Consider the following 66,603-nt stretch of genomic DNA (forward strand, 5'->3'; position numbering starts at 1 on the left):
TATACAAACGTATTTGTATGTTAATTATATTTCCTAATAATTTTGTAAACAGTACGTAGCCACTTTTCTTATCAAGTAAAAAAAGTATAAACAACTACACAATAATCTGCTTTGTTAAAAGGTAATATGAGCGTAAAAACCGGTGAATAATAAATTATTGTAACATACCTCTTTGAACCTTTCCAAGTATTGCATTATCCTTCAAGTCTTTAATCATGGCATCCAACTTTATTTTATATAATCTACGTAAATATCAGGCCTGTTTTTGGCTAAAGCGTAGTATCTTAAAAATACCTCTTCACTTCAGGCCACTTTGGGTTACGTGTGATTGTGATGAAAAAATCTGGATATCCGTACCACTTATAAAGCGACATGGCATCTAAATAGTTTTGCAACATGTATCGTGCAATACCAGTAAAAGAGGAAGGCAATACAATACGTTGACCGAGTTTTGAAACATCATTGGTTCCCTGATTCTGAGCAGAGCGTAGATTTTCGTAAGTCTCGCATCTTAGTTTCTTTTGTTGACTACGTATGTAAAACAATCTTTTGCTTTCAACCATAGTATACGCATCAATCGTCGATTGTTGAAAAAGCCCCCCCCCCCCCCCCAATTTAGATGCAAAGAATAAGTATTGACTCTATCTTGGAATCTATACGCAAAGAACTCTCTCATTGTACATGTATGTCTTTTAGAGTTGTTTGAATCTGAAACATCCCGATGAAGGATGTCTATTCTGTAACCATCGTCACCATACAGAAAAAATAGAGGATATTGAAGCGGTACATACGAAGGATGTAGTTCGCTGATCCTTTCTATTTTACCTGTTTTAGTCTTCACAGTAATATCTCTAGGTTCATATGAGGTGTCAATGTCTCCAACTATTAAAGCTGCAACTTCGGAAGTAGTTGGCAAGTTATATGTTCTTCCATCTTGCTGCCTTTTCGCAATAAGGCGTAATTTTATATTAGCATGAGGGTTGTTTTGAAACAAATCTCTTGCCATTCTATAAGATTTAACCAACACATTATGTGAATCTAGCATGACCTTCAGTTCTTGTATAATCTCAAGATCTAGAATATCTGAACTTGATGTGGAGACATTGTTGGTTTCACTAAATAAAATATTTCAAATACAAAGTAAGTACCGATTAAAAATATAATGTTGAAATAAGTTTATTATACAAAAGTAAGATAACTTACCCTAAAGCGCCTTGCCTGTTTGCAACCTCATTTTCAGTGTCATATATATATATATATATATATATATATATATAACTGAGAGAATTTATGCTTTGATCCATCAGTTGGTAGGAGACTTCCAATAGCATGGTAATTTTCACCACCAAGTCTAAATACAAACGGACCATTGCCTCTGTTAATGGATGAATCGACTTTTCCACCCATTGACGTAAAGGAAAACATTGAATTGTAACGACGAATGTTCTTCATAAAGTGTTTGCTTTTTGAATCGAGACCACTAAAAAGATTTTTATAATCTGATGGAGGGTCCTTTAAATCTGGAAGTTTAACTTTACCATAACCACAACATAGAGAGAAGCTTGATTTAGAATTTCTATTGTTGCTTCGTAACACCTCATCCTTCCACAATTTTGCCTTACAAGATTGACATATATGAGTTTGATCACCATGATCCAAGTAATCTGTTAATGGTGTTTATTGAGATTTATTACTATCTTATTATAGAGTATTGTATAACTTATTTATATGATAGGTAAACACATATTGAATATTGAAAAGTACCTTTCAATTGGCCAGAAAATATGTATTCAATGAGTAGCCTATCATCATCTTCTTGTATTGTAACAAATGAAGTTTCTTTTGCTATATTTTCTTTGTTTGAATTGTATTTTCCCTTTGGTAGTGAATTATTGGATGAAGATGCTTGAGTGCATTTCATGTTTGACTTTTTTGTATCTCTAATTTGTTTTCTGATGGACCAACTCAATTGATGGCTAGTATAATTTTCATTTATAATTGAAATTGTAAGGCATTAATTTAGAATCAAGAATAATTATAAAAGTTTGTATTAAAAAATATTAACAGGAATGCAAAGTATATTATGTTATACCGTTTGTAATGTTTGAGAGAGGAAGTATAACATGGGATTCTGAAGATGTAAGATTGATTTCACGACATGGAATTGATTTAAGAGGATTAACAACTTCTTTCAAATAGGCTGGAGTTCCATTACTTGTGAAGTTGTTTGACATGACTTCCATTTGTTGTGAATCTGTTTCTAAAAAAAGAATAAAGTATATAATTAATAATTGTGATATTAGTAACAATTAAATATAACTTTAAAATATGTTGTTTAATATGAATTTCAGATTTACAAACTTTATACCTTTAAGATTGTTGTCCTTTTTTGTATCCAATTTTCTTTTCCTAATTACTCTTTTTTCTTTTGAATCTTTCAAAAAGCAAAACATTGACGTTATTAATTAAAAACACAAAAAAGAAATTCATAATAGATATACCGTTTGTAATGAATGGACTTCTGGTATGTAGGGATGAAGAACCAATATTGATATGTTGATATGGATTTGATGTATAAGGAATAACAAATGTTGTGTGAGAACCAAAACTTCCATAATCTAATGATGGGTTTAAAGAGCATTGTATGTTGTTTATACCTGTCATTATATAAAAGAATTAAGTTTTTCAAAGTGTGAACAATTTATTATAATTGAGAATTGTAAACATTGACCAAAATATATCATAAAGTTGTATTTGAAATGACCTTTTAGGCTGCTATGCGAACGGAGTAGTTTTGATCTTTTCTCATCCAATTTTAGTTTCCTCTTCTTTCGTATGAGCTTTGCATAAATATAGCGATCATTCGAATCTGAAAAAATGTACAAAATAAGTTGGAAAAAAACATTATGTTGTAAAAGTTTAGAGTTCAAATGTAGTTAAAAATGTTTATGTTGACAAAAAAAACTTCCTAAAATGATGCAGATTTAAGGATTGGGATATGAAGTTTCAAAATTGTTTTGTACAAATAAAATACAATAACATAATGTAACATACAAAAACCAACACATAACCAATACATAATAATAATGTAACCAAATTGTCTTACATCAAATGCTTAAACAAAATGATAATAAAGTGCATAAGACATCATCATAACATAGACTACAACAAAATGACATAGATGTCCTAAATAGACAAACATGATAGGAAAGACATTAAAATTAAAATATAACCAACCACCCAACATAAAACATTCAGATTTTAAGGAAATCATTTTTCAATCTTGGGAATAAGGAGAACTTGCTTGCCATCAGATGGAGGCTTAGTGGTAGACATTTCTCCAGTGATCTCAACATCATATCTATCAAGCAAGCTTTTCTTAAAAGTTGGAGCCTTGGATTTGCGTTTAAACATTGTCGTTTCAACCACATGAGATTTTCCAACACTTTTGTCATTCACATATGTTGCAATTGGAGTAACATTGTCGTTCATACTTTCAGCACCACCCTAGACATTTTTACAAAGATATGGTTACATATAACTTCTACATCATTACTTGTAAATAAAAAATGTAATATGGTTTTCAAATACCTTTTTAGTAGTTTCATTGGTCTCCACAGTACCCAATCCCATGATAACCTTTTTAGAATTAACAGACTACACTATAGTTCAAATAAGTATTATTATAAATGAGGGTAATAAATATTAGCGGTTGTATTAAACTGAAAACAGTTTTGAAAGGTAATACCATCAATTCAACAGTTCCTTGTGACTGGGTATCATTGAATCCAATGCTAAGAGAAGCAGAGTTGTCAACCTAAATATTAAAAATAGTATTCCTTTAAAGAGTCAAGTATGATGATGAAAAAAATCTTAAATTAAAAATAAATAATTGTGTAACCTCACCGCTATCACTACCCTATAATATTTAATTTTATTTTAATGTTATTTAATCTTCAAATTAAAAATATAATATTGGATAGTGAAGTAAGAAAATCTTACATATTTCTCAATTAGAGCTGAACCGGTTGTTTTCAGAAGTCTACAAGCCTCACGATCAAACAATGTTAAAGATACTGTTCCGGTTGAGTCTTGAACAGCCAACGGGACTCTAAGCCTATATAATAGGAAGATTTACAGGAATCATTTAGTAAACATTGTTAGTGTACGGTTTTGCGTCTTGAGTCTTTGTAATTGTCGTTAACGTATTTGTCGTTTGTTTAATGTAATAAACAATTATTTTGTATTATAGTTCGTTAATGTATTAGGCCAGTTCGCTAAGGATGTTTAGCGAACTAGTCCTTAAGTTAAGTTTCCCCTGATTCGTTAGGGAATGTTAACGAATCAGGGGGTGTTTCGCCTTATTAATGTATGTAACGAAGTAACGTCTGGTTCGCTAGGGGATGTTAGCGAACCAGACCTATCTTCTATAAATAGTGAACACTGTTCACTCATAATTTAAGTATTGAGAGTTTAATTAACGAGACGTTGTCCAAATCCTCTCTCGATCTTCAACCTTAATATTATACAAATTATTGATACTAATAATATATATAAACACATACAACACTTAATCATACGTAATTATGAGTTAGATCTATAGTTAAAGTTTTAATCGATTACGCACAGATCTGAGATCTGTTATTGTTATTGTTACTGGATTGATACACATACGGGATCCAACAAGTGGTATCAGAGCTTTCGGGCTCAATTACACTTGATTTGGTGTTAATTTGGATTATTAGTTTGTTAGTTTTTCCGTTTCAGTGAATTTGGTTTAACTCAGAGGTGTATGGATTGAATTATGGTTAGTTTGGATTGGTTTTGAGGTGTTAACGGTATTGGTAAGGTTTTGTGAATTGGAATTGAGGTTTGATTTGGTTTTAAGTGGATTCGGTATTGTTTTGGGTTATAGCCGAAACAGGGTTTGAGTTTTGGTATAATTGGACTGATATTTGGGGTTAATTGGTTACGAGGTCAGTTGTTTCGGATTCGCGATAGTGTTACGAGTATTTTGATAGGTAATTTGTGGATTTTGGTTAAGAATTGAGTGTGTATTACGGATCTGGAACTTCTGGTTTTCTGGGTTTCGTATTCATCATTTCCAATTTTCTGGAAATTCCTGTTGAAGATTTGAAGATTCAAAGTTGAATATGATTCGCTATGTTGAGTCGCTATCAAGTTCACTTTGATTCGTTCATTAAATTTATCAATTCGTTACTTATTTCTCGTGATTCGCTAGCCAGTTCGCTATATTAGTTGATTCATATTATATAATTCGCTGATTGGGTTAACCGATTCGTGAGACACGTGTCCACCTTGGGATTTGTGTCATAACAACCTTTGCCACGTGGCATAAGGTATCAAAGTTTGTTACAAACGGTTGTAACAACCTGTTTCGTTATAGTTGATTCGCTAAATCAACTGTAGCTGATTCGTTATAGTCTGTTCGCTATCTAATTCTTTACAAGAAACCCTTAGTTCGCTAAGCTTGCAGTTCGTGATTAACTTAGTCAATTCGTTAGTGTTGACTGGTTTCTTGACTGATTTGTTGACCATCTGGTTCGTGGTCTGAGCTAACTCGTTAATCATTTGATTCGCTAAATCAATTCTTGTTCGTTAACATTAATTCTTATTTCGTTAAGCATTGATTCGTTAATTACTGTTCACAGTTCGCTATAACTGTTTACAGTTCGTTAATCTTATTCATTATACCCTTGAAATTTTAATACTTGTCAAAGATGGCTAGTATGTATGCATTGGCTTCTCAAAACATGTTGATGCAACAAATGTTGCAACTTGATACCGAGATAGGTTCACATTCTAAATGTCCAAGATTGATGAAGTTTAGTGACTTTGCCAAGTGGGAACCTCGGTTTCGTGCTCATTTGGGGTCTGTTCACCCTGATTGCTCATATTGTCTCGATGAAGTTTATAAGGAACCGTTGATTGGTGATGATACTATCTCTGATATAATTTACAAGCATGGTACCAAGTGTTGGTCATACGCCCAGCCCTAAGATGGGGGTGTGACATTTGGACCGAAAAAATCGAACACTCACTTAACGGACGTTGTTAGTTCTTAAACAATAGAACTACATACTTGGTTAAGACTTCTTAAATTTTATTTAGTTATCTCATAACATTTATTATTTTGGAAAGTTGACTTTGGGTTTGACCAATTACCAAGACCCGAACCAACAACCCGAACACTCGTTAAAACCCGTTTTAGTATCTATATTATAAAGGGGCTTGCATTCTTGCATTTTTACCCACCTTACTGCTTAACATAGGTTGAGTAAAATTAAGGGCTAGATACTTTAACCCGGTTTCAAGCAAACTTATATTTTTGAAGGACTATTATTATAATTTCTTACATATTTACATTTTAAACCTTAAACTTTAAATTGTTTGCATTTATTATCATTTATTTTATTTAAAGATTTCCTAGACAACCTTTCTAATAGAAGACTTCCTTTCATCTAGGCTTTGCTCGTTAAACCTCATCCTTCTGGTTACTCGTCATTTTACCAATCAAGTTTATTACTTGAACGTGAGTACTTTCATCCCCCGTTTTTCCATCTTTCATTTTGGGGGTGATATTGCATACCTATTCAAATTAAATGTTTTATACTTGAGTCTTAAACCACAAACTTTATTGTATACCTTACTTAAATAAATGCTCGATTTGGTGTTATATGCTTACATGCTTAATTGCTAATGTGTTTACTGCTTTTGGTTGGTTGATTCATAAATCCGAGTATATTTGGCATCCCCTTATAGAAAGGTGTCGTTAATGTATTCTTATTAACGATTTCATTATCTAAATTGTTGCCATTATTTATTGTTTTATATACAAGTTGTGGAATTTCCTATTATATACTTATGAATTGCTCACCAACCTTTGTGTTGACAAATTCTATTTTATACAATGTTACAGGTTTGACTTTAGGTTGACTCGAGAACTTGAAAAAAAACGTTATGAAGACTATTAGGATATTAGCAAAACAAACAATATATTATTTGCTATGATTGAGTTCGGTCATTGTATGAACAAGTTATGTGACACTTTATGATTTTATGAATTTAAATGAGTTGACTAAATATTGTCACTTTAAATAGTGTTTTGTGTTCTTGAGCAATCCGTTGCACCCTGGCATGTTCCGTCGCCTTTGGTCGGGGTGTGACAATATAAATCCCAATCAACCGCGGGACCCGTTTACTTACCTGGAGAAACTCACCAACGTGTTAGAACCTATTAAGCCAAAGCATGTTATATCTAACATCACAATAAAATGAGTATTTTCATTTAAAGACAAAGTTGAAAACTTTATCACGGTTAAGCTCAAGGGCAATAGCTTAATCAAGAAACACCATTCAAATATTTATAAGAACCTATTTATGTATATGTTAATATCATTCTCATTTACAATCAAGACGGTTTTCAAACGCACACCGACGATACAGGTGAATACGTTAAACATTTACAAACAGTCAAAACATATTTATACTCTATAAGATGAACGAGCTGTTTATCTTAAATAGTCAGTCAAACGTTTACATGAGATTAAGTAATCTCTAAAACATTATAATACAAAATAGAACATAAAAGCAACTCAGACCGATTACACATGTGTCTGGATCTATACATAACTGTCTAGCCTAAACAGGCAAAGGCTACGTGGCCGCAGGCTAACAGTCATAATCAGTACTCCATTAGGGGTTGCGTGGCTCGGGGAGAGGTGCTATTACTAAAGCCTACATAGATGTATTACCAACTTAAAGCCTACATAGATGTATTACCAGCTTCGTTAGCTTCGTTACCAGCTTCACACATGCAATTATGCTATTACTAATTATAAAAAAAAGGGTGAGGTGCCAGCTTAAAGAGGTCATTGGAGGGAATAAGTTGAACATGGATTCAAGTATATATTATAAGAAAAAAAAAGACAGACAGGAGGAAAGAGAAAGTGGAATTATCTAAATGAGAAGTTCTATGCTCCTTGCTAATCGTTTGTCATATATCCCGCCGTGTAGATCGGTTGGTTAAGGGGGCGTAAGACTTGAAACAATAACATTTAAATACACTTTCCGTAACGACATCATCGTACTCAGTATATCCCACCAATAGCAAAACTATGGTAGGGTCTGAGGAGAGTAAGATGTAGACAACCTTACCTCTACCCCGTAGGAATAGCTAGAAAGGCTGCTTTCGGTGAGACCCCCAGCTCGATAGTAGTTTTGCATCAAGCCTTGGACATGAGACACATAACACTCAACCATCGGAACACCGGAATATTGGTGCATGTACCCTTGTCTTTCGGTTATCAACGCCACCACATGATGCTCGATTAACCTTCCGACACTTTTAACGTTGTTTTCACTAGATTAGTAAAATAACGACAAAATTAGTGCAATTTCACTTTTTCCCACCCAATGATTCACACATATATACATTATATGCGCGCACCGCAAGCAGGGCTTATCTCTTTTCTTACCTACAGGGCGGCTCTTGAGGTGTGCGAGCCGCACCCTCGTCCGAGGCACGATTTCGATAGAGGGCACATTATTTTTAGGCATATATTAATTTTTTTACACATTAACAAATGAAAATAGGCAAATGGCTTGTGAATAATGAGAAAAGGAGAAGGTAAACAAACATAATAAAGAAAAAAAGTATTATCGGAAAATTTTCCGGTGGATTTTGATGTTGCAGTAAGTGGGTTTTAAAGTTACAGTGTAAATGAAGTAGGAGGAAAGAAGATGATTAAAATATTATTTTATTATTACTTTGCTGCTACACATTAATATCTTTTTCAAAATTGATTTTCCTTTTGTTTTTCTTTTTGAAATTATAAAAGTTAAAAGTGTTTGATTATAATACATAATCCATCTTAAAATTATTCGATTTTAACCATTTTAAGATTATTGGGCTATTTTTTTCTTCATACGCGATTTGATAAAGTTTAGGTTATTGAGTACAAACCAAAATCTATTTGATAAAGAAATTAGGAGATTTTTACGAATAATCTCTTAGGCGTTCGCTATTAATGAAATTGATTTAATTACTAAAATTTTTCTATATTTATTGGTATAAAGTTGTTTTCGTTTAAAAATATTAGTTTTTATACGCTACTCGTTAGAACCTACGGGCCTTTTTATTTAGGTTTGGCCAAGGTACATAAATTCTCGAAGACGCCCGTGCTTACCTATATGCATAAAAGAAAAATGAGACATCCGGTCAATTAAGAAAAGAAAATAAGATGAATCCACAATCTTTATTCTTTGAATTCATTTGAATATTTTTATGAATAAAAATCAAGTGAGAGTCATATTTGCCGGGATGCTTCCGATCACGTATTTGCAACACTTAAAAGTTATATTTCCCACCAAACATAAGGTGGCTGTTAAGTAAAGAGATCAATCACAATCATTCTTGTTAAAGCCTAATATTCGACTTTAGAAAACCTTATATTTAATTTAAGAAGACACTTCTTGATCTATTTAAGCTAAGAACCTGTCATATTTGGTTTGTAAATAATTAACAGAAAGCTAGCGTCGAGAAAGGGTCAAATGGCGACGATGGGAGTGAAGATGCATTTCCGAAAGCACCATGTATGTATTCCCTACGCCCAACTTAACTTATCTTGCCATTTCTGAATTATAGGTTGTGTTGTATGTTTTTAAAATAGGTGGTTATTGATAACGGCATTGTTCAACTTACTCTAACAAATCCAGGAGGATATGTTACAGGCGTCAAATACAACAACGTCGACAATTTACTTGAAAGCCATAACGATGAATCCGATAGAGGGTAACGTTTGGTCTCTTATTTATGTTTTCTTTGGATACAGGTTAGTTAAGGTTATCACGAAACCAAACTATATATGCTAGCCGTATTTATAAGTTGGTGACACATAAAGCCACCTCACTCTCTAGGTTCTATTGTTCTAGTATGAGCATTTGCAATGCAATGAAAACACTAGAGCATTACAGCACTCTTCACAATTAAGTCCATTACAAATCCTTAATTTCTCATGGTTGGGTGGAGTTAGACTAAAAGGGTTATTTAGCTTAAAAATGCTAAGAAGCAACCAGGATGTGACACATGTCATGTGCCCGCCTCGGGGGAGGGGTAAGGATAAATGTGTAAAAAACGATTTTGAGGGTAAAAACACGCTCGGAAAATACGATATGTAAATTGACACCCAGGTGTAAAACGTCGTGTGCAAATGACACATTGTAAACTAGCTAGAACCCAACTTGTAAAATGTCGAGTGTGAATTGGCACACATGTGTAAACTGACACCAAGGTGTACCAAGTACCATCATTTGAAAAATCCTGACATTATGCGTAAACGATAAAACACAATGTTCAAACAAATCTAGTTCAACTTTAATTAATTACATTTTTGTAAATTTATAACGTTATCATGCTCATAACAAAGATATAAAACGCTAGATTCTAAGGTTTACCTTTCTAAACAAAATAAAGATGTATAAAAATTGTTAACGTTTAAAAATATATAGTGGAAGATTGGCGGAGGAGAGAAGGAATTAAGAGAGTGAATTTCGGAGGCGCCAATAAGTTTTTGTAAGGAGAGGGATGAGAGAAAGAAATGAGTAGGGGAGTGAGAAAAGGTGAGTTGGGTAGTGATCGGGAAGTCGGGATGACAGAAGCGTTATGTATGCTCTAAGAGTCTAAGGCACAAATGTGTTACAACCTTCTAAACTCCATAAATTAATTTGTCAAGGTACTGGGATCTTGTTTGGAGTCCACCTGAAAATCCTGGAACAACTGGTACTTTTGAAAGGTAAATATATATGGACATTCATTTAGTTTTATCTAGCATGGAAAGCTACAACTTTTAGTAGCCAACTCCATTATACAGGATCGAAGGAACAAGTTGTGAAGTTATAGTCGAAACCGATGATCAAGTAGAGCTATCGTTTTCAAGAATATGGGATTCCACCCTCGTGGGAAAGCATGTCCCTTTGAAGATAGACAAAAGGTTATATATATTTGTTACATATGCATGTTTACATTCATGTTAGTTTTAACTTTTAAGAAGACAATGTTTGTGACAATAAAAGCTTTTAAGGTTTGTGTTGCTTCGTGGTTCTTCTGGCTTCTACTCGTATGCAATTTATGAACATTTGGAGGGATTCCCTGGCTTTAATCTTGACGAAACCAGGATAGCGTTCAAGCTCAGAAAAGACAAGTAAACTCATCTCGATATGGATTCATAAACATAATGATTGGACAAAAAAAACAACAATTGATAAATATGTTATATTTTGTAGGTTTCATTATATGGCAATGTCAGACGATAGACAAAGGTATATGCCTCTACCAGATGATCGATCACCTGATAGAGGTAAACCATTGGCTTATCCCGAGGCAGTACTACTTGTTAATCCAGTGGAACCAGAGTTCAAAGGAGAGGTAATCATAACATTAGCATTACATCAGTGTATAGTCAAAAGCGACGGGAAACCGTTTTGTGACAATAGACTTATGTTTTTGCAGTTTTAATTGATCTTATATCTTTTTTTACGAACCCATTACTCAAATGACAGACTCTTATATGAACCGATGAGAGTGTGGAAAAAGAGTGAAAAACAGGTCAATAACTCAAGAAAAAGAATTCCCATCCTAAAATCTCTTTCAAATAACTTGGTTTTTCTTTATTAATTGGATTTTAGTATTAATTTTAACTAAGTCTTAGGACGCGTTCGTTTCACAGCATTCGTGAGAATTTAGAGAATTTTGAAATTATAATACCATGACACGACGTGTTCGTTTAGTTGGGATTGGAATCTTAATTTCATTTTAGTCTGTTCGGTTCAAATAATTGAAATTGGAATTAGAATTCAATTCCCTCAAATTCCTTTAAATAAATAAATTTTAAATCCTTCCAAAATGTGGAGGAATTCATTGGAATCTTTTCTCGAGATTTTTATTTTTATTTTTTTTTTAACGAGGACAACGAATAAAACATTTTTGTTTTTTTACTTTTTTTATTTTTGTTTTGTATTTTGAGCTATGATTTTTTTATCATTATTTTTGAATATTTTTTTGAGGGGTTTTGATCTTAATAGAAAGCCCTTAAAAAAATTCAAACAAAAATAATAAAAAAACATAAAACAAAATATAAATAAAAAACAAAAAAAACTAAAATGTTGCTGCCGTCATCCTCATTAAAAAAACTGATTTCAATTCATTTGTGGTGATAAATTACAATTAATTTGTTAAACGAACACATCAAGAATTGAATTAGATTTCAATTCCTTCAAATTCCAATTCCTATTGAAATGTTCATATTACAAATCCAATTCTTTCAAATTCCAAATCCTATGCAAATTTTAATTTCAGTTTCATTCCATTCTGTGAAAGGAACGTTTATTTCAGTTAAATCCTTACTTAATATGTATGTTATTTTAACGGGATTATTCTATAGAATATTAATTAAGTTTTGAATTTGTTCCAATAAGATCACTCATAAAATGTTTTGTTCTAATTAGACCACTAAAATTTTCTTTATGTTCTAATCATAGATATTTTACCTCGATAGTAGGTTATGTAGGTTTTTTATTTCTAAATAATTTTTACATTGCAAAATATTTTTTTTAAATTGAAAAAATTAGTAAAAACTGAGAAAAATAACTTTAAAATTGCAAAAAAAAAAATCTTGAATTTAAATTAAAAAAACTAAACAATTGCAAAAAAAAAAGTCTAGTTTTTCTTTTTGCAATTTTTCAATTTTTTTTGGCAATTTTCGCAATTTAATTTTATTTTCTCAATTTGTACTAATTTTTTCAATTTTAAAAAAAAAATATTTCAAATGTCAAACTATTAAAAAATAAAAAAACCTACATAACCTGCTATCTAGATAAAATATCTATGATTATAACACAAATGAAACTTTAATGACCTGATTGGAACAACTTTTTAGAGTGACCTGATATTGGAACAATTTTAAAACTTTGTTATTATTCTATAGAGTAATCTCTATTTTAACTGATCTTCGGCCGTTAATATAACTTATAATCATTTGTAAGGTTTGAAAAGAAACATATAATAATAATAATAATAATAATAATAATAATATTTCTCTCATTTGAGTTTTCCTAAATGTCTTTTGGGTGTCTAGCATTAGTTATACCTTACGTCACATGCCTTTTTTGTTTATTTTTCGGTTTTTGACACACAGGTGGACGATAAATATCAGTATTCATGTGAAACCAAAGATCTAAAGGTTCATGGATGGATATCTACGAACCCGCCTGTTGGATTTTGGCAAATTACGCCAAGTAACGAGTTTAGAACAGGCGGACCTACAAAACAAGAACTTACTTCTCATGTAGGCCCGACAAATTTAGCTGTAAGAATAGCAACATTTGTTGTATTAACAAACTTCTTCATGCTTTCAAATTTTATTAATAGTTCATTAAAGTCTTCTTTTTAACTAATTTCAGATGTTCATCAGTGCTCATTATGGTGGAAACGATTTAGTTGTCGAATTTCTTGAAGGGGAGCAATGGAAGAAAGTTTTTGGCCCAGTTTTTATGTATCTCAATTCGACCTCTATCGAAGAAGACCCTCTTACACTTTGGCAAGATGCCAAGAATCAGGTAGCTGCAAATTCATTTCATGTGCTTGAATAATCTTTGATATTGAATCCGCATACTCAAAAGAACTGAATATGCACCGGTATATATATGATATTTTTATTTAATTGATGAAAACCAACTGCTAATATTCTCTTTGTACAAAGATATTATAATGGAAATGATGAAAATACAAGTAACCAACTCTTGATATTTATAAACCATCATTAACTATCATAATATTTAAACTAGAGATAGAACAATTAACAAACGAACTTAAAGATAAATGACAGATCAAACAATAATAGGTATAACAGATAATAAACTCGGCTATATATTATTATATGATAATTGTTGAATTACAATCTTTTTAGATGCTGGTAGAAGTTGAAAAATGGCCTTACAGTTTTCCGGCTTCAAAGGACTTCCAACAAGCTCAAGAAAGAGGTGGCATAAGTGGTAGATTATTCGTATACGACAGGTATAGAAACATTTTTCAATAAACTAACAAAAACACTACATGCAAAGTGAATCATATTTTTTAGCACCGGTTTAGATTCATTAGCGATGATCAAACACCCGCAAATGGTGCTTACATTGGACTAGCTGCACCAGGAGACCCCGGATCATGGGAACGAGAAAAAAAGGTAAGCTATGCTAAGTTGCAACATTCCAATATGGAATTATTTAATGTTAAAAAACATTTTTATCCACAGGGCTATCAATTTTGGAGTAAAACAGATGAACAAGGCCATTTTTCGATCGAACATATTTTGCCAGGAACATATAATATATACGCTTGGGTCCAAGGTTTCATAGGAGATTATAAAAACCCCACGACAATTACCATCACATCAGGTCATCAATCTAAGCATCTATAACTAATATATTTTATCTAATAATCTGTTTGATGAGTGACATTAAGTGGCGGACCTACACCAAAGGTGTAGGGGTAGGCCAACCCCTGTGAAATTTTTTTTAAAGCATATATATGTTAAAATATCGATCGACCTTTATGAAATTTTGACACCGACCCTATTTCCACTCTTGTGAAAATTTTCCTTGTCCGCCACTGGTGACGTTTGTACGGATTTGAAACTTCGAATTGGTTGGGGCATGATTTGAATAATTACTATGTTTATTAAATTAATCTGGAGCTGAAATACAACGTTCTATAAACCAATTTAAATGTATTATTTCCCCTCTTTTTTGCTAGCAGGTTGTGATGTCGATGTTGGTGATCTTGTTTTCGAGCCTCCTAGAGACGGTCCAACTTTATGGGAGATTGGGATACCCGACCGCTCTGCGGCTGAGTTCTACATTCCAGATCCTAAACCAATATATACCAACCAATTTCTTGTCAGTGATCCTAACAGGTGACTTTTATTGCAGTATTGGATTTTCAAAAAGTGAAAAATGAAAAGATAAAAAAGGAACTCAAAATATGTTACATGAGCAGGTTTAGACAGTACGGATTATGGGAAAAATATGCTACGCTATACCCTAATGGTGATTTGGTTTTCACGATCGGGGAAAGCGATTATAGAAAAGATTGGTTCTTTGCCCACGTAACGCGGTATGTATATTGGTATGGTGGCATATATTTAAGTTTTTTGGATTACTGCATATATGAGTTATGGTATTGAACATATGTTTTTCATAACATTATAGGAAGAAAGAGGACAATACATATGAAAAGACAACATGGACCATCAAGTTCAAGCTTAACAATGTGAACAAGGATGGAAATTATAAATTGAGATTGGCTCTAGCATCAGCACAAGTATCGGATTTGCAGGTATTGACTTGAAGTCATTAATTACCCTATTAGACTAGATAATTAATTGATATAAGAGTCTCAAATTGAACTATTTCACTAATGCACTTATATGCAAATTTAGGTGCATAACTAATTTTTTTCTCATAGATAGTTTATACCCATAAAATGAGTGTTTATTAATACCTAGATTGATTTGGCCTGCCTACAATTTTTTGAAATTATTTAGTAGTTTTAGAGAAATAAATGTGAGGACCTTTAATATAAAAACGTTTGGAGCAACAAATAAAATATGGCGCTACCGTTAGGCATCTGGTCCGGTGATCAGGAAGTTTTTCCCTTAAGTGTTTCCTCCGAAGGAGGTCCTGGGTTCAAACATCTAGATTGACAAACTAATTAATGGACGGTTAAAATTTCGTTTCATGGCTTGAACTTGGGTATTGGACCGCAGAGTCAAAACGTCAGTAAGAAAAAGTATGGTCCTATGTGGAACCGTGACTAACAAGTACCATGTTGTGAATGGTTCGAGATATTTCGAAAAAAAATGTCACATGTCTATTTTTATAATTTAGAAAATCAATCTATTTAGTCCCCTAAGTAGCTATCAAAATGGTCGTTTACTTGTTTAGGTGAATTTCTAGTGGCTTACAATAAGTTAACTTTGTAGTTTTGTTAGCATTTAAATTAAATTTATATATTTAGTAGGAGATATTATATTGTATATAGCTCTAGCTATCTGAATTTATAATGTATATAACATCAGTCTAATAATAAAGTTTCTAGTACAAACTGATATGAAGGATGTAACTGGATTTGCATAATCAGGTTCGAGTTAACGATCCGAACAGCAATTTGCCTCTATTTTCAACTGGAATCCTTGGAGGAGACAATGCAATTGCAAGACATGGAATTCATGGTTTGAGTTGGTTATTCAACATAGATATACCAGGAACTGTTTTATTCTCTACTGGAGAGAACGCGATATATTTAACACAAGCAAATGGAGGAACCCCATTCCGCGGAGTCATGTATGATTACATTCGTCTTGAAGGACCACCTCTTTCATGTTCTCTGATTTAGTTGTATGCTCTAAAGATCCAGTATACAATTTAAGATATAAAACTAATCAGTTAGTCTATACTTTATTCTAAGAGTTGTCCATAATTAATGCTAGTAATAAAGCTGCATGATACATAAATAAAGTTATCTGATCATGTCTTCAAATCTTCATTTTTTTACCAGTGGCATCATTAACAAAAAAATTTATTAATTATGTATACTATGCTCTCCATTAAAGCAGTTAATTTTTTATGGTAATTTTAATCGGATTAAATAATTGCGATTAACTGTGGGTGATTGATACTACTTCAAGTCTTCAATACTAAACAAATGCGCATTACCGAGTGAAAATTTTATCAATAATTACCTAAGGAACACAAGAAATCGTTGAATAATCGTTGGATAACTTACCGACCTTTTTTTTGAACGACCAAATAAGATAACTTACCAACCTAATCTACATAATCTAAAAGTATGTATAACTTTTTTTTTACTTTTATTAGAAATCTTAACAAGGGTTTATTGAAAAATGCAACCAAAATAAAAATAAAATAAAATGTAACCGAAATATATATTTTGATTTTTTAAACACTATGTAACTTTATTTTGTAACTAAACAAACTTGTGTTCTCAAACATTATTGTGCGTATATAATTTTCCTACATACACTACAAAACAAAAAAGTATTACTTACGGTCAAATTCGTTGATGAAGGTGATTATTAGGGATATGATTTCTGACACAATGCGAAAACAAGAACAAATCTATCACAAAATTCACAAGTTTGTGTTTGGCATAAACGTGTTCTAGTTAGTTTGGGGCGAGCCCGTTTAGATAAACGGGTCGGATTTGGGTTAGCTTGATGGGTTCATGGGTTGACTCCTTTAACCCATTTATTTTCTATTTTTTTGGGGAGGGGGGGGGGGGGGGGTTGGTTATGTAATGAATTATGTTGGTTGATACCCAATGTCTAAATTTTAGTTTAAAAAGGAAATTTACATCAGATTTTATAATTGAAATGTAACTTTTTCATATAAATTTAGATTTTTTGTTACCAAAATTATAAAGTATCAGTTTTGTATATAATAAAAAACAACTTTTGTGTCAAAGAGATTGTCTTCGGGTCAACCTGTAAATCTGTAATTACTTGTGTCGTGTTCGGATTCGCGTGTCTCATATGATTTTCAGGTTTGGTTCGGGTTTGTGCAAATTTTCGGGTTCGACCCTCCAGCTCGCGAACACAACCCGTTTAACACACCTAGACCGATTAACGATGGTATACGGCCATTAAAAATATGGTCAAGGGTAATTACCAAGGATAACCGAAGGATATTACCAAAGATTACCAACGTATTATTTTAGCAATAGATCATCAACAACTTTTGTAAGGTCGTCCAAATTGGTAGTATTACTGGTGCACAAATAGTGACAAAATAATGGCACGTCATTTACCGATGGATTTCTTTAGCTTCGCTAATATAATGTCATTTGTAACACATCGTCCATAATATATAGTAACTAATTTAGGGGGGGGGGGGGGGTAATATTTCCAAAATTACTTATAAATTATGATTATTAAACATTACATAATGTACAAATAATAAATAAAAGCACCGTCAACGAAATAAAATATCAACTAATTAAGTAAAGTTAAAACACAAAACATATAATAAAACCATCTATCAGTGTAAAGTAGCTTGGAATCCAATAGTTCTTCCTTACCAAACACGAGTGACTATTAAGCATATTTACTGTAGGGGTATGGTACCAAACCCAGTTTTACGACCCTAAATTTATTATGTTTGGCTTATTTTATTATATGGACTAATACAATTTTATTGGGCTGAGGGGGTTTTGTGGAGGTAACCCTAACTGGGCTAGGCCCATTAGGGTACATGATGGTGGCCATGAGGCTCTCTATATAAGGAGGTCTCCACCTCCTTATTAGGGGGTCATGCTCAATAAGAGCCACCACCACTTTTTTGTGTCTGTAAACAAGAGATCTTTGAGATTTCTTAGCAGTCACCTCCACACCCCCGAAAAACCATTGCAGGTCTCAAGCAACCGGAGAAGAAGATCAAGACGTGGTTCGTTCATCTCGAAAATCCGTGGAAACATCGTCATGGATCAGGTCAGATTCATTTCATGCTTCAACATTGGCGCCATCCGTGGGACGGCAACGAACTACCCTTCGATCTTCGTCTCGGCTGTCAGATCTCTCCCAGGAAAAACCCAGATCTGGAAGTTTACAGAAAAAGGCTTCAAGGCTTGTTCTATTAAAGCTCAAAAAGATCCATAGATCTAAAGGAGGCTTCCAGATCTGTGCAAAAAGAAACTGCCTGATTCGAATGATCAAGTCTCCGGATCTGTGATGGTTTTAAATCCGCTCCGAGCTTCAGATCTATCTAGATCTGATTTACAGATCTAGATCTAGATTACAGACCTGGATTTTAGGTTTAAAATTGCAGATCTAACTCTTAAATTGCAGATCCAAAAATTACCAGACTTCCGCCGCCATGTACGCGCGCCCGCGGATTCTCACTCCGCAGCCATGCATGTGCCGCCGCGGGAACCACCATGTGGGTTTCGCGCAAAAGACCTCCACCATGTGGGTTTTGCGCAGAAGACTGCCACCACGCATGCTCGCCAGCGGGTCACCATTCCGCCGACATGCGTGAGCGCCCGTGGAAACCACCGCGAAAACCACCATGTGGGTTTTGCGCAAGAGACCTCCGCCACGCACGCGCGCTCGCGAGTCACCACTCCATCGCCGTGCATGCGCGCATCAGGCCACGCGCCAAACTTAAAGGTTGGGAATCCTCATAATATCCCATATGGCTACACGCCATACTTTAAGGTTGGGAATCCTCATAATATCCCATAAGGCTACGCGCCATACTTAAAGGTTGGGAATCCTCATAACATCCCATATGGCTACACGCCATACTTAAAGGTTGGGAATCCTCATAACATCCCATATGGCTACACGCCATACTTAAAGGTTGGGAATCCTCATAATATCCCATATGGCTACGCGCCATACTTAAAGGTTGGGAATCCTCATAAACCCATCAGGCCACACGCCAAACTTAAAGGTTGGGAATCCTCATAAACCCATCAGGCCAAGCGCCAAACTTAAAGGTTGGGAATCCTCATAAAGCCATACGGCTTCGCGCCGAATACAAGACCGAACGCGGCTCCGGTCCGTTCAACATGCGCACCACCATGATGCTTGAGCGCAGTCGCATATCACATGCTCATGCACCACATATGCTCACGCATCACATATGCTCACGTATATTACATATGCTTACGCGTCACATGCTCACACGTATCACATCAGTGCACGCAACATCTGCGCATGGCGTATGACACAAAGTCTACGCGCACGCGCATGCAACATATGCGCCTGGCGCGGGACATAAAGTCTACGCGCATGCGCATGCGACATCTGCGTGTGGCGCATGACAAAACCAAAGCCTATGCGCAAGCGCATGAAACATCTGCGCATGACATACAGTCTACGCGCACGCGCACGCAACATCTGCGCATGGCGCATGACACAGTCTACGCGCACGCGCATGCAACATCTGCGCATGCAACATCTGCGCGTGGCGCGGGACATAAAGTCTACGCGCACGCGCATGCAACATCTGCGCGTGGCGCGGGACATAAAGTCTACGCGCACGCGCATGCAACATCTGCGCGTGGCGCATAACACAAAGCCAAAGCCTATGCGCAAGCGACACAACAAATGAGAATAGTCTAATCCCAAATCAGGATAAGGACAACCACATTTAGCAGCAATGAACTAGGGGACTATCGTGGTATACCACCACTGCATTATCGCGATGGAAGACATCCGAATCTTAGGGCGGGAGCCTAACAATATCCCAAACGGCCACGCACCAATGTTCGGCTACGAGTCGCACAAGCACCCATAACATTATTACTATGGCCGTTTGTGCCTCCATTATTATTTTGAAGACAAGCCGGGATAGTCATCCTGCGTAGAAGAGGCCCTTGTGGGCCAGTCATTATCATTATTATTATAGATCGTAAGCCGCAACTCGCGCAAGCTTCATTATTCTTATAGCTCGTAAGTCGCCTCACGCGCAAGCTTTATTATTCTTATAGCTCGTAAGTCGCCTCACGCGCAAGCTTTATTATTCTTATAGCTCCTAAGTCGCCTCGCGCGCAAGCTTTATTATTCTTATAGCTCGTAAGTCGCCTCGCGCGCAGGCTTTGTTATTCTTATAGCTCGTAAGTCGCCTCGCGCGCAGGCTTTTTTATTCTTATAGCTCGTAAGTCGCCTCGCGCGCAGTTTTTATTATTCTTATAGATCCGTAAGTCGCCTCGCGCGCAGGCTTTATTATTCTCATAGATCCGTAAGTCGCCTCGCGCGCAGGCTTTATTATTCTCATAACTCGTAAGCTGCCTCGCGCGTAAGTTATGTTACATTATTATCGAGATGCGCGCTCTACCTTTTATCAGGCCTCGCGCCACTATTGTTATGATGCGTGCTATATCTTATTCATGCCAGGGCACCATCATTATCATAAAGACCACAACATGTCACCATCATGAAGAAAACCTCCCAAAACTCAAAGACAATAAAGACAAAGCCGAAGAAAAGGGAAAAAACCGCCTCATGGCCTAACATACCTCATAAAGTCCAGCGCTCCACCTAGACGCTTGCGCGCCCAGGAGCAACGCTGGACTTGTGGGGCTTGTAGGGGTATGGTACCAAACCCGGTTTTACGACCCTAAATTTATTATGTTTGGCTTATTTTATTATATAGACTAATACAATGTTATTGGGCTGAGGGGGTTTTGTGGAGATAACCCTAACTGGGCTAGGCCCATTAGGGTACCATGATGGTGGCCATGAGGCTCTCTATATAAGGAGGTCTCCACCTCCTTATTAGGGGATCATGCTCAATAAGAGCCACCACCACTTTTTTGTGTCTGTAAACAAGAGATCTTTGAGATTTCTTAGCAGTCACCTCCACACCCCCAAAAAACCATTGCAGGTCTCAAGCAACCGGAGAAGAAGATCAAGACGTGGTTCGTTCATCTCGAAAATCCGTGGAAACATCGTCATGGATCAGGTCAGATTCATTTCATGCTTCGACATTGGCGCCATCCGTGGGACGGCAACGAACTACCCTTCGATCTTCGTCTCGGCTGTCAGATCTCTCCCAGGAAAAACCCAGATCTGGAAGTTTACAGAAAAAGGCTTCAAGGCTTGTTCTATTAAAGCTCAAAAAGATCCATAGATCTAAAGGAGGCTTCCAGATCTGTGCAAAAAGAAACTGCCTGATTCGAATGATCAAGTCTCCGGATCTGTGATGATTTTAAATCCGCTCCGAGCTTCAGATCTATCTAGATCTGATTTACAGATCTAGATCTAGATTACAGACCTGGATTTTAGGTTTAAAATTGCAGATCTAACTCTTAAATTGCAGATCCAAAAATTACCAGACTTCCGCCGCCATGTACGCGCGCCCGCGGATTCTCACTCCGCAGCCATGCATGTGCCGCCGCGGGAACCACCATGTGGGTTTCGCGCAAAAGACCTCCACCATGTGGGTTTTGCGCAGAAGACTGCCACCACGCATGCTCGCCAGCGGGTCACCATTCCGCCGACATGCGTGAGCGCCCGTGGAAACCACCGCGAAAACCACCATGTGGGTTTTGCGCAAGAGACCTCCGCCACGCACGCGCGCTCGCGAGTCACCACTCCATCGCCGTGCATGCGCGCATCAGGCCACGCGCCAAACTTAAAGGTTGGGAATCCTCATAAATCCCATATGGCTACGCGCCATACTTAAAGGTTGGGAATCCTCATAACATCCCATATGGCTACGCGCCATACTTAAAGGTTGGGAATCCTCATAACATCCCATATGGCTACACGCCATACTTAAAGGTTGGGAATCCTCATAACATCCCATATGGCTACACGCCATACTTAAAGGTTGGGAATCCTCATAATATCCCATATGGCTACGCGCCATACTTAAAGGTTGGGAATCCTCATAAACCCATCAGGCCACGCGCCAAACTTAAAGGTTGGGAATCCTCATAAACCCATCAGGCCAAGCGTCAAACTTAAAGGTTGGGAATCCTCATAAAGCCATACGGCTTCGCGCCGAATACAAGACCGAACGCGGCTCCGCTCCGTTCAACATGCGCACCACCATGGTGCTTGAGCGCTGTCGCATATCACATGCTCATGCACCACATATGCTCACGCATCACATATGCTCACGCATATTACATATGCTTCCGCGTCACATGCTCACACATATTACATCAGTGCACGCAACATCTGCGCATGGCGCATGACACAAAGTCTACGTGCACGCGCATGCAACATCTGCGCCTGGCGCGGGACAAAAAGTCTACGCGCATGCGCATGCGACATCTGCGCGTGGCGCATGACAAAACCAAAGCCTATGCGCAAGCGCATGAAACATCTGCGCATGACATACAGTCTACGCGCACGCGCACGCAACATCTGCGCATGGCGCATGACACAGTCTACGCGCACGCGCATGCAACATCTGCGCGTGGCGCGGGACATAAAGTCTACGCGCACGCGCATGCAACATCTGCGCGTGGCGCGGGACATAAAGTCTACGCGCACGCGCATGCAACATCTGCGCGTGGCGCATAACACAAAGCCAAAGCCTATGCGCAAGCGACACAGCAAATGAGAATATTCTAATCCCAAATCAGGATAATGACAACCTCATTTAGCAGCAATGAACTAGGAGACTATCGTGGTATACCACCACTGCATTATCGCGATGGAAGACATCCGAATCTTAGAGCGGGAGCCTAACAATATCCCAAACGGCCACGCACCAATGTTCGGCTACGAGTCGCACAAGCACCCATAACATTATTACTATATCCGTTTGTGCCTCCATTATTATTTTTAAGACAAGCCGGGATAGTCATCCTGCGTAGAAGAGGCTCTTGTGGGCCAGTCATTATCATTATTATTATAGCTCGTAAGCCGCAACTCGCGCAAGCATCATTATTCTTATAGCTCGTAAGTCGCCTCACGCGCAAGCTTCATTATTCTTATAGCTCGTAAGTCGCCTCACGCGCAAGCTTTATTATTCTTTTAGCTCATAAGTCGCCTCGCGCGCAAGCTTTGTTATTCTTATAGCTCGTAAGTCGCCTCACGCGCAGGCTTTATTATTCTTATAGCTCGTAAGTCGCCTCGCGCGCAGGCTTTATTATTCTTATCGCTCGTAAGTCGCCTCGCGCGCAGTTTTTATTATTCTTATAGCTCGTAAGTCGCCTCGCGCGCAGGCTTTATTATTCTCATAGATCCGTAAGTCGCCTCGCGCGCAGGCTTTATTATTCTCATAACTCGTAAGCTGCCTCGCGCGCAAGTTATGTTACATTATTATCAAGATGCGCGCTCTACCTTTTATCAGGCCTCGCGCCACTATTGTTATGATGCGTGCTATATCTTATTCATGCCAGGGCACCATCATTATCATAAAGACCACAACATGTCACCATCATGAAGAAAACCTCCCAAAACTCAAAGACAATAAAGACAAGGCCGAAGAAAAGGGAAAAACCGCCTCATGGCCTAACATACCTCATAAAGTCCAGCGCTCCACCTAGACGCTTGCGCGCCCAGGAGCAACGCTGGACTTGGGGGGCTTGTAGGGGTATGGTACCAAACCCGGTTTTACGACCCTAAATTTATTATGTTTGGCTTATTTTATTATATGGACTAATACAATGTTATTGGGCTGAGGGGGTTTTGTGGAGGTAACCCTAACTGGGCTAGGCCCATTAGGGTACCATGATGGTGACCATGAGGCTCTCTATATAAGGAGGTCTCCACCTCCTTATTAGGGGGTCATGCTCAATAAGAGCCACCACCACTTTTTTGTGTCTATAAACAAGAGATCTTTGAGATTTCTTAGCAGTCACCTCCACACCCCCGAAAAACCATTGCAGGTCTCAAGCAACCGGAGAAGAAGATCAAGACGTGGTTCGTTCATCTTGAAAATCCGTGGAAACATCGTCATAGATCAGGTCAGATCATTTCATGCTTCGACATTGGCGCCATCCGTGGGACGGCAACGAACTACCCTTCGATCTTCGTCTCGGCTGTCAGATCTCTCCCAGGAAAAACCCAGATCTGGAAGTTTACAGAAAAAGGCTTCAAGGCTTGTTCTATTAAAGCTCAAAAAGATCCATAGATCTAAAGGAGGCTTCCAGATCTGTGCAAAAAGAAACTGCCTGATTCGAATGATCAAGTCTCCGGATCTGTGATGGTTTTAAATCCGCTCCGAGCTTCTGATCTATCTAGATCTGATTTACAAATCTAGATCTAGATTACAGACCTGGATTTTAGGTTTAAAATTGCAGATATAACTCTTAAATTGCAGATCCAAAAATTACCAGACTTCCGCCGCCATGTACGCGCGCCCGCGGATTCTCACTCCGCAGCCATGCATGTGCCGCCGCGGGAACCACCATGTGGGTTTCGCGCAAAAGACCTCCACCATGTGGGTTTTGCGCAGAAGACTGCCACCACGCATGCTCGCCAGCGGGTCACCATTCCGCCGACATGCGTGAGCGCCCGTGGAAACCACCGCGAAAACCACCATGTGGGTTTTGCGCAAGAGACCTCCGCCACGCACGCGCGCTCGCGAGTCACCACTCCATCGCCGTGCATGCGCTCATCAGGCCACGCGCCAAACTTAAAGGTTGGGAATCCTCATTATATCCCATATGGCTACGCGCCATACTTAAAGGTTGGGAATCCTCATAACATCCCATATGGCTACGCGCCATACTTAAAGGTTGGGAATCCTCATAACATCCCATATGGCTACACGCCATACTTAAAGGTTGGGAATCCTCATAATATCCCATATGGCTACGCACCATACTTAAAGGTTGGGAATCCTCATAAACCCATCAGGCCACGCGCCAAACTTAAAGGTTGGGAATCCTCATAAACCCATCAGGCCAAGCGCCAAACTTAAAGGTTGGGAATCCTCATAAAGCCATACGGCTTCGCGCCGAATACAAGACCGAACGCGGCTCCGCTCCGTTCAACATGCGCACCACCATGATGCTTGAGCGCAGTCGCATATCACATGCTCATGCACCACATATGCTCACGCATCACATATGCTCACGCATATTACATATGCTTACGCGTCACATGCTCACACATATCACATCAGTGCACGCAACATCTGCGCATGGCGCATGACACAAAGTCTACGCGCACGCGCATGCAACATCTGCGCGTGGCGCGGGACATAAAGTCCACGCGCATGCGCATGAGCATGCGACATCTGCGCGTGGCGCATGACAAAACCAAAGCCTATGCGCAAGCGCATGAAACATCTGCGCATGACATACAGTCTACGCGCACGCGCACGCAACATCTGCGCATGGCTCATGACACAGTCTACGCGCACGCGCATGCAACATCTGCGCGTGGCGCGGGACATAAAGTCTACGCGCACGCGCATGCAACATCTGCGCGTGGCGCGTAACACAAAGCCAAAGCCTATGCGCAAGCGACACAGCAAATGAGAATAGTCTAATCCCAAATCAGGATAAGGACAACCACATTTAGCAGCAATGAACTAGGGGACTATCGTGGTATACCACCACTGCATTATCGCGATGGAAGACATCCGAATCTTAGAGCGGGAGCCTAACAATATCCCAAACGGCCACGCACCAATGTTCGGCTACGAGTCGCACAAGCACCCATAACATTATTACTATGGCCGTTTGTGCCTCCATTATTATTTTGAAGACAAGCCGGGATAGTCATCCTGCGTAGAAGAGGCCCTTGTGGGCCAGTCATTATCATTATTATTATAGATCGTAAGCCGCAACTCGCGCAAGCTTCATTATTCTTATAGCTCGTAAGTCGCCTCACGCGCAAGCTTTATTATTCTTATAGCTCGTAAGTCGCCTCACGCGCAAGCTTTATTATTCTTATAGCTCGTAAGTCGCCTCGCGCGCAGGCTTTGTTATTCTTATAGCCCGTAAGTCGCCTCGCGCGCAGGCTTTGTTATTCTTATAGCCCGTAAGTCGCCTCGCGCGCAGGCTTTATTATTCTTATAGCTCGTAAGTCGCCTCGCGCGCAGGCTTTATTATTCTCATAGATCCGTAAGTCGCCTCACGCGCAGGCTTTATTATTCTCATAACTCGTAAGCTGCCTCGCGCGCAAGTTATGTTACATTATTATCGAGATGCGCGCTCTACCTTTTATCAGGCCTCGCGCCACTATTGTTATGATGCGTGCTATATCTTATTCATGCCAGGGCACCATCATTATCATAAAGACCACAACATGTCACCATCATGAAGAAAACCTCCCAAAACTCAAAGACAATAAAGACAATGCCGAAGAAAAGGGAAAAAACCGCCTCATGGCCTAACATACCTCATAAAGTCCAGCGCTCCACCTAGACGCTTGCGCGCCCAGGAGCAACGCTGGACTTGGGGGGCTTGTAGGGGTATGGTACAAAACCCGGTTTTACGACCCTAAATTTATTATGTTTGGCTTATTTTATTATATGGACTAATACAATGTTATTGGGCTGAGGGGGTTTTGTGGAGGTAACCCTAACTGGGCTAGGCCCATTAGGGTACCATGATGGTGGCCATGAGGCTCTCTATATAAGGAGGTCTCCACCTCCTTATTAGGGGGTCATGCTCAATAAGAGCCACCACCACTTTTTGTGTCTGTAAACAAGAGATCTTTGAGATTTCTTAGCAGTCACCTCCACACCCCCGAAAAACCATTGCGGGTCTCAAGCAACCGAAGAAGAAGATCAAGACGTGGTTCGTTCATCTCGAAAATCCGTGGAAACATCGTCATGGATCAGGTCATATTCATTTCATGCTTCGACACATCGTCCATAATATATAGTAACTAATTTAGGGGGGGGGGGTTAATATTTCCAAAATTACTTATAAATTATGATTATTAAACATTACATAATGTACAAATAATAAATAAAAGCACCGTCAACAAAATAAAATATCAACTAATTATGTAAAGTTAAAACACAAAACATATAATAAAACCATCTATCAGTGTAAAGTAGCTTGGAATCCAATAGTTCTTCCTTACCAAACACGAGTGACTATTAAGCATATTTACTTTGCTTAAAAGTCATATCCAAGCACCCCTACTACAGTTCATTTACTTGAAAAAAAATTGAAAACAACATTTTGAATTATACCCAATACCCAAGTGAGTCATTATGAGACATGACGTTAATCATCAACACTGATTTTGACGCTCCAAGTCTGGCTCACTCAAAAATACCATCAAGGAGGAAACTCATAATTATGGGAAAACCCTTTGAGTTATGTTTCGAACCTAAGGCCTCATTTAGCCTTAGCCATCATCATCATATCATTGGACTAGAATGTCAATTGCATTCTTTAGAAATCACACAACGTTTAAATAATAACACATATTAACAGACTAAGTCTTGCACAAAACATGTACCATTCTAATCTAGCTCACGTGACTATATATGCAAACGTCTGGTAGTGCGACCATCTTAGTCTTACCTTTATGATCCCCTTTTAGGTTATTTTGTTTTTAGTGCTTGTTTTGTTATCGTGTACATGTGTTGGTGTTTTGGTGTTTTTGTATGTGCTCTTGGCGTTATGTATTATCATGTCCAGAAGTTGAAGGTTACGATTACGAGTAGGAAGTGTTAGATATTGGTAGGTGATTTCAGATAGCTAGGTAAGCTTAACACCAAGAACATTTAAAGATGGTGGTACGAAACGGTTTTTCAAAAACACTAAAGTATATAAAAGATTAGGAAAACACTCAAAATGGTCACTTTTGCTCATCATTTCTCAAGATTAACCCTTTTTTTTAAAATATCTTCAAACTGGTCACTTCTAAACTGTGTCCACTGGCCTCTTTATTGTCATGACATCCGAACAAACTTATAACCAATAGAAGTATAGAACCTAGCCTTCTGTTTCTATTTATAAGGACCTCACAAACTTAAAACCAAATAGTAAAAATATGTATTTCTGTAGTATTATTTAGTTTTAAACATTTTAATATAAAAAAATAACAAGTTATAAAAATAAATTAAACGTCTATATAATAGTTTTATAATAAATTATAACATTATAATATTAAAATAAAAAAGCTATAAAAATAACATAAACTTTTGTTAATATATTTTGGATTAGGAAAAGTCAAATTACAATTTTATTACACCAGTAAATTTAGTTGTATTCAAAATGATGTCTTTTTCTTTGTATCTATGTTATAAGTGTGTTGACGCACTTGATGCCGTACCAGCACCGTGACAACCCCGAACCAGTTCCAATCAAATAACATCATTATTGACATCGGTATTCTTGAACCGGTACATGTATTTGTTTTTTTCATAGTTGTGTTTAATTTTTTTATCTAGACTTCGGTAAAAAAAATCATAAATTTGTATTCAAAATAAAAATATAGTATTTTTTTCTAATATCACGCAATGTATATTACTTTTTTGTTTATTTTTTTTTATCTTAAGTTTTAAAAAAATGGATCTTTCAACTTTCTTTTTTATTTATTTGTTTTTTTTAAGTTCCCTTTCACATTTCTTAATGTATGTTCTTACAACATCATCTTTTCGTGCTTTCCGGATATATGGTTACGTATTTTTTCTTAATCTATATGTTTAAATTTTCAGAAACAACTTACCGTAAAGCTCAGGCTATGCTTTGCTAGCATGAATATAATGTCTGTATTACTAATAACGTGACATGAAAATATTATTAACATATTTGACCTTTACTTTCACCACTAAAATTTCATCACCACAGCCTCTCCCCTCACGGAGGGTGTTTTTTCTACTGAATTGTCAGTAAACAATTTTGTTTGGACTGGGGAATAAAAAGGAAATATTTCATTTCGTTAAAGAAAAAAGTGATTTGCATATGGAAATTAAAAGATTGTGTAACAGCTAAGATATATAAAACATCTTACTGTATATATATAAATATATAAAAAAAAAAAGGAAACAAAAACATGTGAGAGCTTTATAACAAACTAAACCGTGTCCAAAACGAAGCTTTATGCATACATGAGATACATCAATGCGTAAGATTGAGTTGGTAGAATTTAATATTGGTAAACTCGGTGACTCTAATAAGAAATTGTTGCATTTTGGACTAATACTAATGGATGTTTTGATTTTGATTCATAAAACCATGTCATTAACTACATGGATGTTTTGGTTGTGTTTCTTAAGTAATTTTCATAAATCACTACGGAGGATTTGAACAAGGCTAGTTTTATATTAATTGACATTAACATATCATTAATAAGGTGAAGATTTTATTTGACTAATAAAAGCGTTATAATTATGGTTAAATAATATAACAGAATATGAGCCATCTCCAGTGATTTCTCAATTTCTCAGGCCCATAAACCATCTCCGACAATGCATACTGCTTAGGCTCTTGTATTATAGGAGATAGACGAGTTCTTCAAGGGGGAACTCAGAATTTGTATTAAGAGACCTGTATTAAACACAATCTTTTTGGATAGAGGTACGGGAGAGCTTACCAAGCAGGACATCAAGCTAAGATGGCAAACCTACTTCCACAATCTTTTTAACAATGGGAGAGCTTACCAAGAAGAACATGACAACACAAACATTCAACGACAACAATCGAATAACTGCTACTGCCGACGGATCACACGAGAAGAGGTGAAGGATGCACTTAGGAGGATGGGAAGGTCTAAGGCGGTTGGCCCAGACAACATACCCATCGAGGTGTAGAAGTGTCTGGGGGAGGAAGGAGTCATGTGGTTAACTACTCTGTTCAATAGTATTCTCAAATCAGGTAAGATGCCAGACCAGTGGAGGAGCAGCGTTGTAGTTCCTATCTATAAGAACAAAGGAGACGCCCAATGTTGTGGTAACTACCGAGGAATCAAACTACTAAGTCATACTATGAAGCTATGGGAAAGAGTGATTGAGGGTAGACTTAGACGAGAAACTCAGGTTACGGTCAACCAATTTGGCTTCATGCCGGGGCGTTCCACCACAGAGGCAATACACCTTATAAGAAGATTAATGGAAAAGTATAGGGAGAAGAAGCGTGATCTACATATGGTGTTTATTGACCTAGAAAAGGCCTACGACAGTGTGCCACGACACGTGCTCTGGGAGTGCTTGGAGGGTAGAAGAGTGCCCAGGAAATACATAGAGATAATTATGGATATGTATACCAGGAGTGAAACAAGTGTCCGTGCGCCAGTGGGGGATACTGATTTCTTTCCTGTAGAGGTAGGTCTTCACCAGGGGTCAGCGTTGAGCCCGTTTCTTTTTGCAGTAGTCTTGGATGAGTTGTCAAAGTCGATTCAGGGGACTCTCCCGTGGTGCATGATGTTCGCAGACGATATTGTGTTACTTGCTGAGAAAAAACAAGATTTAAACATGAGGCTTGAGGAGTGGCGAACAACCTTAGAGACAAAAGGTTTAAAGATTAGCCGATCTAAGACGGAGTACCTCCACTGTGATTTTGGTGGGATAAACGACAATGAAGACGCACAGATCACAATTGAAAGGCAGGTGGTCCCGCAGGTAACGAAGTTCAAGTATTTAGGATCATTTGTACAGAGCGATGGGGAATTAGACAGTGATGTGACCCACCGAGTTCAGGTAGGATGGTGTAGATGGAAAGCAGCCACAGGTATATTGTGCGACAAGAGTTTCCCGACTAAACTAAAGGGAAAATTCTATAGGGTGGCAGTTAGACCTGCAATGCTATATGGAACAGATTGTTGGGCCATCAAGAAGGCACAAGTGCGGAAGATGGAGGTAGCAGAAATGAGAATGCTACGTTGGATGTGTGGGCACACAAGGCTAGACCGAATAAGAAACGTTGTGTTTCGCGAGAGATTAGGGGTGGCGAACATAGCAGACAAGATAAGAGAGTGGAGGTTGAGATGGTTTGGACATATAAAGAGAAGACAGACGACAAATCCTGTTAGATCCGTAGAAAACATTACTATAGAGGGGAGGAGGGGTAGAGGACGACCGAAATTGACTTGGGATGAGAGGGTTAGGCATGATTTGATAGACCTAAACCTCTCCGAGGACATGGTTGAGGATAGGAATTCGTGGAGAAGTAGAATTAAAGTTAAGGATTTTTAGAGAGAATTGAATACCTTAGGGCTTAGACTTAACTTATTTAGGTCACATACCATAATGGTATTTCCCTTACATATATTATTATTATTATTATAATTATTATTAGCTTTTATATAGCTGTTAAACTGTTATCTTATTATTAATATTATTATAATTAGTAGTAGTTTTTATATAACTGTTAAACTTTGACTTCCTTTATTTTGCTTCATACACATGTACTTAGAGCCGAGGGTCTCTCTAGAAGCCACCTCTTTATTCCTTTGGATAGAGGTACGGTGTGCCTACATCCCACCCTCCCCAGACCCTACTTATAGCTTTGTTGTCGATGGGATTTTACTAGGCATGATTGATTGATTGATTTAGACCTGTATTAAACACAATTCGTCGGCCACAAATCATCAACGGTTAATTTGCTCTCAAGAAAGTAGTCGAAGAAATTAGAAGTTTTGTGAAAACAAAAATCATCGCATTCATATAAATTGTAAGTTATATATTAATAATACTAGTCGTTTTTGTATACGACATTGTACTAATCTATTTCCGACGAAAAACAAGAGCATCGTTATTATTATTCTTACCACTTATTTAATAAAAAAGAAAACCAACTCAATACACCATTTACCAAAACAATTTTCTTGATTTAATATACAACATTACATAACAGAAGCAAGATCCCCAAAAGTTTTTTAATAGTTTTACATAATATATAGCCATGATTCAATATCTCCCTCCCTCCTTAATTTCCTCTCCCTCTCACACACATACACGTACACATACACATTCAGACACATTTGTATATAATTTGTGCATACATATACATGTATATAATGGTGTAAGCAAGTAAGCAACTTAATTTCTTGGGCTCAAACTCAGTTATCAAGAAGTGCCTCATGTATCTTCGCCTCCTATTTCTCTCTACTTTGAGCTTTTACATATTTTCTACAGGTTCGTTTTTTGTATCTGCGTATTTCGATTAAATACTATTTATCTTTATTACATTTCTTTATTCCTAACTCTCTCTAATGCTTGATCTTCCTCAAAACGCAGATATGATGTACGTAACGAGGGCTCAGATATCATCTACCGCAGCCGTGAACCTAAGTGTTCAAGAAAATCATGTAGGTGATTTTACTTAAAATTTACTTTTTCATGATATTATCCGATAAATCACCTTCATATATTGTAGTATCATCTTGTTATGTTATTTTATATTTTTTTTCATCAGTATTTCGCATTGTTAAATATAGGGTACACAATTGATTATGAACAGCTAAATGTTACTCTACACGGATACCCTTGACCTCCAGTATATTACCCTAACAATCTTATCACTTCATATAGGGTAATTGATACTTGTTGGAACTATATGTATTGATATTTTTAGTTGGTAAATTATAGGTTATAAATGTCAATACTCGTAGTTGATTAAAAATAAACTATCACCATTTTGATTTAGCAAATCAAAAATTATAAAAGGCATATATTTCTTTTTGAATTTTAGGTTTATTAAATATCTTAGATAAAACACTGTGAAAGACTAATTCTATTAATATATATGTAATATACCATGTAACAATCATGAAGTTGCTTTCTGTGACATATATACTTGCCTTGAAAAGGACAAAAAGTTCACGAGCCGGCATTTTTTTGCGAATAATATTTATTTAATCAGGTAAAAGAATTGCATACGAAAGTTACATCTATGGACTGTGGATGATATTCATACTTGCTAGTTAATTAATCAAAAAAGGCATAAGAGCTAATAGGTAGATTAAGAAAAAATAAACTAAATATAAATATGAAAGAAAAATCTTCAACTTTAAACTTGTATTTTTCATGAATAAATATGGTGTATGCTTGAGAGTAAAGAAAAAGGTTAAAATCATTTTAATTTCTCATATCTAAATTATGTATAGTGAAAAGTAAACTTAAGTTTAAAAACAAATTTTTGTTTTTCTGAACGACTTAAAAAAAATAGATGCAATTGAAAAAAGAAAGGGAATTGAAAAAGAAGGGAAAGGGAAGGAGTAGATGTCACTCTTCCAATATATATATTTTAAAGATTTAGTCTTAAACCTTGTATAATGTGATTAGCTAAAATTTTGATCTATCATGGCTTTTTACTGAAGCAACGGCAGAACATGGAATCTTCTAGAGATTCTCAAAGTTTATTCTTTCTCTTCACGCACAGGCAGATTTTAGGCTTTCTGTTCTTTGTTCGTTTCATTATGCCAGCTAATCCAGTTAACTGATGCTTTTTAGTAAGTTAAGCTGTTCATCTCAGTAACGCGTGGGAATCTGCCGAACTTATTACAAGAAAACACCTTCTTTATGTTTACTTCGGGGGTTCTCCTCCATCGGTCAATGTATTCTTACTTACCGAAAAGAAAGACTAGTTACGTACCGTAGGTAGAGCATATTTCAACACTTCGAATAACCACTTGACATTGACACCTTGGCCAGGTAGATCTGTCCCACTCTCCGGACCTCACCTCTCCTATGCCTAGGACGTTGTCTAGGCCCACCAAGAGCCATAGTTAGTTGTTGTTTCCTTTTGGTAGTTTTTTCTCGTTGTTGATACCGGCAAGACCCAGCCAGATGATGTATGCTGGTTGGTAGTGAGAGGACTCTTAGTACCTGCATACCCAAAAAGGGGCGCTGGTTAAAAAACAATCATTTTTCTCTTTCTTGCTCTCCCTTAGCAGCGGGAAAGGAGTCTATCCATCTGCCTAGCTTTGGTAGATTTCCCCCAACGCAATCCACAGAAATTCCACGAATCCCTTGGTGGATCATGATTAACTAGTTTCGGGTCTCTTGGATCATGGGCCAGAGCTACTTGGGTTTAGCCCGCTGAACATCATCTGTATCTAGTAAAAGATTGAAAAACAGGGGTCTACCCTTCTCCCCTACGTACTGATTGAAGAGGAGGGGTTTGAGTGGACTATCTTACGGTAATGGGTTAAGCTGGTTACAGCCAGTACTATGGAACAAAACCGTCGAAAACAGTCTTTCTAAAATAGACCAGATATGCCGAATCTGAGCTGAGAGATGCTAGGTCTCGCTATCGTGCCTCATAAGCCAACTCAGAATCTAAATCTTTAGTGTGTATTTCACTAATATGAAAATTGAAAACATACTTTCCACATTCTATTTTATCTTTTATTTGAATAAATTCTTCATTAGTGATTATTATGCCCTCGTTTTTACAGTCCTTATATGCTAAATAAAGAAAATTAGATAGCTCTAACCTTTTAATAAGACTCATATCGCCTCGTGCCTTAACTAAATCAAAAATAAGATACCTCCAAGATGACATGATTTATTTTTTTACTTTTGCCGATATAACATAGGATTTAACCAGTGATAACTGGTGTCTTTACCTATGGAATACAGATATACGATTAGATGGCAAGCATGGATACAACTAGGGCTTTTCCCAGTTCTATACGGGTGTCTTACCCTGGAATTAGAACATTTATTTGAACAACCTCAGCTATGAGAGGTTTCTCTCGTTGGGAGTAGAAACATCAGCTGGGACAGGCAAAGAATCATGAAAGAATCTAATCGTGTTAAGCATTTTGTGAAAAGAAAGATAGATCTTTTTTTTGATTTTGGGATTTTCCAAGTACCACACCCTTCTAAATATATATCTAAATTCCCTCTAGTATAGACTAGAGACAGACATGTTTATATCTATAGGGTAATAGTACTTTTTTGAAATACGAGGCCCAAAACCCTATACGGGGCAGTGAGAGGAGCTGCTTCTTCTATTTATACTTGCCCATTAGGACCCTTGCCCAGAGTTTATTGGTTCGTATAAATAATAAATATATCTTTGTCAAGTTCGGATAAACGGTAGTTAGATTGTATAAAACTCGAGTTCATTTGGCTTTAAGTTCTTTTGTTAGCCGGTATAAAGTTGGTTTTTCCTTATATGAAATCAAGTATGGTAATGTCTTTTTATGAATACATAAATTGTTATTTGATATTTTCTTGAAAAAGAAATTACAAAATTATCATAATTAAGAAAATCAGCCAACTCGTTGAGACACGAATTGGAGCCTAGAGGCAAGCCAGATACAAGATTGGTATCTAGCACGACTAGAAATGCTTAGTTGAGTTGGCTTGGCCCGTATTATTATTAGCTCAAGCCCGAGTTGATGTTGACTCTGCTTGAATGCTCATTAGAAAACCCTAATTTTAGGCCATAAAGTGATTGCGTCGAGGTTTGGATCTAGGGTGGATGGAAGTTAACCTGGGTACACGTTATGGACTATTCACAAGCCTAGTTCAAGCCAGATAAGACTTAGCTCGAGCTATACACTATGCAAGCGAATTCAGCTCAAAAAAGTTAACCCCCTCCCCCCGGACTGAACTTGGAGCTCTAGCACGACTCATTCAAAACTTGAGTCGGCTTGTTTTCTTTAAAAGTTAATATAGAGAATAGAGAAGCATTTGGCTTGAAAAAATAATTATATAACTTAATTGTAGGTGGTGATGAGTAATGGCATAGTTGAAATCACTTTATCAAATCCAGAAGGACACCTTACAGGCATACAATACAAAGGAATCGACAATTTGCTAGAAGTCATAAATGATGAAACCAATCGAGGGTAAAATGTCATTTTCATTATTCATCAATAAAATATCTTGTCATATTACGTTGTTTTGATTAAATATTATTATATATGTGGCTCTTACCCCAAATAAATATTGACGATGGTCGGTTTTTATTTTACTTTTTTTTAACCCAGAATATATATTCTATAAGAAAAATGTCTCAGAATAGCAACCAAGTTTCGAAAGTGTCCTACTTTCTCTAGTGTTGGTTTTTTTTTAACCCGACAGTTTTCGGTAAATAATTAAATAGTGTAAAACAAGATAATAAATGGGTGTTTGAAAAAGTTTAAATATTTGTTTGCATAAAAAGGGAAAAAAAAGTGAAAATCAATTAAAATTTTATATTCTTGCTTTTGGGTGTATTGATATTAGATACTGGGATGTTGTTTGGAGTCCACCAGAAAGTAGTGGAACTAAAGGTACTTTGGAAAGGTATTTGCATGATCTAATGTCTTACAAGATATTGTCTATATATGCTTTTACTAAAATAAGATACCAAATACTGGTTTATACGTAATAAAAAGGCTTGCAGGAACAAGTTGCCAAGTTATAGTAGAAACAGAAGATCAAGTGGAACTTTCCTTTTCAAGAACATGGAATTCTTCCCTTGAGGGCAACTTAGTCCCACTCAAGATCGACAAAAGGTTCTCGTTTTAATCACTGTTATAATAACTCTACGGATGACAATAAGACGAGTGTTAGAAGTCTCATACCCAAATCACTGTTATAATAACTCTAGGGATGACAAAAACTTGTTGTGTAAATTACATGTTAGGCATACCCATTAGTTTGTTAAAAGTTACCTGTTGGGATTATCAAATATAATTCTTACTATATTATCTTCATTTGATTTTTGTTTAGGAAATTAGAAATATAAAAATAATAGTGAACTAGTAGATTTATTACTCAAGGACTAATGAACAAGAATAAAAGAAAAATAGTTACATGTATGTATTATTCGGGTAATCGGGTAGCATGTTTCGAGTAATTAGGTCAGGTATCACATACCCATGAAACATTTCTAATGCTAATTTCATGTTTGATATCATACCCAACTTAATGTTCGTTTCAGTTCCATTACCTATATCCCGAATGTTTTGGGTTTTAGGTTTGTCCATTGAGTTCGGGTCCATTTGTCATCTGATCTAGATAACACTGGTTAAAAAAAAGTTTTAAGTTTGACAAACATTCGGAATATATGGTCGTTAACCAAAGTTATATTTAGGTATATTATGCTTCGTGGATCCTCGGGCTTTTATACGTATGCAATCTATGAACATTTGGAAGAATGGCCAAGTTTTAATCTAGACAATACAAGACTGGCTTTCAAGCTAAGGAAAGACAAGTAAATAATACATTGCTGATCATTCTTGTTGCATTAAATTTTAAACTATCTTTTTTATTCAAATTATAACATTTTTGTTGCTTAGATTTCACTATATGGCCAATTCTGATGACCGGCGTAGGGATTTGCCTTTGCCAGATGACCGCTTGCCGGGCAGAGGTGAACAATTAGCCTACCCTGAGGCAGTCCTCCTTGTTGATCCAGTGGAAAGTCAGTTCAAAGGAGAGGTTAATAATATGCTCTTACTTTAGCACCAAAACAAAAGAAATCTATGAATGACATAATTTTATTTCATGATTCTATAAATAGTATTTTTAATATCTATGCCATTGTAATCATGACAAGAAGCTAAGATATACTTCTATTTGTACACCTATAGGTAGACGATAAATATCAATATGCCGTTGAGTTAAAGGATCTTCGTGTCCATGGATGGATATGCATGGATCCGCCTGTGGGTTTCTGGCAAATTACACCAAGCAACGAGTTTAGGGTAGGCGGTCCTATCAAATCCGAGTTAAATTCTCATGTTGGACCTACAACTCTTGCTGTAAGTTTTCTTAGTTTTCTTTGACTATGTCACATCATGTTGCTTCATAATATGCAACATTGTCATATACTTCAGGTTTTTGCAAGTACTCATTATGGTGGAAGTGACTTGGTTATCAAGTTTGGTGAAAAGGAGCCGTGGAAGAAGGTTTTTGGCCCGATTTTTGTGTATATTAACGCTGTTACGGACGAAGAAGACCCTCACACGCTTTGGGATGATGCGAAAAAACAGGTCTAAACTTTAATATGTTGTTAAGGGGTGGGTAAAATTTTATTAAAACGAGATGCAAAACTTTAGGCATCACACCAAGGGTAAACTAGAGGTGCCCAAAATACCCGGTTCCTACCCGCGGGTATGACCTAGTATTGGATTTCTCCCCGGAGCCATGCCCGGAACCGGAAATACACAGTAAAAACCCGACCTAACCCTACCAGAAAAACACCCGGAAAACCCGGTCAAATACCTGCCTATACCCGGAACCGGTTCATACCTGACCTGGTTTTGACTTTTGTTGACCATACCTGGAACCGGTTCCTACCCGGTTTCTGGTTCCTGAAAATACCCGGTTTGTGCACCTATGGGGTAAAGTCTAGAAGTGTTAAAAAAACGGTCCGGAACAGGTTAACCAGAAACCGAACCGGACCGGTTCGTTTCTAAAACATTCTTTTCTATAAAATTGTTTTTTTTTGTTTCATATATGTGTATAGATGTCCAAGGAAGTGGAAAGCTGGCCATATGACTTTGTTGCATCAGAAGACTTCCAATCTAAGCATCAAAGGGGAACTGTTACTGGTAGATTACTAGTCCAAGATAGGTAAAATCGCCTGGCTTGATTATTTGGCAGGATTCTCTACAAGATCCATTTTCGTTCACATTTTTATAATGTTTGTATGTAGGTTCATTAATACCACAGGCTCCATACCCGCAAGTGGTGCTTACGTTGGGTTGGCACCGCCCGGAGATGTAGGATCATGGCAAAGAGAATGCAAGGTAAATCAGAATACATAAATCCTTTAGCCTTGGCTATTATTAGCTAGAGACATATTTTGATAAGATTGTAATATTTCTATATAAAGAATAACAAAATATTTCATTAATCAATATTGTCTCAGTGTACTAAACTCCTTGTTTGTTTACTAGAAATACCAATTTTGGACCGAAGCAGACGAGGAAGGGTATTTTACCATACCAAACATACTTACCGATGAATACAATCTATACGCTTGGGTCCCAGGATTTATAGGCGATTATATAAATTCTACGATTATAAATATTACTTCAGGTTCTAGTCATTAAAAGTTAGGTCAATTTCTACTCATTGCTTAAACTTATGTTTAACGAAGAATAAACTAACAGGTGTTAATATCGACATGGGTGATCTTGTATACGAGCCTCCAAGAGACGGTCCAACACTATGGGAGATTGGCTTTCCTGATCGCTTGACGGCTGAATTTTACATTCCTGATCCTGACCCAAGATATGCCAACAGTTTTCTTCTAAAAGATCCTAATAGGTTGGCAGTACCCTTACTTATTGTAATTAGTATTGTAATGATTTGTGATTATAAATACTTTTATTTTCGCTCGATCCTATATTATTTTAGGGTTGTGATTAACGTCCCACCCCCTCTCTTTTTACCTGTTACATTTTCTCTTTAACTTGTCACGTCATTAATATTTCCATTTTCACACTAAAAGATAATAGAAACTTTAAGTTGATGAAAATAATCTTAGACGTGCCTTTAGCCGAACTAATTTATTTTATGATGGTAGAAAGTTAACATACCCTAATCGAGATTATAAATATTGTTAGTTTCGTTTAATTGTCCCCTAAATGATTGAACAGGTTTAGACAATATGGATTATGGGACAGATATACGGAACTATATCCCGACAATGATTTAGTATACACGGTCGGAGAGAGTAATTATACAAAAGATTTCTTCTTTGCACATGTTCTTAGGTATGCTATTTTCGTGTTTGTGTTCGACTATTCTATATGGCTAGATTCAAACTTTTCATATACTTGTTTTTCGTTTTTTATTGTAACAGGAAAACAAATAATGACACTTATGAACCGACAACATGGACGATAAAGTTTAGCCATTATAATGTCAACGAAAGTGAAACATATATACTGAGAATAGCACTTGCTTCTGCACACCAGTCTGATTTGCAGGTACTTGATCAAGATAACATATGCATACATTAAAACCTTTATTAAAGCGTTAACTTTGTAGGTGCGTGTAAATAATTTGAATGAGGTTCCTTTGTTTTCGACTGGGAAAATCGGGGGAGACAATGCGATAGCAAGGCATGGGATACATGGTATATACTGGTTGCTGAATATCAAAATACCCTGCATCAGTTTGTATTCTCATGGAGAAAATTCAATCTACATAACACAAGTAAACAATCAAAGTCGATTTCAAGGAGTAATGTATGACTATATCCGTTTAGAAGCTCCATGGAGTTACAACATCAACATAAACTCTTAGTTGTCAACATAACTTTACTTGATTTATCTAAGAAATATATGTGTTTAGTGTTAATAAGTTTTTTTTATCATAATGGTAATGTTAAAAACTCGTTTGTTTATGTTTGTCGATATATGGGGAAGAGATTAATGAAAATATTCATTCAAACCGATAAATCTTTCACAACATAAACACTAAAAGAAAAAAAGTAAACTCTTAGAGAAACAAAAATGATATGCTGTTGAATGAGAAACCAGTGCATGCATCAATAAATTTTTGTAAAAAATATTTTATATTTGTGAGGTACAACCAAATATTCTTTGGAAGACAAAACTTACATAATGCAAAATTTCAATATCTAACTTGTTACTACAACAAAGATAAGACCAATGATAGTTAATAGACTAGTTAGGCTAACAAGCTTCAAGGGTTCAGGTTAACCTAACGCAGGTCGTGGTGTCCCTCTACGTTTGCAAAACGTAGAAGGAGGTTCACTAGTTTGTTGTTTGATTATTGTAGTTCACCGAAGATCCAGAACCGTGATGTTTGAAATCGGTTCTTGGATGATGTTCTTGATGAAGCTATGAAGTTATTGAAGTAAGAAAGAAATAAGCTAAGAGCATATTTCTCAAGGAAGAAGTAAAGATCAGGGAGAGTATGATATCTGCCCAGATCTTGGTGTGTTCATGTTTATGGTTAAGTCCCCATTAATAGAATGAGAGACCAAGCCTTTTGTCCAGTGTACAAACTAAGTGACCTCCAGTTCGCTTAGAGGGTTGACCTTTGTGGGCGGGAAGCTTTGGACCGTTGGTCCATGATTAAAATAATAATACTTTATCTGAGCATGTCTCTTGCTCAGAGGGAACAATGATGTGATCAGTGAGTTGACATCGTACTGTAGAACGTGGGTACTTGTTTACATAAGTTTGGGCGGGAAACGAAGCTTTTAACCTTTTTAGCGTTAATGTGTGGAAGCCTTTTTGTTAACTCCTTAGGCTACCCCCGTCATCAGCCCCCCAAGTCAGAGGAATTTGAGAGATAAGCTCAAAGTCTTCTGACTTTTGCACACATTTTGTTTATTGCTTAAAGGCTTCGAGGTTTGTAGGCTTCAAGGCTTTGTTCAGTTTTGGTTATTTTTTGAAAATTTGAAAAGACAGTTGATGTGATGGTAACTGCAGGTTACGGTTCCCAATGACTGCTTTTTATTAATAGTTATCAATAGTGATAACTACTCATTTCCTTCAGTTTCTTCTTTAAATCTTTCACAATTTCCTCCAAACTTATTCAAGTTTTCAATCCTTTCATCAGGTTAGTTTTGATCCTTCATCTTTACTTCAAAATTATGGTTGCTAAGAAAGACCTTTCGGTCAGTTTTTCCCGATTGACCCAAAAAGAGGTTGAGTCGTTTTGTATTGAATGGGGAATAGGGTTAAAGTATAAACCAATTGCTCCGCCGGTCGATTCTTCAATCGATCGTTGTCTAGTATGCTTCATTGCTCTTTATTGTCGTCACTTTGAGTTTTCAAATCTCCGGCATCCGTTTTCAATCTTTGTTTTGAATGTTTTGGAATATTATCGTGTGTCATTTGGTCAGATTCATCCGTTAGGGCTTGCTAGAGTTTTACATTTTGAAGTTTTATGTAAAGCCCTAGGTTATGACCCTTCATTGTTGAGTTTTCGCCGTTTCTTTCGCTTAGCGAAAAACGATGATTGGTACACGTTTGAACACACACAGGTTGACACATGTTTGGTTTCTTCGACTGTTACAACCCTCGGTTCTTGGAAGGACCCTTTTTTTCTTTGTTTCTGATTCTATCCTTCCATTTAAACCCGTTTGGAGACAACCCGAGGTTGTTCAAAATGAACCAGAGCCGTCCGAATCGGAGTTGAATGAGGCTTTTATGAAATCGATTAGGAAATGTCCGTCACGTCTTCGCCCTTTTCCCGAACATCTTCTTGTGTTGTTAGGAATAAGCAAAATGTGGGACAAACCTAATCGGGATCCCGTGCTTATGAGGGATAATAAGGGTATGCATTTGTTTGTCCCATATTTGCTTTATTTTGTTGATATGTTTGCTAATAGATTTCCTTTGCTTTTTGTAGTTACGTCGGCTTTGGATTTCTTGAAAAGTGATGACACTTCGGACGTTGGGTTTACGAAAGCTGCGGCTATTGGTGATGATGCTACAGTTCGGGGGAAAGAGGGTAGGTTCGAAGGTTCAGGGTATGTGGGAGTTCCAAACGTCAAAGGGTTTACCAAAGCTACTGCTCCTAAGGCTTCTATTCGTCGTTCCATGCAACGTTTGTTGAAGTCTCCATGCCCATCATCTTCTCACGAACCTATTGAAGTTAGCGAGGATGTTCAAGTTGTCGAAGATCAGGGTCCAGGTGTGGAGGTTGAAAAGGAGTAGGGCTTGGTTGTTTCCAAGAAAAAGAAATCGACTGGCAAGAAGGTTGTGATGCCGATGGTTCAAGGGTTGGATGGCGATGCAGTTTATGTGCCGGAGTGGAATGTGAAGGTTGGTGATAGCTTCAAAGATCCGGATGTTTGTGTTGATGTTTTAGCCAATTTTGCTCCTCCTGGTGTTCGTGAAACTATTTCTGGTATGGAAGGTGATTCTATGTTGTCAAGGTTGATCTTGAGTTCCTTCAACCTTTCTGCCCTTTTGGCAGAGGGTGTGACTCGTTTTAGGAAAGGGATGCAGGAATATGAGGATTTTTCCAAGAAGAAGGAGGGAATGAAATCTTCCATGATGGAGATGAAGAAAGAGATTGAAGGTTTTTCGAAGAAAGAGAAAGGTTATGTTAAGAAGATTGATGAGTTGTCTCGCGGCCATGAGATTGAGCTGGCAGGGTTGAAGAAAGCCATGGAGACCGACAGGGCTAAGTTAGATGCTGACCGGGAAGCCTTTAAGGTGCAGAGGAAAGCCTTCGAGATGGAGAAAGAAGGCTTGAAGGCTTCGGTTACTCAGACTCTAACGACAACAAGTGGCTTATTGAGGAAAGAGAAAGGTTATGTTAAGAAGATTGATGAGTTGTCTCGCGGCCATGAGATTGAGCTGGCAGGGTTGAAGAAAGCCATGGAGACCGACAGGGCTAAGTTAGATGCTGACCGGGAAGCCTTTAAGGTGCAGAGGAAAGCCTTCGAGATGGAGAAAGAAGGCTTGAAGGCTTCGGTTACTCAGACCTCTAACGACAACAAGTGGCTTATTGAGCACGGGTTCCATCAGGTTGTAACTTATTTGCTTCATTCCAATGAATTTAACTCGGTGTTGGGTGATGTGTACACAAAGCTACTAGGCCATGGGAAGCACTTGGGATTTGTGCAGGCTTCAAACATCACGAAACCGGTCAACCTATGGAGCAATCGTCCCTGTTCAACCGTGAAGCTTACAAGCTCTTCATGGATTCAGTTCGTGCAATGGAAAGGCTCACTTACCCTTATGTGGGTGAAGTTTCGTCATGCTTTAGTAAGCCTCTTTCTGTGTTGCAGGGTTTGAAACCAACCGGCCTCGATGAGAAAGTTGTTAAAGAGGTGCTCGAGTCCTTGTCGAAGAAGCGCTCCCATTCTGGTGATAGTGAAGAAACTTTATCTGGGGGCAGCGACGAGTCTCATGCAGCAAGCCTCGAAGGCTCGGCTGTTGCTGATGTTGGCCCTGAAGTGAAGAAGTCCAAGAAAGCTAAGCGTGGTAAGGCTAGTACTTCGAAGCCTTCTGTTGGTGTTTAAAACATTTTATTCGTAGCTTTCTTAGCACTCTTTGAACAATGCTATGTAATCTTTGAACAATTTAGGATTTAGCATGAAACCCTTAAGGTTTCTGCTCTTGTGGTTGTTGTTGGCCTTTGTTGGCCGTTTAAACATTATTATGGGAATCCTTGTGATTTCCTTTGTTTAGCCTAAATGGCATGTTGGTTGTAGCCTTTTAAGGCTTTGTTTATGAATCGTGATGTTCTATGCATTGTATTATGGTTGCTTGTCTTGTTAGTTTGATGTGTTTTTAGCTAACTTTCCTTAAGAAGTTTTAGTGCTGCAGTCACTTTAGCTTCAAGGCTTCATTAGGTAAAAAGCACATGTTGACTATCCTTTGTATCATTACTTAGTGTATGTTTTTGTTTCGTAAACTTTTTCTAAGTTTAAGGAACGAATTGGTGTAGGCAGTTCAGACCTGTCTATGAGACAAGTTTTAGTTGAAAATTTTTCTAAGTCTCATGGAGTTGGATTGACATAGGAACTCACCCCTTATATAGGTTCATTTAATCCTTGAACCTATTGAGCGATGTGGCCTGGGAGCTCATCCCCTTACATGGCCCTTGCCATGGAGTTTCTTGCTAGGTTCTCAACCTGATTATAGGATAGTAAAGACAAGTTATGACAAAAACTTTATCATTCATTCAAGAGGTTGTTGTTCACAAAAAGGAGAATTACACATCTCTTGAAATACATTTTAATACTTTGACTAGGCATGGAACCTTTTAAGGGTTTTGCCGTTCCAGTGTCTTGGAAGCTTTTTGCCTTCTATGTCGGCCAGCTTGTAGGATCCACCCTTGTGAGCTTCGAGGATTGTATATGGTCCTTCCTACTTTGGGCCAAGCTTTCCTTGATTTTCTTTTTTGCTGGCCTCATTGTTTCTAAGTACAAGGTCTCCATGCTTGAAACGTTCATATTTCACTCTTGCATTGTAATAAGCTTCCATTTTCAGCTTGTACTTAGCCTCTTGTATTGCGGCTTGATCACGAACTTCTTCGAGGAGCTGCAAATTCAACATGGTCTCATCGTTGTTTGATTTGAGATCCATGTTGAGTGTTCTTTGAGTCACAACTAACTTCTGCTGGGATTACAGCTTCCGATCCGAACACTAGGCTGTAAGGCGTTCGTTTGTGGCTTGTCTTTTCGGTTGTTCTTATTGCCCATAGGACATTTGGGAGTTCTTCAAGCCAATTGTTGTTATGCCTTCCCAGACTTGTTTTGATTCATTCTACAATGGTTCTGTTTGTTCTTTCAACTTGGCCGTTGGATTGTGGGTAAGCAACCGAGCTGAACACTTGGGTGATTCTGAATTCTTTGCACCATGTGCTAAAAGGCTTCTCAGCAAATTGTTTCCCGTTATCCGTGACCAACACTCCTGGCAGCCCATAACGGCAAATGATGGTTTCCCATACGAAGTCGATGACTTGTTTGCCCGTTATTTTTTCAAGTGGTTTGACTTCAGGCCACTTGGTAAAGTAGTCAACAACTACTAGCAAAAATTTTACCCCACCCTTGGCTGGTGGGAATGGACCAACAATATCCATTTCCTATTTGTGGAATGGCCAAGCCGAGGAGATGGGACTAGATCATGTTTTGGGCTTTTGGGAACTGGTGCATGAATTTGACAGGCTTCACATTTTTTGAGTTGTTCCGTTGCATCTCGGTACATGGTAGGCCAGAAGTATCCGAGGTTCATCAATTTTGCAACCACCGTTCTTGGCCCAAAATGAGCTCCACATATACCCTCGTGAACCTCTTTGATCAGATATTAACTTTGTTTAGGGCCCACACATCTCAGCAGTGGTGCAAGGTAGGCCTTTTTATAAAGGATTTCTCCTTGCAACACGTACTGTCTGGATTTGATTCGAACCCTTTTAGCCTCCGTCTGGTCCAGAGGTAACTCACCATTTCTGAGGAACTTTTCTATGGGAGTCATCCAATTGGGACCTTCTTCAGTGATTACATCTTGAACCTCCAATTCTTGAATTGAAGGAGTTTTCAACACTTCCACCAATACTTTCTTGGTGAGATGTGCAAATGTAAGGGATGCTAGCTTGCTCAGGGCATCGGCTCTTTTGTTTTATGATCTTGGGACTTGTTTTATGGTGCACTCTTGAAACGTGGTCATCAATTCTTTTGCTTTTTCACGGTAGTTCTTCATGTTGGGCTCTTTGGTTCCATAGCTGTCATTGACTTGACTTGAAACGAGCAACGAGTCTGTGAAGACTTGTAGCTTTTGGATCTTCATCTCTTTGGCAATCTTCAGACCAGCGATCAACGCTTTGTATTCAGCTTCGTTGTTAGTGGTCTGAAATTCAAGTCGAAGAGCGTATGTAAATTCTAACCCTTCAGGGTTGATTAAAACGAGCCCAGCTCCTGACACTTCGATGCTGGAAGCTCCATCGGTAAAAAGCTTCCAGGCTTCAGGGTCAGAAGGTTCAGTGGCAGTTGTGTGTATTTCAGGAGTGACTTGCTTCGGGATTTCCACAATGAAATCTGCCAATACTTGGGCTTTGATAGCTTTTCTTGGTACATAGGTGTTGTTATGTTCACCTAGTTCCACAACCCATTTGACCAATCGGCTTGAATTTTCTGGTTTTTCAAGCACACTCTTGATGGGTTGGTCAGTGACCACTTGTATAGGGTGCGCTTGAAAGTACATTCGAAGCCTTCTGGCCGTTTGAATTAAGGCCAAAGCAAGTTTTTCCAGAGGAGGATATTTGATCTCTGCCAGTTTTAGCGTTTTACTAAAGAAATAAATGGGTACATGAACTTTGTCTCGTTCAATGGTTAGAACCGCGCTTAATGCTTCTTCAGCCACTGAGAGATAGACAGAGATCAGTTCTCCTGTTTCAGGGGCTACAATAGCTGGAAGTGAAGCCAAGTGTTGCTTCATTTGGTTGAAAGCTTCCTCTGCTTCTTCCGTCCACCTGAAATCATTCTTATTGGTGCAACCCTTTAGTATTTTGAAAAATGGTAGGGACTTCTCAGCAAGCTTTGAGGTAAAACGCTTCAAGGCTGCAAGCCTTCCATTCAGACTTTCTACTTCTTTTTTGCTTTGTGGGGATTTAGTTTCGAGAACAGCCCTGACTTTGTTGGGATTAGCTTTTATGCTTTGTTTTCCCACAATGTGTCCCAAAAACTTGCCTTCTTCGAACCCGAATGAGCATTTTCCAGGGTTAAGCTTCATGTTGATCTTTCTTGTTTTGGAAGGTTTCTTGTATGTCTTCAAGCATTTGATGCTCGGTTTTTCTTTTGATTACTAGATCATCAACATAAGCTTCCAAGTTTCTGCTAATTTGGCTAGCAAATGCTTTGTCGGCCAAACGTTGGTAGGTTGCACCGGCATTTCGTAGGCCAAAGGGCATCTTTTGATAACAGAAAATACCCTTGTCCGTGTGGAAAGCGGTTTTTTCTTCGTCTTCCACTTTCATGAGAATGTGATGGTAGCCCTTGTAAGCGTCGAGAAAGCACTTAAAGGGATGGCATGTTAGAGAGTCAACCTTGAGGTCCATCTCGGGTAAGGGATAGCAATCCTTTGGACATGCTTTGTTTAAGTCTTTGAAGTCGATGCACATCCTCCAAGACTTGTCAGGCTTTCGAACCTTGACTGGATTAGCCACCCAAGATTTATACTTGACCTCACGTAGGATCCCAGCTTGTGCAAGCTTTTCAACCTCTTGACATGCTGCCAAGCTTCTTTCAGGAGCCAGGCTCCGTTTCTTTTGGACAACAGGCTTAACATCGGGAGGTATTTTGAGTTCGTGCTCTGCAATGTTTCGAGGGATGCCTGTCATGTCTTCCGGGCACCAAGCAAAGACATCGCTGTAGTTTATCAACAGCTTTTCAAGGTGTGAAAGTGTTTCTTTGGAAAGGCTTGTGTTTACCCGTACCTTTTGTTCAGGGTACTTGGGGTTTATGATTAAGCCTTGCTCTTCGTCTTTGCTTTTTGAGCTTTCCCCTTCAACCGTGTAAACCTCCTGGGTAGGTTGAAGGGTTGCAACTCCCATGTTGGTGGGAAACTTCACAGCACCTTGACCAACCGAGACAGCCATGTTGAACACACATTGCCTTGGCCTTCCTATGATTACATCATAGTTGGAAGGTGTGTTGATAACCACAAAAGTGAGAGGTTTGGTTTTCTTCACTTGCCTTCACTAAAACAGACATCAAGGGTTAGTTGGCCTAAAGGCTTCAAGGGTACGTCGGCGATACCTTTTATAGATGACTCGAAGGGTTGAAGCCTTGAACGCTCTTCCTTGCTCAGCCGGTTGAAGAATCTTTCATACATGATCTCTGTGGCCGCCCCTGTGTCAATGTAGGCTTTGTTTGTTCTGAGTGTTCCCACGTTTGCTTCCACCGTTAGAGGGTTGGAGAGTAAGTCACCTTGAGGTGGTGGGAAGCAGACGCACTGAAGCTCCCAAGCCTCCAAGCGTTGTCGTTTATGGGGAACACCTTGGTCTATATTCACCATATTCACCTCTTTGCTTTTTCTTTTAGCCATCTTGTCTTTGACCCCTTTCACCAAATGAGCCAATTCTCCAGACTTGACGGCTTCCTCAATTCTTCTCTTGAGTTTAAAGCAATCGTTTGTGTGGTGACCTTTTTCTTCGTGGAACTCGCAGAACTGGGCGGAGCTTTCGTTCTTCTTGCTTTTGGGCAAGGGTCGAGGAGGTCGGAAGTTGTGTTTCACTTCTTCGGTGGCAAGGATATCCTGAGGGGTTTTGGTCAAGGCTGTGAAGTTCACAGTCTTCTCCCTGCTTGGAGGGTTCCAGCCTTTAAGCCTTCGTTGATCTGAGCTCCTGGGGTATTTATCATAGGGATTGTAGTTCCCTTTCTTTCGGTTGGGGTTGTTGCCTCGCCAACTAGGAGATCTCTTTCTTTGCTCATTGAAATCAACGGCCTCCTCGCCTCGGAGATGGGCTTCAGCTCGTTCGAGAGCTTCTTCAAGGGTTTTAGGTAGGCACTTGTTAAAGTCCCTTGTGAGGTATTTGGAGGTGATGGCGTTCATGAAGCCTGCCACCCTCATTTTTTCGTCAGCCCCCACATACTGTAACCCTTCTTTTTTGTACCTTTCGATGAAGTCTCGAAGGCTCTCATCATCTTTTTGATTTATCTGGAAAATGACGGTGGCATCTTTGACGTACCTTCTCTGTTGTGAAAAATTGGCCAAGAAGCCCTTGCTCAGATCGTCGAAGCTTTGAATGCTTTGAGCAGGAAGATCATTGAACCATATCCTGGCTGATCCAACTAACGTTTACATGAACATCAAACAACATTCAGCATGGGACCATTTTTTGATTCTGGCCGCCCCAGTGAAGACCTGGAGGTGGTTTTCGGGATCTTCGGTTCCATCATACGTTCTTATATGGGGTGGCATCTTGATTTTTGTTTGAAAGTCATAATCGGCGATTTGTTGAGAGAAACAAGATAGGTTACCGGGCTTGTAAGGTTTTGCTAGATCTTCATCTAGCCTTACAGCAGGGTTATGACTTGTTGTTCCTTGGTGAGTACCCAGCGCTTGGTTGATGAGCTGGGTCCAAGGGAAGTGTGTCATCATTTGAGCTATCATCTGAGGCATGAGGTTAAAGCCTTGAAGGCTTTCAGGAGTTGCTGTCATTTGGTTTGTTCCCATGGGAGTGCTCATTGCTGCACTTCGAGCCAAGGGCAAGACCGACATAGCCTTCTCCCATGTAGTGGCTGTAAGGGGAACACTTGAAGCTGGTGACTGCCATATTTGGTCGAGAGTGGTCTCGTGTCCAAGGGGTTGTGAAGTGAACAAAGGGAGCCGTTGGGCTTGGTCTCCCATAAGTATAAGGAGAGGGGTAAAAAGGTTAGCATGTTACACTTGGACCAGCTTCTAAATAAGAAGCAGCCGGTCGTGAGCTGGTTAGAGGGGAAGGTGGACGTCCGAGTGACAGTGAGGGTTCCGGGTCATCATACTCCAGCCTTAATCTTATCCCCTTCTCTCTTTCTTGGCTCACGTGTTGGTTAAGGAGATGTCTTAGTTGCAAGAAATGCCGAGACACTCCTTCCATCGTCAAGTCAACACGCTCCGGGGTGTTCGTGACTCCTGCATGAGGAGAAGGAACTCTGGATCGTGAAGGGGTTGTAGTTCGAAAAGGTGAAAACTCGAGGAACAAATGTTCCGTCGAAGTACCTCCCGGGGTGGAAAAAATGGAGGTTGTTACCGGAGTTTCTTGGCCGGCATTTGGCGTCGGTGTTCTTGACACTTGGTCGACTTCATCGGGAGATTCACCTTATGTCATGAAGATTCTGATGAGAATGGAGCTACACTACTGGTCTTTATGATAAAGTAAGCGGCGTAGCCCCACGGTGGGCGCCAACTTGTTGCTACAAAAAAGATAAGACCAATGTAGTGAACATACTAGTTAGGCTAACAAGCTTCAAGGGTTCAGGTTAACCTAACGCAGGTCGTGGTGTCCCTCTACGTTTGCAAAACGTAGAAGGAGGTTCACTAGTTTGTTGTTTGATTATTGTAGTTCACCGAAGATCCAGAACCGTGATGTTTGAAATCGGTTCTTGGATGATGTTCTTGATGAAGCTATGAAGTTATTGAAGTAAGAAAGAAATAAGCTAAGAGCATATTTCTCAAGGAAGAAGAGAAGATCAGGGAGAGTATGATATCTGCCCAGATCTTGGTGTGTTCATGTTTATGGCTAAGTCCCCATTATATAGAAGGAGAGACCAAGCCTTTTGTCCAGTTTACAAACTAAGTGACCTCCAGTTCGCTTAGAGGTTTGACCTTTGCGGGCGGGAAGCTTTGGACCGTTGGTCCATGATTAAAATAATAATACTTTATCTGAGCATATCCCTTGCTCAGAGGGAACAGTGATGTGGTCAGTGAGTTGACATCGTACTGTAGCACGTGGGTACTTGTTTACATAAGTTTGGGCGGGAAACGAAGCTTTTAACCTTTTAACCTTTTTAGCGTTAATGTGTGGAAGCCTTTTTGTTAGCTCCTTAGGCTACCCCCGTCATCATAACTAAACACATGAATAATGGCATTGATGATTCGCGTGTGCTTTTACTATCACAACCGTTAAAATCATGAAATCTAAGGATGGCCATCAAAATCAATGGTTCAAGAAAATTGGATACGAAATCAGGCAAACCACATACGGTGGTTTGTCATAATGTCGAGGCTTCTAAAGTTGTTTTCGTCCATATCTTATGGCGTCGAAACTCCATAAGGATTAAGGGAACGTTATGCTCATCTTAAATTGGATCATTTTGTAACCATTATCTTTTCTTTTATGGTTGCTCTTAGTGTTAGGATTAAACACACACAAGAAAGAAATAAACGAAAACGAGGATTTAATGTGGTTCGGTCTAAACTGACCTACGTCCACGGGTGGCAACTAGATATTCTTTATTGAGTGACAATGATTACAAGTACTTAATGTGGTTTATATAGAAATTGAACTATGGTTTGTAAATTATTGAACAAGAAATCCAAACCGGGTCGGGCTTCGGTCTGCCAGTATGCCCTTTGGACTTCAAATAATAAACCGGGCCACACAAGGCCTACGAACCCAACAATATCCCACTAGGAAGCCTTGAGTACTCTCGTCTGCACTCCTGATTGTACTTCTGTAATCCGAACATTAACCATCTTCTAGTTGTCACCGCCTTCTCATCAATTAACCTGAATGCCCGTTGAAGCACCCCGGAGCTCCAACACGTCAGTCAAGGCTAAAACTGCCCCTGACCCGTTCTCTATCCCTACCGGCTCCCACTGAAACAAACTACCGGATCCTGAGATACTCTGAGAACAAACACTCTCCATATTCAGCAAGTAATTCACTGGAGAGAGTTTTACGCCTGGAACTGTAACTGAAACACGACCTGTGCTCCCACTGTCATGATGTCCTTTGACTGATTTAACCTTCCTTGCTTGTTCATCCTGAATCTTCACTTTGGCTCTGGGTTTGTTACTTGCAAAACGAACCTTCTTCTGCCCATGAGATTCTGTGAACCGGACTTTGTCTTTCACCAAAATTGGATCCACTCCTTTCGGTGACATATTGACCATATACAACGAACCCATTTTCTTGCCACGAGCAACCACGAGATTCCCTTTGACTACCTTCCACTGCCCATTCCCGAACTTAACATCATACCCCTGATTATCCAACTGCCCAAATGAAATCAAATGTTTCTTTAAACTTGGAGTAACCCTCACGTCTTTTAAAGTCCAAGAAGTACATGCTGAAGTTATCAAATCAACATCTCCATACCCGTAACCTCTAGAATATCATCGTTCGCTAGTCGAACCTTTCCAAAATCCCCAGCCTTAAGATTCTTCATCGTTTCACTACAGTGAGTGGCATGAAACGATGCACCAGAATCCATCACCCAAGAATCAACGTTACTCTCAACACTAAGAATTAAAAACTCATCACTACTGACTTTGTCATATGAGGCGTCTTCTTTAACGTTCACCTCTTTCTTACCATTCGGACACTGATTCCTGAAGTATCCCTTCTCTTTACAACCCCAGCATTCAATATCTTTACGAGTCTTATACTGACTCCTCTTCCTGCTCCCACTGCCACGTTGTTTTCCCTACCTCTACATTCTATGACTAATATATCACTTGATGATTCACCTGAATTTCTGTGTCTTGAATCTTCTCCAAGAATCAAATCCCAGATCCCATCAAAAGTAATTTTTGTAGACGAACTACAAACTGCAGTCATTGTTTGCGACCAACTGTCGGGCAAAGAGGATAACAATAAAAGACCTTGAACTTCATCATCAAACTTAATGCCGACTGACACTAAGCGGGAGAGATTCGAGTTAAGATTATTAATATGCGTTGTAACTGACCCACCCTCTTTCATTCGAGTTGTCACTAGCTCTCTGATAAGTTAGACCTTATTCGTTGACGAAGGCTTCTCATACATGTTGGATAGTGCATCCATCATACCACGGGCTGTGGTTTCTTTCATGACGTTAAACGCCACATCTTCCGACAACGACAATGTAATACAAGCCTTAGCTTTCTTGTCTAACTTCTTCCGATCTTCTTCTGACAACTTTTCTAGTTTTTCATCCTCAAACACTACATCCAAGTCTTTCTGACAAAGTAGCGCTTCAATCTGCATCTTCCACCAACCAAACTTCTTTATCGAAACCTTTCCATCTTCTGCCATAATAATGACTAAACGGAAATCTGGATAAAAACATATACAGACACAGCAATGGCACGATCCTGAACTTAACGATTGTTCTACTGAACTCTGTTAAACAATCAACCTATTTAAACGACAGCGGAATAACGAACTGAAAATCAGAAAACTGAAACTTTAAACTGAAACGATAAAACCTTACAATCACGGCTGGCACTGGTTCTCCGTTTCTTTAACGCTTCTTCTGACTTAACAACTGTTCTTCAACGATAATAGGATCTTGATTCTCTGTTCTCGGCCCGTACTTTGCAAAACAGGATCTGATTCTCTGATGACCAAAATAAAAAGAATAATAGACCTTGTCCAAAAGTCTTCTTCTAATTCACGGCCAACACAAAAAAGTGTACTATGCTCAAATTTGGTGAGAACACTTTTTAGTCAAAACACCATTCACGAATCATGATCCAAAAGTTACAAAATTCTGGACACCCTTCAACAATCTGCCTATTCTAATCGAACACACCCTGCATTCCTCTTCAACTTGATTTTGAAACCTAGTCGAGGCGCTTCTTAACAGTGATGCTAGCAGCGGTATACCAGCGGTGATGCGGTGGTTTTCTTCTTTCCAACGAAACCCAAACACTCCAATCTTTGACGACGATCGACCGCGACAGCGCGCTGCTGTGGCGGTGTGAATCGGACGTCAACAACGGCACAGAAAACCTAATCGGCAGCTAGCGGTCACGCGGCGGAACCCTAGCTCCAATATCTGGTGCAACGACGACGATTGAAACTGGTTCAAACGTGTTCTCTTGTGATCCAAAACCTAAGCTCTAGATACCACTTGTTAGGATTAAACACACACACGAAAGCAATAAACGAACACGAGGATTTAACGTGGTTCGGTCTAACTGACCTATGTCCACGAGTGGCAACTAGATATTCGTTTTTGAGTGACAATGATTACAAGTACATAATGTGACATTTGTCAATTTCGGGTCACTTTTGTTATATAAACCCGATGTAACATCCCGAAATTTCCAGGTAATATTAATTATATTACTTAATATTAGAGAGAAAGTTTACCCGGGTTATTAGGAAATAAATAATAGAGTAGGAGTTGGTATGAGTCGGGCTAGTGTTGGATTAATTGAGATGGGTTAAATGAGAATGGGCCTCGGGTCCGTGGGCTTAAAGGGATATAAATATCCCATCCCAAACCCAATCTTTCATTTCCACCTTCTTTCTTCGCACACTCAAAACACACATTCTAACCGATCAAGATTCGAAGCCGAGACCCGAGATTTTGTTGATAGATCTGAGTTGGTAAGGTAAGAACATATCCTCCAAAGCTAATATTACTGAAAATGGTTAGGATTGGATGGGTTAACCGGACCCGAAACCCAAACTGCCCAAATCGGACCCCTAAAACGTCGATTTTAGGCCGATTTGATGGTTGGGATTTGTAGGCGCCGATCATACGATTCCATGGGTACCAAAATCGAGTTATTTGGCTAAGAAACGAAGGAGTTATGGGCAAACAGATCTGCAGCGCGATAACTTCGCCTGCAAGATTAAGTTCGCCTGATGAACTTCGCCTTCAAGCGTAACTTCGCCTTCAAGCCAAGTTCGCCTTCAAGCGTAACTTCGCCTTCAAGCCAAGTTCGCCTAAGGATAACTTCGCCTGAAGCCAAGTTCGCCTAAGGTTTAACTTCGCCTGAAGCCAAGTTCGCCTAAGGTTTAACTTCGCCTGAAGCCAAGTTCGCCTAAGGTTTAACTTCGCCTGAAGCCAAGTTCGCCTAAGGTTTAACTTCGCCTGAAGCTAAGTTCGCCCGAGGGTTAACTTCGCCTAAAGCCAAGTTTGATTAGAAAATAAATTATAAAGCGATAAGTTAAAGTAAGCTAATACTAGGCCACCAGATTAGGTCAGGCGAGTATTGATACTTGTAACTTGTACAGTTAGCCGAGCTCAGTTAAAGAGGGGATTTACAGCTACCAGAGAAAGAAGCAGAATTCAGGTGAGTTTCTAGCCCCATTCCTTGTTATGTTTTCGGGGCTGTGTGCATACTCGATGTGTTGTTAATACATTTATCCTAAGTGATAAGTGTATGTCATATGTGATATGTGTGATAGATTTGAATGATTGTTTGTCGGTACGCGAACGATCTTCGGATATTGCGCGTACCGTCAGGTTAAAAATAAAGGTACGAATATTATATATCGTAGATGTATGAATATTTCAAATGAATACTTGTCGGGGCGTGAACGATCTTCGGATATTGCACGTACTGTCAGGTTGTAACGTTATAAATATGGCAAGTATGATATGTATGTTTATGTGTATGAACGTAATAAAGTTAATAAAAGAAGGAAATGACGGTTGTATGGTTGTATGGTTACGAAAAGGGTACCGAGCCCTAATAATACTCGAGGTATGATGTATGGTTGTATGGTAACGAAGAGGGAATCGAACCCTACTAATATTCGAAAACCAAGGGACCAGACCCTTATAATATCTGTGATGTTAGGGACCAGACCCTCATAATATCTGTGATGTTAGGGACCAGACCCTCATAATATCTGTGATGTTAGGGACCAGACCCTCATAATATCTGTGATGTTAGGGACCAGACCCTTATAATATCTGTGATGTTAGGGACCAGACCCTTACAATATCTGTGAGGATAGGGACCAGACCCTCATAATATCTGTGATGTTAGGGACCAGACCCTCATAATATCTGTGATGTTAGGGACCAGACCCTTATAATATCTGTGAGGTTATAGGGCGAAAGGCTCTTTAAAACGTATGATTATGAATGTAAAGAAAGTATGTAAGTAAGAAAGAAAGTATGTAAGTAAGAATGAAGATATGAGTACTTATGTGTGTATGAAAGAAAGTTATGAGGTTAAGTACGTATGTATGTAATAAGGTATTGTATGGTATTGTATGATTAACTAGAACTCATTCAGCATAGCTGACTTTTAGTATGCACGCAGGTGAGTTGGATGAGACAGCTGGCTTGAGTGGAGGACACATGGCAGAAGACTAAAGCCTGGCATCTGAAGATCTGATATGCTTTTATAAGTTATGTTTTGATTTTGAAAGACAAGAGGAATGTTTTAAGACATGATTATGAATTGATATGTAATGTTTTATGAAAGTTTTATATTCCGCGTAAAGTTTTTAATTAACTCTGATATTTAGAACTGTGTTTATGAGTAAATCCAACACGAAAGTAGGGTTACCGGTGACGGGGCCTTACAAGTTGGTATCGGAGCATAAGTTCGAGAGATTTAAGCATCCTACATGCTTAGACTCGAACAGAAAATGGGATTTAAGTAAGAAAGGAAAGAAGATGTCAGTTCAAGAATGCCATGTGTCGCTCAAGCAAGATCAGTAAAGGTAAATTGTATGATTAAATGATATATGTTAATGAGAAAGAAAATATATGTGAGCGATAGGGATAGGAATAATTGATTGTTTGATTTGACTAACTGCTTAAGTAGAACCAGCACAAATAGACTCATAAAGGGAAGTGTATAGGACACGGAAAGCAACGTGATCAGCTAGTCACAGCTGGCCACTGTTATTACCTGTTAGCCTTGCTATCCTTGTACTAAATAGTTCCTTGAGTGAGGATGTTTGTGTTTTCCCTTTTAGAATACTAATGGCTGGAGCAAAAAGGTTTGTTGGTAAGGGAGGTCACACTGGACGTCCTCTTGGAATACGCGTTGTCCGAGAACCTTCTGAAGAACTAGTTACTACCACAAAAAAGGATAAAAGTGAAACTTTGCAAGGACCAAGCAGCAATGAAGGGTATCAGCTGGATCCTGTTACTCAATTTGCCATTTCTTACGCTATAGCTGCTGCAGAGAAGAAATTTCGTACTGACAAGTCTGCCGAAAACCATGCAAGGGCCACTGAGAAGGCAGGAGGAGACGGAAAGAAGGGTGATGATGAAAAGGGAGGAGCGAAAGGAACCAAAGGATCTGTAGATGTCGTGGAGTATGCGGGGAAGAAGATACCAAAGGTCGCGGGAAGGGAAACATGCAAAGTGTGCGGGAAGATGCACCTAGGAGAATGCAAGGCTGGTCCAAATCAGTGCTACCGATGTGGGAAGAAGGGACACATAACTCGTGATTGCACCGAGGACCAGAAATGTTATAAGTGTGGTAAGTCGGGTCACTTAGCTAGGGATTGTAGGGGAGCAAGAACGGTGGGGGAAAAGAAGAAAAAGAACCCAACCCCAGAACCAGAGGAAGCCAATGAGGTGGATCCACGCAAAAAGAAGGCAAGGCGAGAGGGGTTCACTGCTTGTGAAAAATGTGAGAAGAGACACCCCGGAGAGTGCAGAAAGGGATTAGGTGTTTGCTACAGGTGTGGAAGAGCAGGACATTCCTCTTGGGAATGTGATGATTACCATAGGTGTCACAACTGTGGAGGACGTGGGCACCTAGCAAGGGATTGCAAGAAGCCAAAGGGAGGACATGAAGGAGAAAAGAGTGCTTGAGGTTTAACAGATTCCTCCGTATGCTTAGAGAAGACATTCAAGAAGGCTAGATGCTAGCCATAAGTATTAAATCTATGTGTAACTTATTGATGACTCGATGCGTGTTGTTTTATGTTGAAATTTAGACTGGTGTTTATTAATTATGGTACGAATTGTCTGAATGCATGTTAGTCATGATAAATTGACGTGTTGTGATAGAGTGTCGACTTAGGCTTTAGCATTAATATGATATAAGACAAAGCCTCTTAAAGATCGAAACGAGACTTGGTACATCGAGGGCCTCATGGACAAGCTACCTTAAATAGCTAATACACATGACCACCATTCGATGACTGCAAAGCCGGAAGTAAGAAGGGTAACTCAGAAAGCGAAGGCGATTCAATAAAGCGTGTAAATATAAGAAGTTTTCCTTTTATGGGGAATAAGTTAGGTTTCGGGGACGAAACCTCTTTAAGGAGGGAAGACTTGTAACATCCCGAAATTTCCAGGTAATATTAATTATATTACTTAATATTAGAGAGAAAGTTTACCCGGGTTATTAGGAAATAAATAATAGAGTAGGAGTTGGTATGAGTCGGGCTAGTGTTGGATTAATTGAGATGGGTTAAATGAGAATGGGCCTCGGGTCCGTGGGCTTAAAGGGATATAAATATCCCATCCCAAACCCAATCTTTCATTTCCACCTTCTTTCTTCGCACACTCAAAACACACATTCTAACCGATCAAGATTCGAAGCCGAGACCCGAGATTTTGTTGATAGATCTGAGTTGGTAAGGTAAGAACATATCCTCCAAAGCTAATATTACTGAAAATGGTTAGGATTGGATGGGTTAACCGGACCCGAAACCCAAACTGCCCAAATCGGACCCCTAAAACGTCGATTTTAGGCCGATTTGATGGTTGGGATTTGTAGGCGCCGATCATACGATTCCATGGGTACCAAAATCGAGTTATTTGGCTAAGAAACGAAGGAGTTATGGGCAAACAGATCTGCAGCGCGATAACTTCGCCTGCAAGATTAAGTTCGCCTGATGAACTTCGCCTTCAAGCGTAACTTCGCCTTCAAGCCAAGTTCGCCTTCAAGCGTAACTTCGCCTTCAAGCCAAGTTCGCCTAAGGATAACTTCGCCTGAAGCCAAGTTCGCCTAAGGTTTAACTTCGCCTGAAGCCAAGTTCGCCTAAGGTTTAACTTCGCCTGAAGCCAAGTTCGCCTAAGGTTTAACTTCGCCTGAAGCCAAGTTCGCCTAAGGTTTAACTTCGCCTGAAGCTAAGTTCGCCCGAGGGTTAACTTCGCCTAAAGCCAAGTTTGATTAGAAAATAAATTATAAAGCGATAAGTTAAAGTAAGCTAATACTAGGCCACCAGATTAGGTCAGGCGAGTATTGATACTTGTAACTTGTACAGTTAGCCGAGCTCAGTTAAAGAGGGGATTTACAGCTACCAGAGAAAGAAGCAGAATTCAGGTGAGTTTCTAGCCCCATTCCTTGTTATGTTTTCGGGGCTGTGTGCATACTCGATGTGTTGTTAATACATTTATCCTAAGTGATAAGTGTATGTCATATGTGATATGTGTGATAGATTTGAATGATTGTTTGTCGGTACGCGAACGATCTTCGGATATTGCGCGTACCGTCAGGTTAAAAATAAAGGTACGAATATTATATATCGTAGATGTATGAATATTTCAAATGAATACTTGTCGGGGCGTGAACGATCTTCGGATATTGCACGTACTGTCAGGTTGTAACGTTATAAATATGGCAAGTATGATATGTATGTTTATGTGTATGAACGTAATAAAGTTAATAAAAGAAGGAAATGACGGTTGTATGGTTGTATGGTTACGAAAAGGGTACCGAGCCCTAATAATACTCGAGGTATGATGTATGGTTGTATGGTAACGAAGAGGGAATCGAACCCTACTAATATTCGAAAACCAAGGGACCAGACCCTTATAATATCTGTGATGTTAGGGACCAGACCCTCATAATATCTGTGATGTTAGGGACCAGACCCTCATAATATCTGTGATGTTAGGGACCAGACCCTCATAATATCTGTGATGTTAGGGACCAGACCCTTATAATATCTGTGATGTTAGGGACCAGACCCTTACAATATCTGTGAGGATAGGGACCAGACCCTCATAATATCTGTGATGTTAGGGACCAGACCCTCATAATATCTGTGATGTTAGGGACCAGACCCTTATAATATCTGTGAGGTTATAGGGCGAAAGGCTCTTTAAAACGTATGATTATGAATGTAAAGAAAGTATGTAAGTAAGAAAGAAAGTATGTAAGTAAGAATGAAGATATGAGTACTTATGTGTGTATGAAAGAAAGTTATGAGGTTAAGTACGTATGTATGTAATAAGGTATTGTATGGTATTGTATGATTAACTAGAACTCATTCAGCGTAGCTGACTTTTAGTATGCACGCAGGTGAGTTGGATGAGACAGCTGGCTTGAGTGGAGGACACATGGCAGAAGACTAAAGCCTGGCATCTGAAGATCTGATATGCTTTTATAAGTTATGTTTTGATTTTGAAAGACAAGAGGAATGTTTTAAGACATGATTATGAATTGATATGTAATGTTTTATGAAAGTTTTATATTCCGCGTAAAGTTTTTAATTAACTCTGATATTTAGAACTGTGTTTATGAGTAAATCCAACACGAAAGTAGGGTTACCGGTGACGGGGCCTTACACCCGACCCGTTTGTAACCCGAACATTTCAAATATATAAAATATTAGATTTTGTCATTTAAAATATATAAAATATTGGATTTTTATATTTGTTTAATTATGCATTGTTTGACCATTTAAACATACTCATTTTCTTGCAAACCATAAAAAATCTTTATACCCAACCCTTCACTCTTTCCCTATATAAACAAGCTCATCTCTTTCATTTTCACCTTGTTCACCTCTCATCTTTTCTCTCTCAAACAAAGAACACAACTTCATCTCTTCAAGGTTTCTTAATAATCAATCAAGAATCATTCTTTAATTTTTGTTTTGTTACTTAAGCTTGTGGTACAACATATATATAATACACACCCCTTGTTACCTTTGGTAGTTACTTCTCCGACTCCGGTTGGTTAAGTTTTGGACCTTGTTCGGCAAGGCTTCATGGAGGACTTCGTGTTCTTGATATATATACACACACGTAACTTGTTGCACATATTATTTATGCTTAACTTCTGCTCATTTTAGTTTGTTTTTCATACTACAAGTATTGGGTATGTGGAGACCATCTATGAACTCGTTGTGAGATGGAAACCGAACCAAACCGAACTTTTGTATAAAAGACTTGTTGTTGACTTTTTAGTTGTAAATCTTAAGTATTTTCATTTGTACATTATTATACAAGATCTATGATATTTGGGCATGTGGAAACCATCAAGGAACATATTGTGAGATGGAAACTGAACCGATCCGATTTTTGCTCGCTTAATACACACAAGTGTGTTTTTAGCTATCAAGACTTGTATATTTCTTTAAAAATAGTTTACAAACTAATTTTAATTATTATCTTAAGTACTTGGAAATGTTGGATCCAACTTGATCTCATAACATAGTTTGGACCGACAAAACCTAACACTCGCTTAATGTGCGTTGTTAGTTCTATAACAATAGATCTACATACTTGGTTAAGTCTTATTAAGTTTTATTGAGTTATCTCATAACATTCATTATTTTGGAAAGTTGACTTTGGGCTTGACCAATTATCAAGACCCGAACCAACAACTCGAACACTCGTTAAAGACCCGTTTTAGTATATTTGTCCCAAAGGAACTTGCATTTTTGCATTTTTCCTACCTTATTACTTAACATTGGTTGAGTAAATATTAAGGTTAGATACTTTTACCCGGTTTCGAGCAAACTTACATTTTTAAAGGGTTATTATTATAAATTCTTAAATAGTTATATTTTAAACCTTGAACTTTAATTGTTTACTTTTTGCAACAATTATTTTATTTAAAGATCTTCAAGAAAACCAAACAAGAAATAAATAACAATAATTTGGATAATATGAGGTCGCTAATAAGAATAAATTAATTGTTGCAAAAAGTATTCGGATTTTATGAGGTCGTTAATAAGTCTACGTTAATCGCAAGTTTTACTCAAGAGACTAAAATCATCCACCAACAAGCTTTGTTAGTTAGATATGTCAACGTGCACTCTTTAATTTAGTGTACTCAATCAACTAACTCAAAATGGAGAACCTACAACATCCCAAATTTTGGAACATGAATATGCTAATTTTAGAGTTTTATGAAGTTTTGTATAATTATATCATATTATAAAACCCTAGTTGGAAATGAAACCTTATCAATATTTAAGGGGCCAAACGAACACATGGGTGAGCTAGATTTAGGAGAAAATTGAGGGTTTAAGATGGAACATATTTTCAGTCAATATTGAGATTCAAAACGTGTGTGTGTCGAGGCGTGTAACCAAAGAGAAGATAATATGAGGTCGTTGCAAAAAGTATACAACCTTGATATTTACTTTTAGGGCTCATTCTTTCTTCAACACATAACATAAACCCCAATCAATTCTCAATTTCACTTCGATTTTCATGTTATTAATCAATCAATCCTCTCTTCTTCCGTTCACCGTACGACTCCACCAGTTCATTCAATTGATATCATTTGATTCATGATTACTTTTATTAATTTTAATTTGACCGATTGATTTGTTTTTATTTGCAGTGTTATTATAAAGGAGTGTAGACAAGTAGTTTGATACATCTCATGGCCGGTACGCTAAGATCGAGCTTGCCGTCCAGGCTTAGGCAGCTTTTGTCCGGTGAAGGACATATCGGTCCCAATGTTAAACTTGATTCAGACACTGTAAGTGCTTTAATTCATTAATTACGCCTGTTGATGATGGAACCTAGGGTTACAAGTGTTGATTAATTGTTATTAATTGACTGATGTGTAATTAGGGTAAGTTTAGTGATATGGTTAACCTAATTGTATATGTTTTGAGTATAGTTTCGGGTGTTACCTTGATCTATATATTTTTTTTAGGTTTTTAGTTTTTAATTACATTTATTGAAATGCTAATAAAATAATAAATCGATTTTGGTACCGTGTTTAGTCTTTTTTTTTTTGTTTTTTATACATGTAAAATGGATATGCCTTTTCTTGCAAATGTTGTTGGAAATATTTTTTTTTTCTTTTGTGTAATTAAATTAGGGTATTCTGTGATTTGAGTAACGTAATTGTGTATGTTTCGAGTATAGTTTTTGGTGTTACTTGATCTACAATTTTTTATTTAGTTTTTAATTACATTTATTATTGAAAGGTTAATGATTTGATTTTGGTTCTTTGTTTAGCTTTTCTTTTTGATGTAAAATGGATATGGATATGGATATGCCTTTTCTTCCAAATGTTGTTGGGAATATTTTTTTTTCTTGAGACAAGTTTTGGAATCTATATATTACACACGTTTTAATTCGATAAGTAGTGTGATACACAAGGTGAATGTGTGGCTTTTTTGCTTTGCAAATGAGAGAGTGCTAGTTGTGATGTCTTTGCTTATCGTTTACTATGTGACTGCAGTGGGTGTTAAGTCATATTATTTGATGTTTATCATCATTAAAAGGTTTTCTGAGTTTTTTTGTGGTGTATTATTGATTAATAGATTTTTGATTAGGGCTACTTTTCAGAGAACAAGTTTGTTAACTTTCTGCTGTTTTGTTAACTCATTAGTACTTTAATAATAAGGAAAGCTGACTTTTTTTATGTATACTTTTGCGATCCCACCAATTTTTGGTTTTTTAAAACCATGCACTCAAGCAGTAGGATGCTAGATTTTTAGCATTTTTTGGTGTAAGTTTGTTCAGTTAACCCTTAGATCAACTGTTTGAATTGATTGCCAATAATAAGAGAGTTAGAACTTTACCATACAATCAAACACATAGTGTTCTAGGCTATAATAACTTTCTCGTCACAAGAACATTTTGATATTATCATCACAAAACCTAATTATGTTTGCATCACAGTATTTTTTTTAACCCTGTACAAATTCTTAAGTGATAAAGACTACATTTAAGGGCTGGCATAATTTAGTGCCATGACTAACAAGAAAAAGTTACAAGTATAGTTAAAAATTGCTGATAGGAAAGGTCCAGACAAAGTTTTGAGTAATTTTTATTTCACAAGAATAACTGTATCGCCGTTTGATGTTTATGGTTTGAAAATATTGTTTCAGTTCCTCTAATATGCTGTGAACCAATAGTTATTACTGATTTGCTGACATTATTCTTTTATCTTGCAGCCCCCAAAAGTGAAGGCATTCATTGACAAGGTGATTCAGTGTCCATTGCAAGACTTAGCAATCCCTCTTTCAGGTTTTCACTGGGAATACAACAAGGTGATAAAGATTATATCTTTCAGTGTCTTCTTGTGATTTAATAAACTTTCTGCAATTTGCTCAACAAGTTCATTGGTTTCAGGGAAACTTTCATCATTGGAGGCCATTATTTCTGCATTTTGATACGTACTTCAAGACTTACTTGTCTACCAGGAAGGATCTCCTTTTAGCTGATACTTTAGAAGATGATACTCTTTTTCCCAAACAATCAGTTCTCCAGATATTGCGTGTGATGCAAATCATTTTAGAGAATTGCCACAACAAAAGTTCCTTTGATGGTTTAGAGGTATGGTGAAAACAATATTTTAACAAAGTTTTATATATATCCTTTATTCTTTTCTACATTTGTTTCTGAAGTTTGATTTGGTTCTACAGCATTTCAAGCTTTTGCTTGCATCAACAGATCCTGAGATTCTCATTGCAACTTTGGAGACGCTTTCAGCATTAGTTAAAATAAACCCTTCAAAACTTCATGCAAGTGGGAAACTTGTAGGATGTGGTGCAATCAACAGCTGCCTTTTGTCACTAGCACAGGGATGGGGAAGCAAAGAAGAGGGTTTGGGCTTATATTCATGTGTCATGTTAAATGAGAAATCCCAAGATGAAACCCTAAGTTTATTCCCATCTGATTTACAAACAGAAAGTGACAACTCTCAAAATCGTGTAGGTTCTACACTCTATTTCGAGTTGCATGGTACAAGTTCTTCAAGCACAACTACCAACACAAGTGTTATTCACATTCCTGATCTTCATTTGCGTAAGGAGGATGATTTATCCTTAATGAAACTGTTGATTGAGCAGTATAATGTTCCTCCTGAACATCGGTTTTCATTGCTGACAAGAATTAGATATGCACACGCCTTTCGTTCTTCAAGAATTTGCAGGCTGTACAGCAAGATTTGCCTACTTGCTTTTATTGTTCTTGTTCAATCAAGTGACTCTCATGATGAACTTGTATCTTTCTTTGCAAATGAGCCTGAATATACAAATGAGCTAATCAGATTAGTGAAATCTGAGGAAACGGTACCTGGAACAATTCGCACACTTGCAATGATTGCACTTGGATCTCAACTAGCTGCATATTCATCGTCTCATGAACGGGCACGAATTCTAAGTGGGTCCAGCATCAGTTTTGCTGGTGGAAATCGCATGATTCTTCTTAATGTGCTGCAAAGGGCGATTTCATCTTTAAAGAACTCAAGTGATCCATCATCTATTGCATTTGTTGAAGCACTTCTTCAGTTCTATTTGCTTCATGTGATATCTACATCAAGTTCTGGTAGTGTTATACGGGGATCGGGGATGGTTCCGACTTTCTTACCACTGTTAGAAGATTCTGATCCTTCGCACATGCATCTTGTTTGTTTAGCTGTTAAGACTCTGCAAAAGCTGATGGATTACAGCAATTCAGCTGTTACTCTGTTTAAAGATTTGGGCGGGGTCGAGCTTTTAACTAACAGATTGCAGATAGAAGTAGATAGGGTGATTGATTCTGAAACAGGGGATGCTAATTCAATGAGCGTTGGGGAGAGCTCATACTCAAGTTCTAACCCTAATATTGATTGGCTGTATTCACAAAAACGGCTCATTAGGGTTTTGTTGAAGGCACTCGGTTCTGCTACTTATGCTCCAGCAAATTCAGCACGGGCTCAAGGGGCTCATGATGTTTCCTTACCCGCCACTCTGTCAATGATCTTTGGAAACGTGAGTAACTTTGGTGGAGATATATATTCGGCAGCTGTTACTGTTATGAGTGATATGATTCATAAAGACCCCACTTGTTATGCTTCATTGGATGATGTAGGCCTTCCTGATGCTTTTCTACAGTCAATAAAAGCTGGAATTCTTTCTTCTTCAAAAGCTCTTACATGTGTTCCTAATGGTATTGGGGCTATTTGTCTCAACACAAAGGGATTGGAATTAGTTAAAGACAGTTCAGCGTTAAGGTTTCTGGTGGATATTTTTACTGATAAGAAGTACGTGCTTGCAATGAATGATGGGATTGTGCCTTTAGCAAATGCTGTTGAGGAGCTTTTGCGTCATGTAACTTCATTAAGAGGTACTGGTGTGGATATGATTGTTGAGATTGTTAATAAAATTGCTTCAATAGAGGACAGTAAGGGGAAGTCGGTAAAAGTTAACGAGAGC

General features: G+C 38.2%; 3 protein-coding genes across 4 annotated transcripts in view; all 3 read left to right on the plus strand.

Moving 5' to 3' along the window:
• Positions 1–9,564: 9,564 nt before the first annotated feature.
• On the plus strand, positions 9,565–16,508 carry LOC143541383 (uncharacterized). Its single transcript, XM_077034221.1, has 15 exons — positions 9,565–9,615; positions 9,693–9,814; positions 10,755–10,814; positions 10,893–11,012; positions 11,103–11,222; positions 11,305–11,446; positions 13,215–13,385; positions 13,480–13,635; positions 13,986–14,092; positions 14,168–14,258; positions 14,328–14,469; positions 14,831–14,987; positions 15,071–15,187; positions 15,283–15,409; positions 16,214–16,508. Exons 1-15 carry the CDS (start codon positions 9,574–9,576, stop codon positions 16,466–16,468), a joined length of 1,929 nt encoding a protein of 642 aa, XP_076890336.1. The 5' UTR covers positions 9,565–9,573; the 3' UTR covers positions 16,469–16,508.
• A 15,812-nt stretch (positions 16,509–32,320) lies between these two features.
• Positions 32,321–40,985, plus strand: LOC143541384 (rhamnogalacturonate lyase B-like). 2 transcript variants are annotated; one of them, XM_077034222.1, is made up of 16 exons: positions 32,321–32,604; positions 32,707–32,777; positions 36,151–36,272; positions 36,652–36,711; positions 36,804–36,923; positions 37,505–37,624; positions 37,710–37,851; positions 38,004–38,174; positions 38,250–38,405; positions 38,882–38,988; positions 39,071–39,164; positions 39,315–39,456; positions 39,531–39,687; positions 40,020–40,136; positions 40,226–40,352; positions 40,414–40,985. In XM_077034222.1, exons 1-16 carry the CDS (start codon positions 32,550–32,552, stop codon positions 40,669–40,671), a joined length of 2,019 nt encoding a protein of 672 aa, XP_076890337.1. In that variant the 5' UTR covers positions 32,321–32,549; the 3' UTR covers positions 40,672–40,985. The 2 variants fall into 2 exon arrangements, with proteins under 2 accessions (XP_076890337.1, XP_076890338.1); XM_077034223.1 differs by lacking the exons at positions 32,321–32,604; positions 32,707–32,777 and having other exon boundaries at positions 36,157–36,272; positions 36,812–36,923.
• Positions 40,986–62,582: 21,597 nt separating this feature from the next.
• Positions 62,583–66,603, plus strand: part of LOC143541385 (E3 ubiquitin-protein ligase UPL2-like) — a 14,410-nt gene continuing 10,389 nt past the window's right edge. Inside the window, exons 1-5 of the mRNA XM_077034224.1 lie at positions 62,583–62,692; positions 62,787–62,927; positions 64,360–64,455; positions 64,538–64,741; positions 64,831–66,603. The exon at positions 64,831–66,603 is cut by the window's right edge and continues 4,678 nt beyond it. Of these exons, the coding sequence (XP_076890339.1) occupies positions 62,829–62,927; positions 64,360–64,455; positions 64,538–64,741; positions 64,831–66,603 (2,172 nt within the window). The 5' untranslated portion in view covers positions 62,583–62,692; positions 62,787–62,828. The remainder of the gene's footprint in view (positions 62,693–62,786; positions 62,928–64,359; positions 64,456–64,537; positions 64,742–64,830) is intronic.

Source organism: Bidens hawaiensis, unplaced genomic scaffold (assembly GCF_021521415.1).
Source record: "Bidens hawaiensis isolate Kalapana, Puna unplaced genomic scaffold, B.hawaiensis_p1.1 tig00012557_1, whole genome shotgun sequence".
NCBI classification, from domain to species: domain Eukaryota; kingdom Viridiplantae; phylum Streptophyta; class Magnoliopsida; order Asterales; family Asteraceae; genus Bidens; species Bidens hawaiensis.

Bases quoted from the DNA above. Each gene is read 5' to 3' on its own strand.
- LOC143541383 (XM_077034221.1), top strand. From the start codon at position 9,574: ATGGCGACGATGGGAGTGAAGATGCATTTCCGAAAGCACCAT. The intron at 11,447-13,214 runs GTAATCATAACA...TTTGACACACAG, and splicing joins AACCAGAGTTCAAAGGAGAG to GTGGACGATAAATATCAGTA. The intron at 14,988-15,070 runs GTGACTTTTATT...TTACATGAGCAG, and splicing joins CTTGTCAGTGATCCTAACAG to GTTTAGACAGTACGGATTAT.
- LOC143541384 (XM_077034222.1), top strand. From the start codon at position 32,550: ATGTATCTTCGCCTCCTATTTCTCTCTACTTTGAGCTTTTACATATTT. The intron at 38,175-38,249 runs GTAAGTTTTCTT...CATATACTTCAG, and splicing joins TTGGACCTACAACTCTTGCT to GTTTTTGCAAGTACTCATTA. The intron at 40,137-40,225 runs GTATGCTATTTT...TTATTGTAACAG, and splicing joins TTCTTTGCACATGTTCTTAG to GAAAACAAATAATGACACTT.